Source organism: Carcharhinus amblyrhynchos, unplaced genomic scaffold (assembly GCF_965287045.1).
Source record: "Carcharhinus amblyrhynchos unplaced genomic scaffold, sCarAmb.v2.hapA scaffold_37, whole genome shotgun sequence".
Taxonomy (NCBI): Eukaryota; Metazoa; Chordata; class Chondrichthyes; order Carcharhiniformes; family Carcharhinidae; genus Carcharhinus; species Carcharhinus amblyrhynchos.
Window position 1 is genome coordinate 6,952,149 of NW_027649778.1, and position 71,657 is coordinate 7,023,805.

The 71,657-nt window shown below is 47.7% G+C and overlaps 1 protein-coding gene across 1 annotated transcript; it reads left to right on the forward strand.

Moving 5' to 3' along the window:
• The first annotated feature begins 2,576 nt into the window (after positions 1–2,576).
• rab4b (RAB4B, member RAS oncogene family) lies at positions 2,577–58,821 on the forward strand. Its single transcript, XM_080218141.1, has 8 exons — positions 2,577–2,682; positions 32,228–32,308; positions 35,059–35,173; positions 38,588–38,650; positions 48,169–48,323; positions 52,447–52,542; positions 56,252–56,412; positions 57,630–58,821. Exons 1-7 carry the CDS (start codon positions 2,667–2,669, stop codon positions 56,365–56,367), a joined length of 642 nt encoding a protein of 213 aa, XP_080074267.1. The 5' UTR covers positions 2,577–2,666; the 3' UTR covers positions 56,368–56,412; positions 57,630–58,821.
• The last annotated feature ends 12,836 nt before the right edge of the window (positions 58,822–71,657 follow it).

Sequence of the window (71,657 nt, forward strand, 5' to 3'; positions counted from 1 at the left end):
TGTCTGCCTGCCTCTCTCTCCCTGTCTGCCTCTCTCTTTCTCCCTGTCAGTCTTTCTCTTTCTCTCTGTCTGTCTGTCTCTCTCTTTCTCCCTGTCAGTCTTTCTCTTTCTCTCTGTCTGTCTGCCTCTCCCTCCCTGTCTGTCTCAGTCTGCCTGCCTCCCAACAATTCTCAACTCTCCTGTGAACTGACAAACGCATGAAAGAACAACTTTGCATTCAATTTTGAAAAACCTTGAAAAATTAATCACAAATATCAAAAATCTAATATTTCCAAGACAATGGGTGAAATTCTCCCAAAGTATTTCTAACATTCATAACACTGAGAGTAATGAATTGATATGCATCGGTGTGTCAGACATGCTCTGCCTCACATTTTTTGTAGAGTTGGGAGTCTTGCACTATTGCTTCGGGGGGGGGGGGCATCAAGACTGCCTTCACGATCTGCCCCTGCATGATTCCCTCCCCCCACCCCACCCCATCATACTCCCAACTCAGGCCCCGCCTCCGCAATTTATTCATCCCATTACTTTTTTAAAATCCATTAACGGGACATGGGCATCGCTGGCTGGGCCTAGCATTTTTTGCACATCCCTAATCGGCCTTTGAGGAGCTGGTGGGTGAGCTGCCTTCTCGAACTCGCTGCAGTCCCGTGTGGTGTAGGTACACCCACCGTGCTGTTAGGGAGGGAATTCCAGGATTTTGACCCAACGAGACAGAAGGGATGGGGCGGCAGACGCAGGTTCGATTCCCAGCTCGGGTGACTGTCTGTGTGGAGTTTGCACATTCTCCCAGTGTCTGTGTGGGTTTCGTCCGGGTGCTCCGGTTTCCTCCCACAGTCTGAATGATGTGCAGGTTAGGTGCATTGACCATGCTAAGTAAACTATTAACCATAAATAAACTAAATAAACAATAGCTAGTCCCTCTTAGTGGTCAGGGGGACTAGCTATGGTAAATGCATGGGGTTATGGAGATTCGGGCCTGAGTGGGATTGTAGTTGGTGCAGACCCAATGGGCCAAATGGCCTCCTTCTGCACTGCAGGATTCTATGATTCTATGAATGGCACTCCAGTTCCAAGTCAGAACAGTGAGAGACTTGGAGAGGAACTTGCAGGTGGTGGGTGTTCCCAGGTATTTACTGCTTTTCGCGATGGTCACATTTGTGGATTTGGAAGGTGCTAAGGAGCCTTGATGAATTCCTGCAGTGCATCGTGCAGATGGCACGCACTGCTGCCACCATTTGTTGGTGGTGAAGGGAGTGGATGTGGTGTCAATCAAGTGGACTGCTTATCCTGGATGGTATTGAGCTTTTTGAGTGTTGTTGGAGCTGCACCCACCCAGGCAATTGGAGAATATTGCATCACACTTCGACCTGTACACACAACCTTAGGGGAGTCAGGAGATGAGTTACACGCCACAGGGTTCCCAGCCTCTGACCTGCTTTGGTAGCCATAGTGTTTATATGGCTGGGTACAGTTCGGTTACTGGTCAATGGTAACTTCAAAGGTGAGGTGGGAGGGCGAGAGATGGTCTTCGCCTGGCACTTGTGTGGCATGAATGTTACTTGGCATTTAGACAGTGTTCAGTATCTGAGGAGTCACGAATGGTCCTCAACATTGTGCAGTCACCATTGAACATCATCTTTAAAAGAGGCCAACATCTGTGCCTTAAAAAAGGCCAGTGAACATCCCCACCTCTGATCTTACGAAGGAAGGAAGGTCATTGATGAAGCAGCTGAAGATGGTGGAGGTCAAGGACACCAGCCTGATGGACTCCTCCGGAGGTGTCCGAGAACCATCCCCTTCACCTTACAGTTCATGTATTAGTGTCACAAATCGGCTTATATTAACACTGCAATGAAGTCACTGTAAATATCCCCTAGCCACCACATTCTGGTGCCTGTTCGGATAGACTGAGGGAGAACTGAGGGCCAATGCACCTAACTTTAAAATTTACCTTAGAAACTCCTGCAGTGATATCCTGGAACCACCCTCTTTGCTTTTCCCCATTATTCCTTTAACCATTTCAACTTTCCCTGACCTCTGCCCACCTTTCTTAATGTCGAGTTTTCCTCATTTAGATTCAGGTCCCTTCACACAGAGAATGCTGACTTTATCTCGGAGGCGCAGCAGCTGCTGGATTTTACTTTTGTTTACGTCGGCGCAGAGCCCCAGCGTTACGTCATGACGTAAGCCAGCCGGGTAGAGCGCGTTACGTCACGATGCAGGACAGGTGGAAGTTGCGCGTTACGTCATTACGCAGGGCTACAGGGCGGTGCGCTTTACGTCATGACGCAGGGCTAGTGGGCAGTGCGCGTTACATCATGACGCAGGGCTAGCGCGTAATCCGCGTTACGTCGTGGCGCAAGGCTAATGGACAGTGCCCGTTTCGTCACGGCGTAGGGCGACAGGACAGTAGCGTTATGTCAAACGCAAGGGAGCAGAGCGGGGTCTGCGGCCTGAAACATCATGACGCAAGGGTAACGGGCAGTGCCTGAAACGTCATGACGCAGACGCACATCAGGCGCGGCTAACGTCATGCCGTTGGTTGACGCAGCGCGTTCAGTTAGGGGGGCAGCGGTCCGCCATATTGTGCGAGCGGCCGAGAGACTCGCCGGCATCGAGCCTGGGACAGCGCCGCAGCCTCACCCCGGCCTTCCCCCAGCAACATGTCCGAGACCTACGGTGAGTGAGTGAGTGAATGATGGAGGGAAGGAGCCGAATGTCCCCGAGCCGGAGGCCTGCTGTTGACCAGCGGCCCGGCTCGCGGCCTGTCTGACCCCCGGGGCTGGGCTGATCCTCACCCCGGTCACAGGCCCAGCCTCCCCGCAGCTGGAGTTGGGGGCTCGCAGTCGCAGGGTCCGGATGAACCCCCGCCCCCGGTGCAGGGACCGGTCCAGGGCCGCTTCCCTGGGGAGGGCGCTCGCTGCCCCTCCTCCCACCCGCCCCTCAGCACTCCCGATTCTATTTATTATTGTCACATAAGTGACATCTATCAATGCATACAGTGAAAAGTATTGTTTCTTGCGCGCTGTACAGACAAAGTGTACCGTTCATAGAGAAGGAAAGGAGAGAGTGCAGAACGTAGTGTCACAGCTGCTATCCAGAGATCCCCTTGCCCCCTCCCTCGCTCTGCCCCCTTGCCCCCTCCTGCCAATTTCAATTCATACTACATGATATGGCCTGGTTGGCATGGATTGACTTGCCCACCAATCGGTGCCCTTTTCTCCTGCAGTATAAATTGTTGTGGTATTCTTGTGTTTGCCCTGAAGTGTGCAGGATGAAGAACAATATCTTCTGAGATCCAAGTGCTACCAAATGATCCATTGATTATTATTACCCATCAGTTGTCGTATGGACAGAATGGGGCTGTTTGTGATTCCTACGTTGAATAGTTTACATATTTTGAAACTATCTGATGTTTGGAAAGTTCAGATTGTTTTCTGGGGAAGCAGCAATTAGGTGATGTCCCTTTTGGATTTTGACCTCACAGTGAATGTCAACTATTATTTCCTGCGTTTAGCAAATTTTAGCTGTGCTAAGCTTGAGGCAATGAGCAATGTCCGAGGCTGCATAATATTCTATGTACGTAATTAATGCTGTCGTCCTGTTTGTACTGGGGGTTAGAATCGGGGTCAAGCAGTATTGAGTGAATGGCAAAAGTGAAGCTTGACAGCCTGTTTGCTCATATGGGTCATTACAGTGTGGCTTGACCCCACCCTGAACCGCCCTCCACAGCCCTTGCGTGTGGTCAAAGCAGGCATACAGTCTGGTCTGGCTGCAATGTAGAACAGTCTGCTTAATGTTGGCCAATGTTCAATGTTCAAGGAGCAGCTACTGTGGGTCTGTGATAGGTATGTCCCTGTCAGGCAAGGAGGAATTGGTAGGGCTAGGGAACCGTGGTGCACGAAAAAAGTTGATTTGTTGGTTAGGAAGAAGAAGGAGGCTTATGTTCGGATGAGGCTTGAGGGCTCGGGTAGTGCAGTAGAAAGCTTTAGATTGGCTAGGAGGGAGTTGAAGAGGGAGTTAAGAAGGGCTAGAAGAGGGCATGAGATGACTTTGGCTGATAGGATTAAGGAGAATCCTAAGGCGTTCTATAGGTATGTCAAGAATAGAAGGTTGGTCAGGGCAAGATTAGGGCCAGTTACAGACAGTAGGGGGAAGTTGTGTGTGGAACCGGAAGAGATTGGAGAGGCATTGAACCATTATTTCTCTTCGGTGTTCACACAGGACGATATGAATGTAGCTGAGGAGGTCACTGGGGTGAAGGGGTGTAAAATAGAAAGTATTGTAGTTGATACAGAGAATGTGTTGGATATTCTAGAAGGGTTGAAAATAGATAAGTCCCCTGGTCCTGACGGGATTTACCCTAGGATTCTATGGGAGGCAAGAGAGGTGATTGCAGAGCCACTGGCTCTGATCTTCAGGTCGTCGTTGGTCTCTGGTATAGTACCGGATGATTGGAGGACAGCGAATGTTGTCCCATTGTTTAAGAAGGGGAGCAGAGACTTCCCTGGGAATTATAGACCAGTGAGTCTTACTTCTGTAGTGGGCAAGGTTTTAGAAAGAATTATTAGGGATAGGATTTATAGTTATTTGGAGAGTAATGAATTGATTAGAGATAGTCAGCATGGTTTTGTAGCGGGAAGGTCGTGCCTTACTAACCTTATTGAGTTCTTTGAGAAGGTGACCAAAGAGGTGGATAGGGGTAAGGCAGTAGATGTGGTATATATGGATTTTAGTAAGGCGTTTGATAAGGTTCACCATGGTATGCTTCTGCAGAAAATGCAGATGTATGGGATTGGTGGTAATTTAGGTACTTGGATCAGGAATTGGTTAGCAGATAGGAGACAGAGGGTGGTGGTTGATGGTAATTATTCATCATGGAGTTCGGTTACGAGTGGTGTGCCTCAGGGATCTGTTTTGGGGCCACTGCTGTTCGTAATCTTTATTAATGATCTGGATGAGGGTATAGTTGGGTGGATTAGTAAGTTTGCTGATGACACCAAAGTCGGAGGTGTGGTAGATTGTGAGGAAGGGTGTCGAAGTTTGCAGGGTGACTTGGACAGGTTGCAGAGCTGGGCCGCGAGGTGGCGGATGGAGTTTAATGCGGAGAAGTGTGAGGTAATCCATTTCGGTAGGAATAACAGATGTGTTGAGTATAGGGCTAACGGGAGGACTTTGAATAGAGTGGAGGAGCAGAGGGATCTAGGTGTATGTGTACATAGATCCCTGAAAGTTGGGAATCAAGTAGATAAGGTTGTTAAGAAGGCATACGGTGTCTTGGCGTTTATTGGTAGGGGGATTGAATTTAGGAGTCGCAGCGTCATGTTGCAACTGTACACAACTCTGGTGCGGCCGCACTTGGAGTACTGTGTGCAGTTCTGGTCCCCACATTACAGGAAGGATGTGGAGGCTTTGGAGAGGGTGCAGAGGAGGTTTACCAGGATGTTGCCTGGTATGCAGGGGAGGTCCTATGAGGAGAGACTGAGGGATTTGGGGTTGTTTTCACTGGAAAGAAGGCGGCTAAGAGGGGATCTTATAGAAACATATAAGATGATTAGAGGTTTAGATAGGGTGGATGGTGATAGCCTGTTTCCTCGGATGGAGAAATCTAGCACGAGGGGGCATGGCTTTAAATTAAGGGGGGGTAGTTATAGGACGGATGTCAGGGGCAGGTTCTTTACCCAGAGGGTGGTGAGGGACTGGAATGCCCTGCCTGCTGCAGTTGTAAATGCGCCTAGTTTGGGGGCGTTTAAGAGATTGGTGGATAGGTTTATGGACGAAAAAGGAGTGGTTTAGATTAGTGGGTCAATGTTTTTTTTAAAAAATAAGACTGGTCGGCGCAACATTGTGGGCCGAAGGGCCTGTTCCGCGCTGTAATGTTCTATGTTCTATGTTCTATCTAAATGCCAAAATGGACAAGGTTGCTGAGAGTTGTTGGTGCCTACACAATCACCTCCGCCAGCACGGAAAAATGGCGAGTAAAAACACCTCCACCCACTTTGTATTGGGTGATGTATAAAATCCCGTGCCATAGTGGCAAGCGAAAAAATTAGTAGACATTCTTTCCCCCACCGGAAACAGTTGAGGATGGTGGCGTTTTAGTGAGCTGTTTGCAATCAGATTCTTTATACACTGCCGTTTTGGGGGTAGGTAAAGTTCCCGATTGTAAATAAAAGCAAAGTTTATTGCTAACACTGCAATGAAGTTACAGTGAAATTCCCCTAGTTGCCACACTCCAACATCTGTTTGGGCCAACACACCTAACCAGCACATCTTTCAGATTGTGGGAGGAAACCCATGCAGACATGGGGAGAAGGTGCAAACTCCATACAGACAGTGACCCAAGTCAGGAATCGAACTGGCGCTGAGAGGCAGCAGTGCTAATGATTGTGCCATCTTTTCTCTGTAATGAGGTGCGAACCATTATGAATCAAATGATTCCTGCCTTGAAGAGATTGTCCTATGTGGAGAAAAATCGGGCCCATAGTCCTTGTAGAATGTAGGAGAGGGGGAAAGAAAGAGGTGATCTTATTGAGAAACATCCAATTCTTGGCCCTCAGTGGGATGGATGCAAGCAGGGCACTTCCCTGGGCTGGGGAGTTAAGAGCTGGAGGTTGTGGAATAATGACCAAAAGGAAGAGAAATCTCTCTGCCTGGAGTGATGAGTCTTTACCCTGAAGAACATGGATCTCCAACTGTGTACACTCAATACAGAAAATGGGAGCAGGAGGAGGTCACCAGGCCCTTTGAGCCTGCCCTGTCATTCAACATGATCATGGCTGATTTTGGCCAGCCTTTAAGTGCTTCTCTGTACCATTTCTCCACAGCCCTCTATTCCGTGATCTGTCAAATATTTATCCAACTCCACTTTAAATACTTCTGATGATCCAGCCTCCGCTGCCCTTTAGGGCAGAGTTCCAAAGATTCACCCCTCTCTGCAAGAAATTCCTACGCACCTTAGTTTTAGATGACTGGCCCTTGTAGCAATACCCATTATGGAAAACTTTCCCATAAGTTAAACCTTCTCATCATTCACCCTATAGTTGATCCTCAGGATCTTGGAATAAGGTCACCCCTCACTCTTCTAAACTCCAAGGAATAAAGACGCAGACTACTCAGTCCCTCTTGATAGAATAACTCTCTCATCCCAGGGATTAGCTTGGTGAATCTCCTTTAGGCTGCCTCCAGTGTTACTACATCCTTTTTTATAGGAGAATCATAGAATTCCTACAGAGCAGAAGGAGGCCATTTAGCCCATTGAGTCTACCCCGACACCAATTCCATCCAGACCCCATCCCCACTTAGGTTAGAGGGATTAGCAAGGTAACTATTACATCCTGGGACACTAACAGTTAATTTAGCGTGTCCAATCAACCTAACCTGTGCATCTTTGGACTGTGGGAGGAAACCTACACAGACATGGGGGGAATGTGCAGACTCCACACAGACAGTGACCCAAGCTGGGAATCGAACCCGGGTCCCTGGAGCTGTGAGGCAGCAGTGCTAACCACCATGCTGCCCCAAGATTTTTAGGTAAGGGGATCAAACTATATGCAGTATTACGGGTGCAGCTTCAACAGCATGTAGAATCACAAAAAAACTCCCTATTTTTAAATTCCAACCTCTGCAAGAAAGGCCAAAATGACATTTGCCGTTTTAACTACTTGTTTGAGATGGGCAGATTTTTGGATATTTGGAGATTTTTGGATTAGGAGGACACATATATGAGGTTTTGTGATGGAGCCTGGGTGAGATTTTTGTCGGTGCAGGCTCGATGGGCGGCATGTCCTCCTTCTGCATTGTAAATTCTATGATTCTGATGGGGCGAAATGGATCAGGAATTGAGGCATGTGGAAATCCTACAGGGAGGTGTAGCAGAGGTAGATGATCAGCCATGTTCTTGTGGAATGGTGATGCTGGCTCTAGGGGCTGTATGATCTTGCTGTTGCTGTTGTTTTCTAAATCAGCTGTCAGCGTTTAGCTGCTGAGAAATCAAGACTGCTGAAGAATTTCCCTGGATTGCACCACTTGCACTGCCCAGAGCCTAGGAAATTTTACTAAAAGAAATTGGGTGATTTGCTCCCTTTCCCCCCGGTGTTATTTATTTACGAGTCACACTAATGTACTGGCGGGCGTTGCTGGTGTGTGAACTCACAGGACAGTCTGGCGTGCGACATTGTGATTAGCAGGGCACCTGATTAGGGCTGCCATTCTCTAACTGAGGCTTTTCTCGTGCCATGGGGCTGTTGCTATCACTTCCCAATGTTATAGCAGTTTAAACTAATTGTACAAAAAGATCTATGTGAGCTGCTATTTGTAATACCCCTCTTTGTACACTATCCATTCCCCCCCCCACCCCAACAGTTGGCTGTACCAGTGATATTTTCTAACTTGCACTAGCTTTAACTGGTTAAGGGTGTCCCATAGTCATGGTCATATATCACAGGAGTCCACTTGCCCCATCATATCATGCTGGCTGTATAGAAGAGTTATCCAGTGGTTTGTTCCCTTCTTATTTCCTCATAGCAATGCAGATTTTTTTTTTCTTTTTGACTATCCGTCAGCTATGTTATTATCTATTAGCACTTAGGAGACAGCACGGTGGCACAGTGATTAGCATTGCTGCCTCACAGCACCAGGGACTGTCTGTGTGGAGTTTGCACGTTCTCCGGGTGCTCCGATTTCCTCCCACGCTCCAAAGATGTGCAGGTTAGGTTGATCATGCTAAATTGCCCTAGTGCTGGGATTAGGAGGACACATATGAGGTTTTGCGATGGAGCCTGGGTGAGATTTTTGTCAGTGCAGGCTCGATGAGCCACGTGTCCTCCTTCTGCATTGTAAATTCTATGATTCTGATGGGGCGAAATGGATCAGGGATATGGGGAGAAGATGGGATCAGAATATTGAATTTGATGATCAGCCCATGATCAAAATGAATGGCGGAGCAGTCTCAAAGGGCCTACTTCTGCTTTTATTTTCTATATATCCAAGTTCCTGCTGGGTCTGCTTCCTCCACCCTGTATTCCAGTCTTCTCCTCGAAAGGTTTTAACCGTTTCCTGCATTTCCATAACCCCTTTCACAACATCAACAATTGCTTTACAGTCTGAGCAGTTACTGTTGTGATGTGGGATTTGTAGCAACCATGCAGTGTAACCACTTCACAGAACTGGCTGTGCTCTGACACCTCACGAAGCAGGCATGGGTACCCAGCTTGGAAACGGGGGGGATAAATGTTCTTCCCTCAGACCTTGATCTGAGCAACTCAGCAGAATTGAGTCTTGTTTGACTCGCTGCCAACGTGAGAATGCCAGGATTCGTGCGGGGACTACCTTGCTCTATTTGGCTCAGCTAGGGATCCTCCATCTTCGAGACAAGAGAGAAAACGGATCCAGAACCTGGCTACGTGTGGGAGCTTGCTGTGCCCATGTCGGCTTGCCGGATTTCCTGCATTACAGCAGGTGAATATGTGGTTAACACTGCAGTCTCACCGCGCCAGGGACCTGGGTTTGGTTCCTGGGGTCACTGTCAATGTGGAGTTTGCATATTCTCCCCGTGTCTGCGTGGGTTTTCTCTAGGTGCTCCAGTTTCCTCCCACAGTCTGAAAGATGTGCTGGTCAGATGCATTGACCCGAACAGGCGCCAGAATGTGGTGACCAGGGAAATTTCACAGTAACTTCATTGCAGTGTTAATGTAAGCCCTACTTGTCACTAACAAATAGGCTTGACTTGTTTGACTGTAAAGAAAATTGCAGTGTCCTGCGCAATGTTTATCGACATTATTTCACCACTTTGCTGTCCTTTGACTTTCCTTCTGTACTTGCTGGGGTAGTTTGCCTGAACTGTATTCCTTTTCCGTGTGTGTGTGTGTGAGAGCGAGAGCCAAGTACAAGGAAGTAAATATAGGTGTGTTTGGTCAGGTGGAATTCAAGGTGAACAGCTTGAGTGAAGGGCAGCATAGACCGTCAGCTTTCAATAACAAGCTATTCACTTTCTAATTTGTGGCTGTGTGGATGTTTCATTAGCCACAGCGCAGGTTCTGGAAATGCTGATAACATTGCAATTGACACAGCTAGTAATTCAATTGCTGCCTTTCTTTTGAAGAGTTGCATGATGGGACAGTGGTTAGCACAGTGCCAGGGACCCAGGTTCAATTTCCAACTTGAGTCACTGACTGTGCAGAGTCTGCACATTCTCCCCATGTCTGCATAGGTTTCCTCTGGGTGTTCCGGTTTCCTCCCACATTCTGAAAGACGCGCTGGTTAGGTGCATTGACCCGAATGTACGCCAGACCGTGGCAACCAGGGGAATTTTCAGTAACTTCATTGCCATGTTAATGTAAGCTTTTCTTGTGACTGATAAATAATCATTACGTTCTCCCTACGTCTGCATGGGTTTCCTTTGGTGCTCTGGTTTCCTCCCACAGTTCAAACATCTGCAGATCAGGTTGATTGGGCGTGCTAAATTGACCCTAGGGCGGGAATGTGGAACTGAGACACGACAGATCAGCCATGATCTTATTGAATGGTGGGGCGGGCTCGAGGGGCTGGATGGCCTACTCCTGATCCTATTTCTTATGTTCTTATAAGAATGGCGCCTAGGTGGGATTGTGGTCAGTGCAGACTCAGTGGGCCGATGGCCTCTTTCACTGTAGAGATTCTACGATTCTATACTTGTATTTTGTACTAGAGAAACAGAGGGTTGCAATTGTATAGTGCCTTTCCTGACTTCGGGGCTTTGCCACCACTAAAGTACTTTTTTTGGCATATCAGTCACTGTTGTAATGAGAGCTGCTTCAGCCCTGTAAACAGTAAGCTCCCATTTTCAGCAACGTTTAAAGTTTATTAGTCACAAGTTGGCTTACATTAGCACTGCAATGGAGTTGCTATGAAAACCCCCCAGTCGCCATACTCCACCTGTTCAGGTACACTGATGGGTGGTGCTGTGGTTAGCACTGCTGCCTCTCAGCACCAGGGACCTGAGTTCGATTTCCAGTTGGGTCACTGTGTGGAGTCTGCACATTCTCCCCATGTCTGCGTGGGTTTCCTCAGGTTGGTGTAGTTTCCTCCCTCAGTCCAAAGTTGTGCGGGTTAGGTGGATTGGCCATGCTAAATTACCCCTTGGTGTCAGGGGGACTAGCTAGGGTAAATGCAAGGGGTTATAAGGAGCCTGGGTAGGATTGTGGTCAGTGCAGACTTGATGGGCCATCTGACTGCCTTATGCTCTATGGGATTCTATGATTTAGCATTGCCAATGAATATAACCAGCACATCTTTTGGACTGTGGGAGGAAACCAGAGCACCCGGAGGAAACCCACACAGACACAGGGAGAACATGCAAACTCCACAAGACAGTGACCCAAGCCGGGAATCGAACCCAGGTCCCTGGCGCTGTGAGGCAGCAGTGCTAACCACTGTGTAAAAATGACATGATAATCTTCTCATCCTGGATCACAAAAGACTAGGATAGGAATTGGGCGAGTACAGCAGAAAGAGTTACCCTCTCTGAATTACTGCTATAGAACTTCACAGTGCTCCAAGTGGACAGCTGAAACCTCGCTTTAAACTCCTGTTCCAAATGAAAAAGCACTTCTGGCAGTGTAACATTCCCTCAGTGCTGGAATGCCAGCCTGGTTCATGTGGTAGAGCCTCTGCAGTGGGATTTAAACAGTCAACCTTCCAGAGGCAAGAATCCTGCCCATTGAGCGATGGCTGATGCTGCATTTCCTTGTTCTCTGTAACAGATTGTCATACATGAAGTGGGGGAAGGCGGGGGGTATTGTGCGCTGGTTTCTTTTCCTGTTCTGTGTAACAATCTTTTGGATTGAATCAAGAGCCAGTGAAGTTTAATCCTTTATCATCCCTGCCTCTCAATTGTGGCAAGCCCATTTATTCATCACCCTCTTCTGTTCAGTTTAGAACAAAGAAAATTACAGCACAGGAACAGGCCCTTCAGCCCTCCAAGCCTGCACCAACCATGCTGCCCGACTTAACTAAAACCCTGTATGCTCTGGGGACCATATCCCTCTATCCCCATCTCATTCATGTACTTGTCAAGACGCTCCTTAAAAGTTACTACTGTACCTGGTCTTACTGGTCTTGAGTGGGAAGAAGTCGGGAACACGGTGATGGGAAGGACTCAGTCAGTGAGTATTCAGTCGTGGGCGGCACAGTGGATTAGCGCTGCTGCCTCACAGCGCCAGGGACCCGAGTTTGATTCCTGGCTCGGGTTACTGTCTATGCAGAGTCTCCCTTTCCTCCCCAATAAATAAACTTTAAAAACTTGAGTGTTCTTCTGTCCCATTGAGTGGGATTCTGACAGGGAAGGGTTGTGGACTGCATGTACTTTACAGCACGGTGGCAAAATGGTCAGCACTGCTGCCTCACAGCGCCAGGGACCCGGGTTCAATTCCGACCTCTGGTGACTTTGTGGTGTTTGCACAATCTCCTCATGTCTGCGTGGGTCTCTTCCCACCCGCCCCCCCCAAAAGTTTTCTTCCACACTCAAGATGTGTAGTTGCGATGGATTGGCCATGCTAGATTTCCCTTAGTGTCAGAGGGATTTCTGGTGCCTCACAGTGGTTAGTACGTGTCCCACAGTGCCAGGGACCCAGATCCAATTCCTGGCTCGGGTGACTGTGCAGACTCTGTACGTTCTGCCCATGTCTGCATGGGTTTCCTCCCACAGACTGAAAGACATTGCACTGGCTGTGCTAAATTCTCTCTCCGTACACAACAAGCGCCAGAGTGCGTCGACTAATGGATTTTCACAGTAACGTCATTGCAGTGTTAATGTAAGCCTTACTTGTGACACTAATAAATAAGCTAAAGTAGGGCCTGGAATTGTAGTCAGTGCAAGCTCTATGGGCTCCTTCTGCACTGTAGGGACTCTGTGCAGCAAGTGGGTGGGGGCATGTATTGCAGTGATGGGGTGGGGGGAGAGTGTGTGTTGATGCAGCGCAGCAAGTGAGTGCATTTGTACGTAAAATGCACCGTCAGGTGCACCAGTTTCAGGTGTGGTGGAGCATCTGCGATCACCCCCCACCCCCCGCCGATTTTTCGCATTCGGATGGCTTGTTAACACACACCGTGTCAGCTCACCCTTGATGAAGTTTCAGATGTACTCACTGCCTGTTGTGATATCCCACTATGATTCAGCACCTTTTGAGGGCAGGAGGTGCAAACATCCTGTAATAGGACCTTGTCATCTTGAACAATGCAAGTTTTGCTCGAAACCATTTTGTGTCGAGCCAGCGTGGAGCAAATTGGCAGAGTAAAGCCCGACAAAGTACTGTGTGTCCCCTGGCAGACATTGTGTACTTTGTACTGATAGTGGGCATTGTGAGGCTTGGTACCGCGCTGTACTTGCTGGGTCAGAGAGTTGAGTGTGGGTGGGGTGCTTTTGGAGGTGAGGCAGCCTGCATCAAGTCTCTGTTTTCAGCCTTGGTTTGCGTCATAAACCTGCAGCTCCGTGCGCACACCATCTGTGGGCTGCAGTGTACCTGTTTGTGTATTTAAGTGACAGCTGCTCTTATCAACTTGGCTGATCTGGAATCATAGAATCCCACAGTGCAGAAGGAAGCCATTCAGCCCACCAAGTCTGCACCGGCCACAATCCCACCCAGGCCCCACCCTTATAACCCCATGCATTTACCTTGCTCGTCCACCTGACACTATTGGTCAATTTAACATGGCCAATCCATGTTAACAAGCCTGCACATTATCGGACTGTGGGAGGAAACTGGAGCACCAGAGGAAACCCATGTAGGCGCAGGGAGACCATGCAAACTCCACACAGACCCAAGGCAGGAAATTGAACCCAGGTCCCTGGCGCTGTGAGGCAGTCGTGTGCCACTGTCAGCCTGGCTGGAGAAACAAGCTATTTGACTATGATGTCTGGATAATATTACCCCCCATCTGCTTATTAATGTATCTTCCCTCCCTGAGCCTCCTTTAAGTTGCTGCTTAAAACCTACTGGTATTACTTTAGTTACTGTCCTACCAGCTCCTAATGCAGCTCTGTCAAATCCTGTGAATTATGTTTTCGTTGTTATATAAATGCAACTTGTTGCATAGATTCCCTGCATAATGTGTACACTGGCCTCCCCTCTCCAAATCCAGTCAGTGAGCGTTGTTCGCTCTCTGGCTATGGAAAGGGTGGAGTGGCACAGTGGTTAGCACTGCTGCCTCACAGCACCAGAGACCTGGGTTCAGTTCTGACCTCTGGTCACCGTGTGAAGTCTGCATGTTCTCCCTGTGTCTGTGTGGGATTTTTTCATTCATGGGACATGGGCGTCGCTGGCTGGCCAGCAATTATTGCCCATGCCTAGTTGCCCCTTGAGAAGGTGATGGTGAATTGCTGCAGTCCATGTTCTGTGGGTTGACCCACAGTGCCGCTTAGGAGGGAATTCCAGGATTTTGACCCAGCAACTACGAAAGGACAGTGATATATTTCCAAGTCAGGATGGTAAGTGCCTTGGATGGGAACTTGCATGTGGTGGTGTTCCCATTTATCTGTTGTCCTTTTCCTTCTAGATGAAAGTGGCTGTGGGTTTGGAAGGCGCTGTCTAAGGATCTCTGTGAATTGCTGCACTGCATCTTGTAGATAGTTCACACTGCTGCTACTGAGTGTTGGTAGTAGAGAGATTGAATGTTTGTAGATGTGGTGCCAATCAAATGGGCCAATTTGTCCTGAATGGTGTCAAGCTTCTTGAGTGTTGTTGGAGCTGCACCCATCTAGGCAAATGGGGAGTATTCCATCACACTCCTGACTTATTTCTTGTAGATGGTGGATAGGCTTTGGGAATCAGGAGGTGAGTTACTCATCACAAGGTTCCTAGCGTCTGACCTCCTCGTAGCCACTGCGTTTATGTGGTGAGTCCAGTTGAGTTTCTGGTCAATGGTAACCCCAAGGATGTTAATAGTGGGGAATTTGGTAATGATTACACCATTGAATGTCAAAGGGTGCTGGTTAGAACGTCCCTTACTGACGCACAAATGTTACTTGCCACTTGTCAGCCCAAGTCTGGATATTGTCCAGATTTTGTTGCATTTGGACACAGACTGCTTCAGTATCTGAAGAGCTGTGAATGGTGCTGAATGTTGTGCAATCATCAGTGAACATCCCCACTTCTGACCTTATGATGGGGGAAAGGTCATTGATGAAGCAGCTGAAAATTGTGCCTAGGACACCACCCTGAGGGACTCCTGCAGTGATGTCCTGCAGCTGAGATGATTGACCCTCCACAACTACTGCCATCTTCCTATGTGCCAGATATGACTCCAACCAGCAGAGAGTTTGCCCCAATACCCAATGATTTCAATTTCGCTACGGCTTCTTGATGCCACACTCGTCGAATGCGGCCTTGATGTCAAGGGCTGTCACTCTCACCTCACATCTGGAATTCAGCTCTTTTGTCCATGTTTGAACCAAAACTGTAATGAGGTCAGGAGCTGAGTGACCCTGGCAAAACCCAAACTTGCCATTGCTGAGCAGGTGCTGCTTGGTAGCACTGTTGGTGACTCCTTCCATCACTTTACTGATGATCAAGAATAGACTGAGTGGAAATTGGCTGGGTTGGATTTGTCCTGCTTTTTGTGCACTGGACATACCTGGTCAATGCTCCACATTGTTGGGTAGGTGCCAGCATTGTAACTGTACTGGAAGAACTTGGCTAGGGGAGCGGCAAGTTCTGGAGCACAAATCTTCAATACTGTTGCTGGAATGTTATCAGGGCCCATTTCCTTCGCAGTACCCAATGCCTCCAACCATTTCTTGCTGTCACGTGGAGTGAATCGAAATGGCTGGAGACTGGCATCTGAGATGCTGGGGACCACTGGAGGAGGCCGAGATGGATCATCCACTCAGCACTTCTGGCTGAAGATTGTTGCGAATATTTCAGCCTTATCTTTTGCATTGATGTGCTGGGCTCCTCCATCATTGAGAATGGGGATATTTGTGGAGCCTCCTCGTCCAGTGAGTTGTTCATTGTCCACCACCATTCCCGATTGGATGTGGAAGGACTGCACAGCTTAAATCTGATCCATTGGGATCACTTAGTTCTGTCTTATCACTTGCGCTTTTCGCCATTTGGCATGCAGGGAGCCCTGTTTTGTAGCTTTACCAGGATGACACCTCATTTTTAGGTATGCCCAGTGCTGCTCCTGACATGCCCTCCTGCATTCTCCTTTGAACCAGGATTGACCTCCTGGCTTGATGGTAATGGTTGAGTGGGGGATACATCAGGCCATGAGGTTGCAGATTCTGTTGGAATACAATTCCTCTGCCGTTGGTGGCCCTAGGTGCCTCATGGATGCCTAGTTTTGAGTTGCTAGATCGGTTTGAAGTCTGCCCCATTTAGCATGGTGATAGAGTCAGTAACAATGGAGGTTATTCTTATTGTGAAGGCGGGACTTTGTCTCCGCAAGGACTGTTCAGTAGCCAGTCTTACTATACTGTCATGGACAGGTGCATCTGCAGCTGGCAGATTGGTAAGGGTGAGGTCAAGTATGCTTTTTCCTCTTGGTTCCTTCACCGCCTGCTGCAGACACAGTCTAGCAGTTACATCCTTTCAATCCCGATCAGCTCGATCAGTAGTGCTGCTGCCGAGCCACTCTTGGTGATAGAATTGAAATTCCCCACCCAGAGTACAGTTTGTGCCCTTGCCACCCTCAGTGCTTCCTCCAAGTGTTGTTCAACATGGAGGAATACCGATTCATCAATCAAAGGAGGACAGTACATGGTAATGGGTTTCCTTGCCCATGTTTAACCTAAAGCCATGAAACTTCATGGGGTCTAGAGTTGATGTTGAGGACTCCCAGTGCAACTCCCTCCTGACTATATACCACTGTGTTGTCACCTCTGCTGGGTCTATCCTGCTGGTGAGACAGGTCACATCCAGGAGTGATAGTGGTGGTGTCTGGATGTTATCTGTAAGGTATGATTCCGTGAGAATGACTGTTAGGCAGTTGCTTAACTAAAGACAGCTCTCCCAATTTTGGCACTAGCCCTCATGTCAATAAGGAGGACTTTGCAGGTTCAGCTGGACTGTTTGTTTCCTCTGGGTGCCCCGGTTTCCTTCCACAGTTCAAAGATGTGCAGGTGGATTGGCCATGCTAAATTGCCCCTTAGTGTCTAAACATGCGCAGGTTAGGTGGATTGGCCATGCTAAGTTTCCCTTTAGTTTTGGGGAGATCAGAAGAGTAAATATGTGGGGTTACAGGATAGGGCCTGCTGTGGGATTATTGTAGGTGCCATCACGATGGGCTGAATCGCCTCTTTCTTGGAGGTGGAATTATCACTAATTTTGTATTCAGCTGGTATTCCCATATTTGTATATCCAAATCCCTTGGACAGAAACCAGGTTTTCCTCCAGAACCAGGGTGCTGAGATCAGAGTAATTACAACCTTGCCGTACCTTGTTTACAGCTTTAGATACCCTTGAGATCCAGAACGTCAGGATTACTTTCCAGTTAGGTATTAGCTGTGGCAAATGATCTCTTCAGTAAGGCGAGGAGTTCAGACAAGTTTAGTGAAAATGACCTCTGGGTGCCTGGGATTATACGCACCTTGTGTAACCGTAAGTGTACTGTTCTCCCTACAGGCTACAAGTAGGAAAGTAATCAGCCCAACTTTCTTTGCTCTGATAGTGGGAACGTTGATTTTTTTCATTGGATTCTGGAGCTACCAATAGATTGTCCATTTCTGTTTCTGAGCAGGAGGCTGAGTGAGGCCAGCATGCTGGAAGGAGTGATGGAAATAGCAGTGTGCCGTTTTGCCCATGGCCCGGGTGGTAAACCTGTAATCAGTTGACCCTCGATTTGAGGATGTTTGTCTATCACCAAATCCCTGCAGTGCAGATTTGGCTCATCAAGCCTGCACGGCCAACAAACCCACCCAGGCCCTATCCCAGTAACCTGACACATTTACCCCACTAACACTAAGACAATTTTTGGCATGGCCAATTAACCTAACCTGCAGATCTTTTGTAGTGTTGAAGGGAACCCATGCAGAAATGGGGGTGGTGTGCAAACCTCACGCAGGCGGTCACCCAAGGCCGGAATTGAACCCAGGTCCCTGGTGAGGCAGCAGTGCTGACCACTGCACCACCGTGCCGCCCAGGACCTGCTGAATTCCGGTTAGAAACCAGAGCAGTAACCATGGGTGTTCTTGTGAGCATACAGTTCAGTTTTTTGAGTTGCAGATCTTTGGGTACATGGGGCAGGATATCCCATTAGATATTGGGATTGAAATTTGGGAGTTGCTTCTGTTTCTCTACTGTGTTGCTGCTCTGCCTCATCGTTAGGTGCAGGGACATAGTGCACGATGCAGCTTCGTGGACAAGTAATTGTCATTTTGAATGATAAATAGCAAGCTCTTCCCAATTAATGTCAAAGTTGCTGTGCTTCAAGGAGAGTTTACGTGTCTTCAAACTGTTTTCTTGAGGGCCCTGGTAAAAGCTTATGTGTGATTTTTTTTTTTAACGTGGGGACGATTCAGCACCATCGTTGTCCTGGCAGATTAATATCAGGTTTTGGTAGTTATAGAATCCCTACAGTACGAAAGGAGGCCGCTTGGCCCATCGAGCTTGCACCAACAATTCTATCTGGGCCCTATCCCTGTAGCCCCACACGTTTATCCTAGTAATACCCCGACACTAAAGGGCAATTTAGCATGGCCAATCAACCTAATGTGGATGGCACAGTGGTTAGCACTGCTGCCTCACAGCGCCAGGGATCCGGGTTCGATTCCCGGCCTTAGGTCACTGTCTGTGCGGATTTTGCACGTTCTCCCCATGTCTGCATGGGTTTCCCCCAGGTGCTCTAGTTTCCTCCCATAGTCTGAAAGATGTGCTGGTTAGGTAGATTGACCCGAACAGGCGCCGGAGTGTGAGGGCTAAGGAAATTTCACAGTAACTTCATTGCAGTATTAATGCAAGCCTTGCTTGTGACTAATAACTTTAATTTTTGAAGTGTGGGAGGAAACTTAGGGAGAGGCAATGGTTTAGTGATATCACTAGGCTATTAATCTAGAAACTCAGTTAGTGTTCTAGGAACCTGAGTTCAAATCCCACCATGACAGATAGTGGAATTTGAATTCAATAAAAATGTATCCGGAATTAAGAATTTACTGATAACCGTGAATCGATTGTCGGAAAAATCCATCTGATTCACTAAAGTCCTTGGGAAGGAAATCTGCCGCCCTTACCCAGTCTGGCCTATATGTGATTCCAGAGCCACAGCAATGTGGTTGACTCCCAACTAAGGAAGGGCAATAAATGCTGGCCCAGCCAGCGATGCCAATGTTTCACGAATGAATGAATAAATGGGAGTACCCAGAGGAAACCCATGCAGGGATGGGGAGACTGTGCAAAATCCATATAGTCACCTGAGGCTGGAATGGAACCCGGGTCCCTGGCTCTGAGACGGCAGTGCTAACTACTGTGCCACCCACAATAGCTTGGAAATTCTTGGCACTGTAGCTACTTACCATCTTTGCAGCTTTTGAGATGTCCTGTCTTAGGCTCATTCTGCCACTTTGGACCTCGCTTCCATTGGCACCTTGCCTAACATGGGTGTCCTTTCCAGGAGCAAGGAGCATCCGATGGTCGGGGTCTCTCAGGAACGAATAAACCTCTCCACCACAATAAAGAGCAGAAAAGCAGCGTGTGTTCGTAATAATGCTAAGCTGCTGCAGAATTGAGTGAAATTGGTGCTGATTCAGTATTTTAATTTTTGCACACACTGGAACAGCGGTAACAGATTCCTTTCCATCCATTCAAGATTCATAAGAACATAAGAAATAGGAGCAGGAGTAGGCCATCTAGCCCTTCGAGCCTGCCCCGCCATTCAATAAGATCATGGCTGATCTGTCGTGGCTCAGTTCCACTTTCCCGCCCTCTCCCCATAACCCTTAATCCCCTCTCTTATCAAGAACCCATCAACCTGCTTCTTAAAAATATTTAGCGAGGCAGCCTCCACCACTTCAACGGGCAGAGAATTCCAGAGATTCACCACCCTTTGAGTGAAGAAGTTCCTCCTCAACTCCGTTCTAAACCGCCTCCCCTTTATCTTGAGGCTGTGCCCCCTAGTCCTACTGTCTTTTTTGAGCGGGAAGAGTCTCTCCACCTCTATCCTATCCATCCCATTCATCATCTTATACGTCTCAATGAGATCTCCCCTCATTCTTCTAAACTCTAACGAGTACAAGCCTAGTTTATTCCATCTGCCATTGCTTATCTGAAATTGGTTGCATTTAACAGCAGTGCCAGTAAGGTTTCAGGACTTCATGCTGGTGTGAGTGTATGCATTTGAAGCCTGCGTCTACCTTTTCCAATCTGTTCCCAGGATCTGACAGAGCTGTTTTACGGCCCATTCCTTCTCCTGCAGCTGAGTGGCTTGTGAGTTAGTGATTTAATCAACTTGTAGCCTGACCAGAGTCCCAAGCAGAATTCACAGCACAGAAACTGGCCATTTTGCTCAATACTCCTCTGCCAGTGTTTTAGCTCCACACAGATCCCATTCCACCTTGCTATGTTAGCAAACAATCCAACAGCCATCATGATCATTATTTATTCTAATTCCAGCCCATCAAATCCAATTTTAGAGTCATGCAGTACAGGAGAGGCCCTTTGGCCCATCAAAACTATACTAAATCTATGCAAATCTCACTTGCCAGCATTTGGCCCATTGCCTTGAATGTTACTATGTTTCAGGTACTTGTCCATGTACTGTTAAAAGATTGTGGTGGCTGCAGTACCAAGAAGATCCAAACCGTCATGGGTGGCACGGTGACACAGTGGTTAGTACTGCTGCCCCTCAGCGCCAGGGACCCAGTTTCAGTTCTGGCCTCAGTTGACTGATTGTCTGCGTGGGTTTCCTCCGGGTGCTCTGGCTTTTTAAAGGTTTTTCACCTCTACTACCCTCCCAGTGGCAAAGGTGTTTCATCCAATCCAATCTGCCTCTCACCTTAAAATGATACCCCATCGTTATTGACCCTTCAACTAATTGGTGTGGAGAAATCGGTATTGGACTAGGGTGGGCACAGAAAGAAGTCTCTCAACACCAGGTTAAAGTCCAACAGGTTTATTTGGTAGCATGAACTTTCAGAGCACTTCATTAGGTGGGACAGCTGCTTCCTATCCATACCCCTCATAATCTGTACATCTCAATCAGGTCCCCCCTCAGCCTTTTCTGCAATAAATAAACCCAATCCAAGCCTATCCAGCCTCTCTGCATTAGCTTAAATGCTTCATCCCAGGCAGCATCCTGGTGAACCTCCTGTGTACCGTCTCCGGTGCAATCGCATCCTTCCTATAGTGAGGGTACCAGAACTGCCTACAGTACTCCAGCTGTAACCTGACCAAAGTTTTGTACAGCTCCAACATAACCCTACGCTCTTATCTGTGCCATGACTAGAAAAGGCAAGTGTCTCATATGCCTTAACTACCTATTTAACCTGTCCTGCCGTTTTCAGGGATCTGTACACAAGCACCGCAGAGCCTTCTGTTCCTGCCATTCACTAAATACTGCATTGTCTTGTTGCTCCTTCCAAAGTGCATCAGCTAGGGTTGAATTCCATCTGCCCTCCTGCAACCCTAAGACCTTCTTCTCACTGTTAACTGCCCTGCCAATCTTTGTGTCCTCTGCAAAATTGCTTATCATCCAGTCCATAATTTCATCTGTATTGTTTGTATATAACAAATAATAAAGCACTGATGCCATGGTACATCACTGGACACAAGGCTGGAAGTGCTGGAAGATGGGGTTGACACAACCTTGGTGGTAATTATTGTCGGCGCAGGCGCAATGGGCTGAAAGGCCTTTTCTGTGCTAAATAACTCTCAATCAGCCTTCTACCACTACCCTTTGTCTCCTACCACTCAGTAAGAGGTCTCACAACACCAGGTTAAAGTCCAACAAGTTTATTTGGTTGCACAAGCTTTCGGAGTGTCGCTCCATCAGGTGAGTGAGGAGTTGTGTTCACAACAGGGCATACATAGATATAGATTCAATTTACAAGATAATAGTTGGAATGCAAGTCTCTACAGGTAATCAAGTCTTAAGGGTACAGCCAATGTGAGTGGAGAGAGGGCCAAGCACAGGTTAAAGAGATGTGTATTGTCTCCAGCCAGGACAGTTAGTGAGATTTTGCAAGCCCAGGCAAGTCATGGGGGTTACAGATAGTGTGACATGAACCCAAGATCCCGGTTGAGGCTGTCCTCGTGTGGAACTTGGCTATCAGTTTCTGCTCGGCAACAGATGAGTGGACACGCTCAACAATCACCAGGCAGGACTGTTCTCTTGCTGTCAGGGAATACTTCAGCAGTCATGGGCGTTCAGCCTCCGACCTTCGAGTAAGCGTTCTCCAGAGCGGCCTTCACAACACATGACAATGCAGAATCGCTGAGCAGAAACTGATAGCCAAGTTCCACACACATGAGGACGGCCTCAACCAGGATCCTTAGTTTATGTCACACTATCTGTAACTCCCGTGACTTGCCTGGGCTTGCAAAATCTCACTAACTATCCTGATAGGAGACAATTCACACCTGTTTAAGCTATGCTTAATTCTCTCTCCACTCACATTGTCTGCACCTTTAAAAAAACTTGATTACCTGTAAAGACTCGCATTCCAACCATTATCTTGTAAATTGAGTCTGTATCTAAGTATGCCCTGTTTGTGAACACAACTCTTCACTCATCTGAAGAAGGAGTGACACTCTGAAAGCTTGTGCTACCAAGTAAACTTCTTGGACTTGGTGTTGTGAGACTTCTTACTGTGCCAACCCAAATCCAACGCCAGCATCTCCACATCATCCTGCCACAAAACCAGTTTGGGATCCAACTTGCCAAGCTGTCCTGGATCCCATGTACTTTTACCTTCTTTACCAGTCTCCCATGTCGAACCTTGTCAAAGATGGGATCTGAGCTGCTTATGTCTGCTTGTTGGCCCACCCGTTCCCACTGAGCTGGGACTGTTTGACCACCCTACTGCCTGGTCTCAGCCACTGACAGGCAGCAGGAATCTGGCCTGTTCTCTTGTCTGGCCTCTGCTGTGGCAGTGGTTATCATTGACATGCGTTTTGGATCAGACCGTTAAGAGGTTCCTCACAGATCCATAAGCTATAGAATTAGGCACTCGGCCCATCGAGTCTGCTCCGCCATTCAATCATGGCTGATATTTTTCTCATACCTGATCTCCTGCCTTTTCCCCATAACTCCTGATCCTCCTCTTAATCAAGAACCAATCTATCTCTGCCTTAAAGACACTCAGTGACCTGGCCTTCATACCCTTCTGTGGCAGAGTTCCACAGATTCCCCACTCTCTGGCTGAAGAAATTCCTCCTCATCTCTGTTTTAAAGGATCGTCCCTTTAGCCTGAGGTTGTTCCCTCTGGTTCTAATTTTTCCTACCAGTGGAAACCACCTCTTCACGTCCACACTATCATGCTTCTAAACTCAGATTACTGACCCAGAGTCCTCAACCGTTCCTCATAAGACAAGCTCTTCTTGCCAGGGATCATTTTTGTGAACAACCTCTGGACCCTTTCCAAGGCCAGCACTGTCTTCCTTAGATACAGGGCCCAAAACTGCATACATTACTCCAAATGGAGTCTGACCCCATTCGGTCACCTGTAATCTGGGGAGCACAATTTGAGAATCACTGCTCCAGGGGCAGTGACACGGTGCCATAAGATTAAATAGCTATGCCCTGGTATTAAACCAGGTGTGGAGATGCCAGCGTTAGACTGGGGTAAACACAGTAAGAAGTCTCACAACAGGTTAAGTCCAACAGGTTTATTTGGTAGCAAATGCCATTAGCTTTCGGAGCACTACTCCTTTGTCAGGTAAGTGGGATTTCTGTTCATAAACAGGGCATTTAAAGACACAAACTCAATTTACAAAATAATGGTTGGAATAAAACCAGTATTAAAACATCTGGTATTAAGCAGGCATTTGAGATGAGTAGAGAGGAGTCAAAAGTCTGTTTTTTGAATCCACACAATGAAACTCAATTTAACTTTAACACCAAGACTGGCCAAGATCCTGGTTGATGTTTATTGAGAAGTATAAGTCTTTGGTTCACAGTTCCTGTTTGCTTTGAAACTGCAAACTCTAGCCTGCCGATTGAATCGAGGTCACTTACACCAGGAAGTTGCCTTGAGATTAGGTTTGCCTTTGCTCTCAGTTCTCCAAACTGGCACGCCGTTTTAATTCCTGAACTGTTAACGGTCTGATGACAAATCATTTGTGTCTTTTTTATTCATTTGTGGAATGTGGGTGTCACTGGCTGGCCAGCATTTATTAGTAAGAAGTCTCCCAACACCAAATTAAAGTCCGACAAGTTTATTTGGAATCATGAGCTTTCAGAGGGCTGCTCCTTTGTCAGGTGAGTGAAGAGTTGGGTTCACAAGCAGGGCATATACAGACACAGACTCAATTGCAAGATAATGCTTGGAATGCGAGTGTTTACAGATATCAAGTCCTTACAGGTGCAGACAATGCGAGAGGAGAGGGGGTTAATCACAGGTTAAGGTGGTATGAATTGTCACAAGCCAGGACAGCTAGTGAGATTTTGCAAGCCCAGGCAAATTGTGGGGGTTACAGATAGTGCGACACAAGCCCATGATCCTGATTGAGGCCGTCCTCATGTGTGGAACTTGGCTATCAGTCTCTGCTCAGCGATTCTGCGTTGTCATGTGTCGTGAAGGCTGCCTTGGAGAACGCTTACCCAAAGATTAGAGGCCGAATTCTGGTACTGCTGAAGTGTTCCCCAACAGGAAGAGAACACTTCTGGTGATTGTCGAGCAGTGTCTGTTCATCCGTTGTCGTCGCAGCTGCAAGGTCTCACCAATGTACCTTGCCTCAGGACATCTTTTCCTGTTGCCCATTTATTGCCCATCCCTAGTTGCCTTTGGAGGGCAGTTAACCACATTGCTGTGGCCCTGGAGTCACTTGTAGGCCACATGTAGGATATGGGCAGGCAGATTTCTTTCCCTAAAGGGCATTAGTGAACCAAATGGGTTCTTCTGACAATCGACAATGGTTTCATGGTCATCACTAGATTCTTAATTCTAGATATTTTTATTGAATTCAAATTCTACCACCTGCCATGGCCAGATTTGAACCAGGGTCCCCAGAATATCAGCTGAGTTTCTGGATTAATAGTCTAGCGATAATACCACTAGGCCATCACCTCTCTGTAGGGCAACATTGCCGCCCGAGTCATTGCTATACAACATTGCCACCTTTGTGGAGCATGTGGGAGAGGAGGGAGAATTCTTAAAAAAAAACCAACAATCTAAGTTTTGTGTGTTGTGCTTTGTGTTTACCCTTGCACAACTTGAATTTGGGATAGAGCCCTCCCTCATGCAGACATTTTTACCCACTGTGACAGAGGAACAAAGGAATTAGGAGCACAAGTAGGCCATTCACCCCTTCAAGCCTGCTCCACCATTCAATCAGATCATGGCTGATCTCTCCCTGGTCTCAAATCCACCTCCCCACCTGATTCCCATTTTCTTTTATCCCGTTTCTTTGATCAGAAATGTATCTATCTCCTTGAAACCATGCAATGATTCAGACTCCACTGCACTATGAGGCAGTGAGTTCCACAAATTCACCACTTCCTGCGAGAAGTAATTCCTCATCTCTGTTTCAAATCTACCACCTGTTGATCTTTACCCAGTTCTGTTCACAGGCTGAAGGGCAAACATTTGATCTGTATAAAAGTAAATTTTATTTATTAGCCACAAGTAAGACTTACATTAACACTGCAATGAAGTTGCTATGACATTCTCCGAGTTGTCACGCTGCCTGTTTGGGTCAATGCACCCTAACCGGCAGTTCTTTGAGGGAGGAAACCGGACCCCCAGACGAAACCCACGCTGACACAGTGGGAACGTGCAAACTCCGCACAGACAGTGATCCAAACCAGGAATCGAACCCAGGTCCCTGGCACTGTGAGGCAGCAGTGCTAACCACCATGCTGCCCATATGTTTAAAGTATATTTGCCTTATCAATCCTTTTTTAGTATTTTGTATATCTCGATCAGGTCCCCTCTCACCCTTCTAAACTCCAGTGAGTATAAGCTCAAACTATTTAATCTCTCCTCATACAGATTCAATCTGGCGAATCTCCTCTGAACAGCATCCAATGCCACCACATCCTTCCTCAAATAAGGAGACCAACATTGGGCACAGTACTCTAGATGTGGTCTCACCAGCATCCTATATAGTGATATAACCGGGAGCTGGGTTCCTGACCATCCACATTAGCCTAGTGGCGGATTCTAATGCCCCAGTCATCAACTAACTGAGGTGAACACATCTGGCACAGAAGAGAAGAACACCTGCACTAAACCATCCGGTCCCATATGCCAATTCTCCTACATTTTGAATGTTTTTTCAATTCTTTTTGCAGTCACACTTAATCTGGGCTTCTCTGGCATTGTTTAACCAAGAAAGCAGCGGCATGCCATTCTTATGAACTATTGTGGAATAAAATGTTATGGAATCCTTACAGTGCAGAAGGAGGCCTTTTGGCCCATCAGGTCTGCATTGACTCCCTGACAAACCTCCTGCCCTACCCTAGCCCCACATGTTTATCCTGCTAATCCACCTAACCTACACATCTCTGGGCACTATGGGGCAATTTACTATGACCTTTTCACCTAACCTGCGCATCTTTGGACATTCAGGGGCAATTTACCATGGCCAATCCACCTAATCTGCACATCTTTGGAGTGTGGGAGGAAACCGGAACACCCAGAAAACTATGCAGACACCAGGAGAATGTACAAACTCCACACAAATTGTGACCCAAGGCTGGAATCAAACCCAGTTCTCTGGCACTGTGAGGCAGCAGTGCTAACCATTGCAAGATCCAGAGCTTGGGACCCAGACAGATGAGGACACATCAGAGAGCAGATACGGAGCAACTCTGAGCTCTTGGAGTGTCGGGAAGGGCCAGTAATGTCAGCGAACACGAGTGACCTGGAATTGGTGCAGGTTGGGATCCAGGTTATGTAGCTTTGGGTGTGTCTCATGGTTGGAAGGTGTGTGAGGCTGCTCCAGCTGTAGAGCAGTTGCATTTGGAGATAAAGGATGAGGAGTTCGGCGAAGATGGGCTGAGCTAAAGACATGGTATTGCAGAGGTGGGAAAGGGCATGGTTGTTAATTAGGGCTGTGACTGATGGATGTCACTCACTATCAAGCTGTACATGATTAATGGATCCTAGGAGCCCCACCAACATCTGAGAGACAGCAACCTGCAAGGAGCCTATTCCTTAATTAGGAAATGAATGGCCGGGGCAGGCGGGGGGTGCTGGGTGTGGTAAACACAAGCAGGTTGTTTTTTGTGTGCCATGTACAGAGTAAGCAGCTCTGTTTTTTAAATTATATTTTGAATGCCTGTGTATGGGAGCAGACTTTTGTCGCTCTGTCAGCAGGTAAATGTAAATAATCCTAACTATAATTTGCGTACAGCTTTTGTTCTTCAAGAGTAAGTCATTATGTGAAGCATTGGTGGTAAGCATTATTTAGAAGATGTGTCCCTGTATATTGGGTGTAAATATTTATGTTCAGTGTGGTTATGAAGCAGTTACTCCCTTCATTTGTTTCTTGCCCAACTCTCCCAAAGGTGCCATCTTATCTCGTTTTGTTGGCTCTTGTTCTCTCACGCAGCTCAACCCAATCCTGTTGTTATTTGAACTCCAGGCAAGTAACAACCAGGAGCCAAAGGTTTTGTTGGCGGGGAACGTCTCTGGCTGGTTGTCATCCCTGTTGTTGCCCTGTCTGCGACTGGGAATCTTGATGTAGATTTGGGATTGAATGTGGGATCTTGCTGCTGTGTGACTGTTCAGTGACAAGATGTGTGGGGTAAATTGTGCACCTGCATTTTGGGCTTGTTCTATTTGTTTGAGAGATGAGTGTTACTGATGAGGCCCAGCTTGAATTGCCCCTGGAGAAGGTGATGGCTACTGCAGCATAGTTAGAGTTGGCCTTCATAGCGAGGGGGATTGAATATAAAAGTAGGGAGGTCTTGCTGCTGCTGTATTGGGCACTGGTGAGGCCGCAGCTGGAGTACTGTGTGCAGTTTTGGTCGCCGCACTTACGCGAGGATATTTTGGCCTTGGAGGGAATGCCGAGGAGGTTTACTAGGCTGATACCGGAGTTGAGGGGGTTGAACTATGAGGAGAGGCTGAATAAACTAGGCTTGTACTCGTTAGAGTTTAGAAGAATGAGGGGAGATCTCATTGAGACATACAAGATGATGAATGGGATGGATAGGATAGAGGTGGAGAGGCTCTTCCCGCTCAGAAAGGACAGTAGGACTAGGGGGCACAGCCTCAAAATAGAGGGGGGGTGGTTTAGAACGGAGTTGAGGAGGAACTTCTTCACTCAAAGGGTGGTGCATCTCTGGAATTCTCTGCCCGTTGATGTGGTGGAGTCTGCCTCGCTAAATATTTTTAAGACGCGGGTTGATAGGTTTTTGATAGGCAAGGGGATTAAGGGTTATGGGGAGAGGGTGGGAATGTGGAACTGAGACACGACAGATCAGCCATGATCTTATTGAATGGCGGGGCAGGCTTGAAGGGCTAGATGGCCTACTCCTGCTCCTATTTCTTATGTTCTTATGTTCTTAGAGTGCCGTAGGAAAAGGAGTTCTAGGATTTTGACCCAGTCACAGTGAAGGAACAACAATATATTTCCAAGACAGGATAGTGAATGGCTTGATGGGAAACTTGCAGGTGGTGTCGTCCCCATGTGTCTGCTGCCCTTGTGCTTCTAGGTGGTAAAGGTCATGGGTTTGGAAGGTGCTGTTGAAGGAGCTTTGATGAGTTGCAGCAGTGCATCTTGTAGATGATACACACTGCTGCCACTGTGTCGGTGGTGGAGGGAGTGAATGTTTGTGAATGGGGTGCCAATCAAGCGGGACTGCTTTGCCCTGGATGGTGTTGAGCTTCTTGAGTGTTGTTGGAGCCTCCCTGATCCAGACAAGTGGAGAGTATTCCATCACACTCCTGACTCATGTCTTGTGGATTGTGCACAGTAAGAAGTCTCACAACGCCAAGTTAAAGTCCAACAGGTTTATTTGGAATCAAGAGCTTTCAGAGCACTGCTCCTTCATCAGGTGAAGTACATTGTAGATGGTGGACAGGCTCTTGGGAGTCAGGAGGTGAGTAACTCTCCACAGGATTCCCAGCCTCTGGTGTTGTAGCCCATGGATAGTCAGCTGATGTGTGAAGGCTATCCGTGAGCTTACCTCATTATGGTAATTATTGTATACAATTTGGCAAATGATGAAAGTAAAATAGTGTGGGTGCTGGAATCTGAAACAAAAGCAGAATATGCTGGAAAATCTCAACGGGTCTGACAGCATCTGTGAGGAGAGTCTGGATGACCCTTTGTCAGAACTGACAAATGATGAGTTCAGTTTCAGCTGAAACTTTGGTCTTGTCTTCTGCCGTGCTGAAAATTCTAGATCTGGTTATTACCTGGTGAAGGAGCAGCGCTTCAAAAGCTAGTGGATTTTGCTACCAAATAAACCTGTTGGACTTTAACCTGGTGTTGTGAGACTTCTTACTCTGATTACCCCAGTCCAATGCCAGCATCCACATTATTTCAGGGATTAACAGTCAGTGAGGGAAGCAAGGACTGTCAGGCCTTATTAGAGTCTACACTCTAACCTGTATTGGGTGCAGATGGGTCTGTTTACAACAACCTGTGTTTCGTATTCCTACAGTTCTCTGTGGTGTAATGCTTATCTTTTTGTGACTTAGCTCTGTAGTCCTTTGTGAAATTAGTTTCCTTTCTATCGAGGAACGAGAGAAAGATTTGCATTTATGCAACACCTTTGGTGAGCTCTGCCCCAAAACCCTTTGCAACCAGACAAGTGCAGTGTAGTCACTGTAATATCTTTGTTCTCTGACGCTTTTGTAGGTAAATATAATGTGTTTTCAGGGTGCAACGCCCATCGGGTTAGACTTTGAAAACCAAGCTCAGGCTTCTCAATGGCTCAGAGCAACACCAGACCAGGGAGCTGTGCAACTGGAGACCTATCTTGCTCCAAATCTATGTTGTGTCTGGAGAACGCGTTGGGAGCTGTGTGAGGGTGGGAAGCAGTATTTCTGGCTTCGGGCCTGTCACTGCTAGGGGCAATTTGAGGCCATGAATTGTGACCTCTGCAAAGGAGGGTGGGGTAGGTGGTAAAGATGCTTCTTACATTGGTGTTTGCCAGCACTTAGTTTGCGGGGCGGTGGTTGTTGAAGGAAAGAGAGTGAGTTTGGAATGAAGAAAACTTACTCTCACTTTTTTCGTGTCTGCATGCGGGGGTTTCCTTGTAGTGCTCCAGTTTCCCCCCTCAGCCCAAAGGTGTGCAGGCTAGGCGGATTGGCCATGCTAAATTGCTCGTAGTGTCAGGGTAAGCGGGTAAATATATGGGGTTGCGGGAATAGGGTCTGCGTGGGATTGTTGTTGATGGGAAATAGCGGCCTTCTACACTTTAGATTGGACGATTAGTCCTCTCCCCATTCTCAATAAGAGTGAAAACTGGGAAAGGAGGATGAGTACATCCTGAGAAGTTGGGAAACTGATGTGGGTAGGACTGGGAGAAATTAATTGAGTGTGGCATGAATCTTAACTTGGGAAACAAAATTAATGGTGGGGTAAGTAATTTGGGGCAAATGCTAGAGTTTGCTAAATAATTCTTAAAAGCTCAGGGTGGCATACTAGTTAGCACTGCTGCCTCACAGTGCCAGGGACCCAGTTTTGATTCCCAGCTGGGGTCACTGTCTGTGTGGAGTTTGCATGTTCTCCCCGTGTTTGTGTGGGTTTCCTCCCACAGTCTGAAATTCGTGCTGGCCATGCTAAATTCTGTGTTCCCGAACAGGCAGCGGAGCTTGGCAACTAGGAGATTTTCACAGTAACTTCAATACAGTTTGACTGTGAGCCTATTTATAACACTAGTAAAATAAACTTGAAACAAAAAAGCTCTTGCCCTGTCATTAAATAAAAACCTGCTTTGTTCAAGAAAATGACACATTAGCACATCGCTGAGAAAAATTAAATAGTTCTTTTTGGTGGAAGGGGGAAGAGAGAGAAATTGATTAAAGGATGAGTCATATTAGGCTGGTCGGGGACAATCAAACCAACAACTTCTGCTTACCCCAGAGATTGAGTTTTGACTCAGTAGTCGTATGTCTGCCTCTGATGAAGGGCGTTCAGGGTTCTCTCCAGCCTAGTCCCAGTGGAGATCAGAGACCTGGCTCTGAATTTTGGGTCTGCTACCCTGTGGATCTCTTGCCCATTGGGGGTGGGTGGCCTCTGCTTTTTAGCTTCACTGTCACTGGTATAACAGGAGTCACAGCCACAAAGGGAGCCTTCCCATCTCAACCTGTGAGATGTAACTTCCCAATGTTGTATGCTGTTCCCCAGGGAGTAGAGTGAAGCTACATAAACAACCACTGTGGGGCTTTTGGGGACGAGGCAGTTGGGTCACAGGACTGGAATACCAGCCAGGCAGCGACAGTAGCCGGAGGCTAAATGCACGTCAAGGGAAAGCAGCACAAGGCTAGTGGTAATGCTGCAGTTAAGCAGAGAACCAGCATGCAGCAATAGGCATCAGGAATAAAAAGTTAACAGTTATTTGAGTGTCACAGGTAGGGCTTACATTCACGCTGCAATGAAGTTACTGTAGAAATCCCCGAGTTGCCACACTCCGGCTCCTGTTCGGGTATACTGAGGGAGAATTTAACACAGCCAATGCACCCTAACCAGCATGTCTTTCAGACTGTGGGAGGAAACTAGAACACCTGGGAGGAAACCCACGCAGAGAATGTGAAGACTTCACACAGCCAGAGTGCTACTTGGCAAAATAGGAGTTGCTGTGAGTGGTGCAGGGTGAGAGAGAGCATGCAACAAAATCTTTTTGGGGAGGGGTTAGAATCCAGGATTGAGCGTGCAGATTTGCTCACAGTTGCTTCTGGAAAATGTCGCTGCTGTTGATAAATGTGCGACAGTGCCACTTTGTGGCAAATGCTAACTACTGCAGTTGGAATTGACCTAGAAGGCCCCAAGTCCACCTGATTGACAGTCACGCCCTGTTCAGTCATTATAAACCTCTCGCATGTTGTGTCACTGTGGGTGCAATATTATCACATCGTCAAGACTCACTCGCCAAAGTTAATACATCGATACTGAATTGATTCTGTTTCTCTTTTCAGATTTCCTATTCAAGTTCCTGGTGATCGGCAGTGCGGGGACAGGGAAATCATGTCTCCTTCATCAGTTCATTGAAAACAAATGTAAGTTTTTGGGGCTTTTTCTTGCGGCCAGGTTGACGACAAAGTTGGAAGTGCCACAGTAATGGTTCCGCAGCTGTGGGGCTTTCCCTGGGAAGTCTGTTCTAAGGCAGGTTGCAGCAGTGCTGATCAGAAAGGAGATATGACCCTTCTCTATCCTTGCACTGTGCAATGCAACCATTTGCAGACTTCCTGATCTACAGTTTCCATGCCTCTTCTTGAAAGTGCTGCTTCTTGTTGGAGTGCATAATTCCCACCAGGCAATTATTCTACCTGAATGCCTAGACACAGAGAGAGGGCTATCTAACCCTAGGGGTAGGGAGGGGACTTTTTTTATTCATTTGTGGGACATGGGCATCACTGGCTGGCCAGAATTTATTGCTGATCCCTAGTTACCCTTTACTCAGAGGGAAATTGAGTGTCAACCACATTGCTGTGGCTCTGGAATCACATGTAGGCCAGACTGGGTAAAGACAGATTTCCCTCCCTAAATGACGTCACCATAAGATTCCTATTCCATAGAATCGGCCTGAAATGTTAACTCTTCCCCTCTCTCCCCAGCACTATCTGACCTGAGTTTTTGCAGAATTTTATTGTCTTTAACCTCAGGTTTCCAGCATTCATAGTATTTGCCTTTTAGGATAAGTCTTGCACCCTGTTGAGATAGAATCATAGAACCCTACAGTGCAGAAAGAGGCCCTTCGGCCCGTCAAGTCTGCACTGACCACAATCCCACCCGGGCCTTACCTCCATATGCCTACACGTTTTACCCGCTAATCCCTCTAACCTAAGCATCCCAGGACACTAAGGGGCAATTTTAGCATGGCCAATCAACCTAACCTGCACATCTTTGGACTGTGGGAGGAAACCGGAGCACCCGGAGGAAACCCACGCAGACACAAGGAGATTGTGCAAACTCCACCGTGAACCGAGCCGGGAATCAAACCCAGGTCCCTGGAGCTGCGAAACAGCAGTGCTAACCACTGCGCTACCGTGCTGACCATCCACTAACTTAGCACAGTGCCTTAGTAAAGGCACAGACACACTGGACCAAATCATTTCTTCCTGCTCTATAAACATCCATGGCTGTTGTGAGGTTCTCTGAGAGGAACACCGGCAGAGTGTCACAGTGGTTAGCCCTGCTGCTTCAGTGTCAGGGACCCAGGTTCGATTCTCAGCTTGGGTCACTGTCGATGTGGAATCTGCACGTTCTCCCCATATCTGCGTGGGTTTCTTCCAGGTGCTTCGGTTTCCTCCCACAGTTCGAACGTGGCCGGATTAGGTGGGTTGGCCATGCTAAATTGCCCATTAGTGTTAGGGGGACTAGCTAGGGTAAGTACGTGGGGTTATGGGGATAGGACATGGGTGGGATTGTGGTCGGTGCAGACCTGATGGGCTGAGTGGCCTGCACTGTAGGATTCTATGATTCTAAGTAACAGCCGTGAACCTGCATAGCCAGCCCACTACACCACACGTTTAGGCACAGTTCATGGTTCCTTAAGGTACGACCAACATCATAAAGCTACTGTGACTCAGTGGTTTAGTGCTTCAATAGTGCAACACTGGGAGACAGTACCATCTGACTCTAGAGGCCCTTAGTCACTCAACCCCCACCCACCACCTCCGTGCATTTAATCACTCATCCACGCAGTTCCTGCAAGGAATGTCATGCCAGCATATCCACCAGGAGAGAAAAGCTACTCTCTAGAATTCCCCTTCTGAAGGTGGCTGTGTGGAGTTTGCATGTTCTCCCCATGTCTGCGTGGGTTTCCTCCCACAGTCCAAAGATGTGCAGGTTAGATTGATTGGCTGTGCTAAATTGCCACTCAGTGTCCAATATTGTGTAGGTTAGGTTGATTGACCGTGTAAATTACGCTATAAGTTTAAAGTTTATTTATTAGTATCACAAGTAGACTTACATTAGCACTTCAGTGAAATTATTGTGATCCCTTAGTCGCCACACTCTGGTACCTGTTCTGGTTCAGGGAGAATTTAGCATGGTCAATGCACCTAACCAGCACGTCTTTCGGACTGTGGGAGGAAACTGGAGTACCTGGAGGAAACCCATGCAGGCATAGGGAGAACATACAGAATCCATACAGACAGTGACCCAAGCTGGAAATCGAATCCGGGTCCCTGGCGCTGAGGCAGCAGTGCCACTGTGCTGCCCACACCAGTGTCCCAAAATATATAGGTTAGGGGGATTGGCATGGTAGTTAGATGGGGTTACTGGGTAAGCCTGTGTTAAAGTCAGTGCTGACTCAAAGGGCCGAATAACTGCCTCCTGCTCTGTCGGGATTCCGTGAAGCCATTGACCTCTTGCTGGTTGGCACACAGTTCTGCAGATGATTTCCCCGCCCCACCCCCAACCTTTCATCGTTCCATCGAGCGACTGTTATTGATGTCTGCTTTGAGAGGTGGCTGTCAGGAGGGTGTTATAGCCAAACCCAATTGTGAAAATCCCATGAGGTGCATTCTAGAACCTGCACAGTGAGCAGGAACAGGGGACGATCTGTATTCTCTCCCCATACCTCCTCACCCACTTCTAGCCTAAGCCCAATACACTTAAAACTCACAACAGTCTTGCTATTGAGCCCAGATCCTCTAAACTCAACACAGGTTATTTTGCTTTTAAACAAAATCACTTTCCATGTCCAGCACTGCTAAACGGTTGGTGGAAGTGTCGTACTTTATATCTTTGCTTGGCTTTAATCAGCTCCTTCGGTAACCATGGCAATCCTCTGTGTCTGCAGTCAAACAGGATTCTAACCACACGATCGGCGTTGAGTTTGGATCGAAGGTAGTTAATGTAGGCGGCAAGACGGTTAAACTACAGATCTGGGACACAGCAGGACAGGAACGCTTCAGGTGAGCCACATAGGTACCGCTGTATTTCCGTTTCTGGATACCAGAGTAAAGAACTGTCACCAGTAAGGCAATCTGAGCAGTCCCGACTTTGCGCCCTTTTGTTATGTTGTCTTCTGTTCATAGAATCATAGAAACCTTACAGTGTTGAAGGAGGCTGTTCGGCCCATCAATTCTTCACTGACAACAATCCCACCCAGGTCCTATCCCCATAATCTGACATATTTACCCCGCTAATCCCTCCAGCCTACGCATCCCAGCACACTAAAGGGCAATTTAGCATGGCCAATTAACCTAACCTGCACATTTAGCATGGCCAAGGCACCTAACGAACACACCTTTGGAGCGTGGGAGGAAACAGGAGCACCCGAAAGAAACCCACGCAGACACGGGGAGAATATGCAAACTCTACGCAAACAGTTACCCAAGCCGGGAATCGAATCCTGGTCCCTGGCGCTGTGAGGTAACAGTTCTAACCACTGTGCCGCTCCCTTTTTTTGGTCTATTGGGGGAAGTAGAATTGTTGCTTTTATCTGACTGTTGATGCTGTGGGGAAGTGCAGCAGGCCTTTGAATCAACCCAAGTTGATGGCGATGTTTCTGCTCCCTCAATCTGTGGGGGCTCAGTATCGCCCCCGAGTATGAAGTCACACTCAGAAGCCAGTGCTTCAGCCCCTGCCCTGCCCCGCCCCGCCCTGCTCTGCCCTGCTCCATTCACCTTCAATAATAAGATAAAGGCAAAATACTGCAGATGGTGTATCGGACAAAATCTGGAAATGCTGGAGAAACTCAGCAGGACTGAAAGCATCTGTGATGAGAGAATAGAGCCAATGTTTCAAGTCTGGATGACCCTGCATCAGAGCTCTTTGCACACTGCCCATTGGGTTAGCACTGCTGCCTCACGGTGCCATGGACTCTGGTTCAATTCCAACCTTGGTTGGCTGTCTTATGGAGTTTGTACGCTCTCCATTTGTCTGCGTGGGTTTCCTCCAGGTGCTCCGGTTTCCTCCCACAGTCCAAAGACATGCTGGTTAGGTGCATTGGCTGTGCTAAATTCTCCCTCAGTGTAGCTGAACAGGCACCGGAGTGTGGCGACTAGGGGAATTTCACAGTAACTTCGCTGCAGTGTCAATGTAAGCCCACTTGTGACACTAATAAATAAACTTTGCAATTTTAACGTATCTCAAACCTCTCTTCTTCAGAGAGGCACAGCACTGAGGCCTGGCAAACCAGAGCTATCAGGAGTGCCCCAAGTTCAATTCCTGATCTAGGCTGTGCCGATTAATGGTCGGGTGCCATGCTTGACGAATGATGGAAAAGTCCCCTTTCCTCGTGCTGGATCTGATGACCCCTTTCTGGAAATACTGCATCTGAATGTTGGGGTGATGGAGATGATTGAGTTTGGCTGTGGTGCTTGCAATGGTCAAAGCCCATGATCAAATAACCCATTGGAATGGCTCCCTCTTCCATCATTCACCAAGAATAGTCCTTTTAAAGGGCATTGTACCAGATGTCGCTGTCCTGAAAGGAGGGGGTAAATGAATGGGGCCTAATGAATTCCACCTCTGATATCTTTCTGGGTGTTTTAGACCAATGAGGGGGGGGGGGGTGCAAAGAACCTCATAGAGAAGTATAAAATTCTAACAGGACTAGACTGGGTAGATGCAGAGAGGATGTTCCCGATGGTGGGGTAGTCCAGAACCAGGGGTCACAGTCTGAGGATTCAAGGTAGCCCATTTTAGGACGGAGGTGAGGAGACATTTCTTCACCCAGAGTGGTGAGCCTGTGAATTTCATTACAACAGGAAGTAGTTGATGCCAAAACATTGAATGTATTCAAGAGGCAGCTGAATATAGCACTTGGGGCAAATGGGATCTAAAGTTATGGGGAGAAAGCAGGGTTAGGCTATTGAGTTGGACGATCAGCCATAATGGTGATGGATAGAGCAGGCTCGAAGGGCTGAATGGCTGCTTCCTGCTCCTATCTTCTATGTTTTTCTTGGTCAGTGTAAGCACTGTTATCCTACATACATTGCCCTTGCTTTTCTGAACTCAATTGATGGACCGAGTGATTGACGGAATAACTGATTGCCTTGGATTTCTCTCAAAAGCACTAAGTCGCTGGAATACGCTGACAAAAATTTATTTCCCCCGGGAGTCGCGCCAGCCTTCAAGAGTAACTGTCAGTGTTTGACATCTCGGCGCCTGACAGCAAACTTGCCACATGGAACTATTTCAGATGCATTGTCCACACCAAAAGCAGCAGAGTTCGCATCTAGTGTTAATCATGATCAATGCCGATTTGGGTCGAGCCGATTCGGCACAAATTCTTACTTGTCCCCCTCCACCAAATCAGAGACTGCCATCACTGAGTTATACTCATTGCTATTTTTCCATTGTGTGCCCCCTCCACCTAAACGTGGTGCCTTCTTGGTGGCATATGGTTCCAGGAGTGCAATCATCTTAGGCAAGGGGCATAGACAAGGTAGATAGTCAATATTTTTTCCCAAAGGTAGGGGAGTCTAAAACTAGAGGGCATAGGTTTAAGCTGAGAGGGGAGAGTCCAGAGGGGCAGTTTTTTCACACAAAGGGTCGTGAGTGTCTGGAACAAGCTGCCGGAGGTAGTAGTAGAGGCGAATACAATTTTATCTTTTAAAAAGCATTTAGATAGTTACATGGGTAAGATGAGCATAGACAGATATGGGCCAAGTGCAGACAATTAGGATTATCTTAGGGGCTTAAAAAAATAAGGGCAGCATGGACAAGTTGGGCCGAAGGGCCTGCTTCCATGATGTAAAGCTCTCTTTTGCTACACTTCTGTCAGTGGGTGGCACGATGGCACAGTGGTTAGCACTGCTGCCTTTCAGTGCTGGGGACCCGGGTTCGATTCCGGCCTCTGGTGAACGTCTGCACGGACTTCTCCCCACGTCTGCGTATTTTGGAGTTCTCCCCATGTCTTCAGGTTCTCTGGTTTATTCTCACAGTCCAAAGATGTGCGGGTTAGGTGGATTGGTCATGGTAAATTGTCTCTTTAGTGTCGGGGGGGCTAGCAGGTTAAATATGTGGGATTACGGGGATTGGGTCTGGATGTGGTTGTGGCTGGTGCAAACTAAATGGACCGAAAGGCCTCCTGCACTGTGGGGATTCTATGATTAAGTATTGAGCTGATGCAGTCAGTGGGCCATGTGATCAGAGCTGTGTTCCTTGTCTGATGCTCTGTGGGAAGGCGCAATGGATGTTACAATACTATCCTACCTAATCCATGCCAGTTATAGTGTCCTTATTGCTGCACTGTCTGCAGCACAGACCCAGGATGGGCTCTGAGATTGTCTCTGCGCGATTCAGTGCTACACAGTGTTGAACACTTACTAATTCAGGCTTTGGGTTGCATTGCCTAATCTCTGTCCTGTCTCTTTCAGATCAGTAACTAGGAGTTACTATAGGGGAGCAGCAGGCGCACTTTTGGTATACGACATCACAAGGTACGTTTTGCCGCCAATTACATATTCACAGATTAAACTGTTTGTCTTTTAGCTGATCCTGGGAGTGACGCAGATGCACAATTTTATGATCTCTCAGGCACATAACTTAACCCCTTCCTCACTGCTGTTGTCGTGCATTTGAGCAGTGGCAATGCCCTGCTTAACTGCCCATTCTATAAGGGGGTCAGTGTCATCAGTGTGTTTGTCCACATCACAGCAAAGGCCAACTCTGTCTTCAACTGACATTCCATGAAAGAGTTTATTAGCGAGACTCACCGGACAGTGATTTCGAGCTGGATGTGGGAGAAAGAGGATCATAGAATCCCTACAGCGCAGAAGGAGGCCACTCGGACATCAAGTCTGTACCGACCACAAGCCCTATCCCCATAACAAACCCCCCCACCCTAATATTTACCCTGCTAATACTCCTGACATCCCCCAATACCAAGAAGCAATTTAGCATGGCTAGTGCACCTAACCAGCGTATTTTTGGGCTGAGGGAGGAAACTGGAGCACCCAGAGGAAACCCACACAGACATGGGGGGAATGTGTCAACTCCACACAGACAGTGACCCAAGCCAGGAATTAATCTGGCTCTCTGAGGCAGCAGTGCTAACCACTGTGCTACATAGAGATAGGAGGACATGTGATGGGCTGGAATGAAGTAAGGTGAGGCGGCAGAGTAGTTAGCACTGCTGCCTCACAGCGTCAGGGACCTGGGTTCAATTCCAAGCTTGGGTCAGTGCCTGTGCGGAGTCTGCACGTTCTCCTCGCATCTGCGTGCGTTTCCTCCCACATTCTGAAAGACGTGCTGGTTAGCTGACCCAAACAGATGCTGGAGTATAGCAACAAGCGGAATTTAGCAGTAACTTCATTGCAGTGTTAACATAAGTCATCTTATGTTAAAATACACTTTTACTTTATTTTTAAGATGAAGGAGGCTTGTGAGCAGACTAAGTGTCAACATAAGCCAGTTGGATTGAATGACCTCTCACTCTGCTGTGTTTTCTGTGGTTAAGTGTATTTATTAGTGTCACAAGTAAGGCTTACATTAGCATCGCAATGAGGTTACTGTGAAAATCTCCTAGTCGCCACACTCCCGTTCGGGTACACTGAATGAGAATTTAGCACAGCCAGTGCCCTAACCAGCATGTTTCTCGGACTGTGGGAGGAAACCGGAGCACCCGGAAGAAACCCACAATTTCATCAGGAGGTTTCAGACAGTACAAGTAAAGGACAGCTTAAGGCCTGTAGCCTACCAGCTCAATCCAGCCCTCATTGATGGGATTAATGTGAAAGGAATGTTGCTCCTGCATGATCTTTACCACCATGCAGTTGAGTTTGGAGTTGGTGACTGAACATGCCCTGTTCTGGGCTTATCCTCAAATATGGTTGGTGCTGCTGCCCTGGCTAAGATTGGTAAGATGGTGGTGTGCAGTGGTGTTGTTGCTGGACTACCAATTCAGAGAGCCTGGGTAATGGTGACCTAGGTTTGAATCCCACCACAGTGGATATTGGAATTTAAACTCAGTAAAACATCTAGAATTAAAAGTCTGAATCATTGACATAAAAGCCCATCTGGCTCACTAATGTCCTTCAGGGAAGGAAATCTGCCATCTGGTCTGTCCTGTCAGACCAGGTGATGGAATTTGAATTCAATAAAATTATTTGGAGTGAAGAATCTACTGACGACCATGAAACCATTGTCAATTGTTGGAAAAATCCATCTGGTTCACTGAAGTCCTTTTAGGGAAGGAAAACTGCTGTCCTTACCTGGTCTGGCCTACATGTGACTCCAGAACCACAGCAATGTGGTTGACTCTTAAATGCCCCTGGGCAGTTAGGGATGGGCAGTAGATGCTGGCCCACCAGCAATGCCTACATGCCATGAAAGAATAAAAATAAGTTCAGGAAGTGGCAACTCGTGTTCAGAGTTGCCTCTGTTATTTGCAGTCTGTTCTGTTCCAACAACGTGCGTGTGTTGGTGTGCGCGGGCGTCGAGTCGGACTCGATTGGGCTCAAGTGCAATGATTTTCTGTTCTTTAGTTGCCATCTGTATTTTTCCTGTTAATTTTATATTGGCAAAAACACTCTTTTCTGTAGAAGTATTTTGCTCTTTCCAGTTACTGCCCGGGCTTATAATTGTGCTTTTCACACGAGCTTGGCAATGTTACACGTCTGCCATTGTGCTTCACTCGATTCACATGCCATGGAAACTAGTGAGATGGTTGTTTTTTTCACACGTTGTGATGTGTTAACGCAAAATAGACCCAGTAACCGCAGCATAATCCAGAAAGTAGGAAACCCTTCTCACATACCTTGCAAAATAATCTGGGCAAAGCATGTTGCTGAGTGAGTAGCTCGGGGCTCTTAGGCACCACTCTGTAGACAGCAAAGCTGAGTAGGAGGGAATCCTGACCACAGCCAAATCAAATAAACTGCAGCCGGGATCGAGAAAGAGTTGCCCCCAGAGCTTAGGGAAATCCTATGGAGAGAAAGTGAGAGTGCTTGTGAGGGAAAAAAGACCAGCATACAGATCTCCTTGTCACTTGTATCAGTACCAGCATGTGACAGGAAAAATGTACTACACTAATTCGCTGTCAGGCTTAATAATGCCTCTCGTGTGATACCTTTGTTCACCACCTCTAATGGCTGCCTTGACAGTCACTAGCTGCTTTGCTGCAGCGTTACCTAGCTCAGAATGACACAGTTGACATGTTAAAATTCAGGTTTACACTTGAACCCCACACTCTTTTCTCTCTCTCTCTCTCTCTCTCCCCCCTCTCCTCCCCTTCCATCACCCTCCCCCTGCCCCCCCAAACCTTGGAGTGGCACAGTGGTTAGCACTGCTGCCTCACAGCGCCAGGGATCCTGATTTGATTCCCAGCTTGGGTCACTGTCTGTGCGGAGTCTGCACATTCTCTCTGTGTCTACGTGAGTAGTTTCCTCCTGGTGCTCCAGTTTCCTCCCACTGTCTGAAAGGCGTGCTGATTAGATACATTGACCCGAACAGGCACCAGAGTGTGGCAACTAGGGGAATTTCACAGTAACTTCAGTGCAGTGATAATGTAACCCTTACTTGTGACTAATAAAATAAACTTAAATCTTCTCTGCTAGCGGTTCAGTATTTGATTCTGGGGATGGTGTGACTGTTGTATGAGAAGGGGTTGACTCGCTGATTGTTTCAGCTGGAGTTCAGCTGAATGAGGGGGGATTGAGACTTATAAGATTCTAACAGAACTAGAAAGTGTTGTTATAGGAAGGACGGTCACACTCTGAGGATTCAGGGTAGACTATTTAGGACGGAGGTGAGACATTTCTTCACCCAAAGAGTGATGAGCCTGTGGAATTCATTACCACAGGAAGCAGTTGGTGCCAAAACATTGAATGTATTCAAGAGGCGGCTGGATATAGCACTTGGGACAAATGGGATCAAAGGTTATGGGGAGAAAGCAGGATGAAGCTATTGAGTTGGATGATCGGCCATAATCGTGATGAATGGTGGAGCAGGCTCGAAGGGCCAAATGGGCTCTTCCTGCTCTTACCTTTTATGCGTCTATGATTCTCTATGAACTTCTCCAAAACTGTAAAAGGTCCTGTTTGTTCAGTCCTGTCAACAACCTGTTTGTTGATGAACCTCTGAAAGACCGCACAGAGCCCCTCCATTTGTTTGCCTAACAGGCAATAGGCAGCGCAACGGAGGGAAATAAATAAACCTCATCAGTCATTGTGGATTCCTGAGTGAAGTTCCAAAGGCAGTTTTGCGGGTCACCTTCATAATGAGGCATTTAGTGACAGTGATCAGCACTGTTGCCTCACAGCACCAGGGACTCGGGTTCCATCCCCAGCTTGGGTCACTGTCTGTGTGAAGTCTGCACATCCTCTCCATGGGTTTCCTCCGGGTGCTCTGGTTTCCTCCCAGAGTAGGAAAAACGTGCTGGTTGGCAGTGCTAAATTCTCCCTCAGTGTACCCAGAGTGTGGTGACTAGGGGATTTTCACAGTAACTTCATTGCCGAGTTAATGGAAGCTGACTTGTGACACTAATAAATAAACGTGAAACTTTAACTTTAAGCTATGAATGATTTGTAAAATGGAAGCAGATAAGAGGATGCACTGTGCCCTTTCAGTCATTTTTAGTTTTGTTTATTCTTTGCAATTACTCTTGATGCCTGAGGCACAGTTTGCAGTGAAAAGTGTTCATTGTTCTTTTAAAGAATCAATGTTCAATTATCTCTGTCCCTTAGCACAAACTGTATCTTGATGACGCATGTCAAAAAACCTCCCTTTCTCTTAGAAACTGGAAAATCTCTGAATTGTATTTTGACAGCAGCTAAACAACCAATTTTAATGTCTCGGCTGCCTAGCACCAGTTTTTAAACCACTCTATTCTATCTGTCTATAATCATATCTTTAAAACAAGTGTCTAGATTTTCCTGTGACGTGCTGTTGATTTGATTTATTATTGTCACGTACTGGGATATTGGAATGAAAAGAATTGATTCTTGTGCGCTATACAGACAAAGCGTACCGTTTATAGAGTACATAGGGGAGAAGGAAAGAAGAGTGCAGAATGTGTAGTGTTACAGTCACAGCAAGGGTGTAGAGTTGGAAGCGGCACAATGGTTAGCACTGCTGCCTCAGGCCCAAGTTCAATTCCCGGCTTGTGTGGAGTCTGCATGTTCTCCCCGTGTCTGTGTGGGTTTCCTCCAGGTGTTCCGATTTCCCCCCCCACCCCAACAGTCTGTAAGACATACTGTTTAGGGGCATTGACCCGAACAGGCAGCAGAATGTGGCGACTAGGGGACTTAGGCAATAACGTCATTGCAGTGTTAATGTAAGCCTTACTTTGATAATAAACTTTACTTTAGAAAGATCAGCTGAATGTATGGTAGGTCCATTCAGAAGTGTCATGGCAGCAGGAAAGAAGCTGGTCTGGAGTCCACATGATCTCAGACTTTTGTATCCTTTTTCCTAACAGAAGAAGGTGGAAGAGAGAATGTCTGGGTGTGTGGGGTCCTTGATTACGCTGGCTGCTTTTCTGAGGCAGCGGGAAGTGTAGACAGAGTCAATGGATGGGAGGCTAGTTTGCGTGATGGATTGTGTATATTCACAACCCTTTGTAGTTGCTTGCAGTCTTGGTCAGAGCAAGAGCAGGAGCCGTACCAAGCTGTGATACAACCAGATAGATACTTTCTCTGGTGCATCTATAAAAATTGATGAGAGTCATTACAGACGTGACAAATTTCCTTAGCCTCCTGAGTGTCTTTGTTAACGGATTGTATTCTGCTTCAGGTATTCTGGAGGTGGTAATGTAAGTGGTGTACACTGGTTTTAAAAATAGGCACTCTTCCTGTCCCCACACACACCAGTACATTGCAGTCCCTGTGACAGACTTAGTGGTAACATCTCCAGCTCACTGAATTTGTTCCTCCTCCTCAATTATTCTGCTACTGTGCGCACAGGGGGTCTTCAAATTATTAAATACAGAAACAGAATGTGAATAGCTAGAAGTATGCTGAAGACATAATACTGTGGCTTCTAGAAATATGGAATATAAACAGAATTGTTGGAAGCTCTCGAGCCGCGCAGCGTATAGGACCATAAGGTACAGGAGCAGTATTCAGCCCATCAAGTCTGCTCTGCCATTCGATCATGGCTGATATGTTTCTCAACCACATTTTCCCATAATTTTTGACTCCCTTACCCATCAAGAACCTATAGATGATCTGGAGGAGGGAACCGAGTGTAGGGTGTCGAAATTTGCTGATGACACCAAGATTGGGGGAAAGGCAAATTGTGCGGAGGGTGTGGAGAGTCTGCAGAAGGATCTAGATAGGCTGGGCGAATGGGCCAGGAAATGGCAAATGGAATTTAATGTTGGCAAGTGTGAGGTGGTCCACTTTGGTAGGAAGAATGGTAGGAAGGACTATTACTTACGTGGCGAAAAACTGCAGCAGGCGACAGTGCAGAGGGACCTCGGGGTCCTTGTGCATGAGTCGCAAAAACCCAGCCTGCAGGTGCAGCAGGTGGTCAGGAAGGCGAATGGGATGCTGGCCTTCATAGCGAGGGGGATTGAATATAAAAGTAGGGAGGTCTTGCTGCAGCTGTATAGGGCATTAGTGAGGCCGCAGCTGGAGTACTGTGTGCAGTTTTGGGCGCCGCACCTGCGCAAGGATATTTTGGCCTTGGAGGGAGTGCAGAGGAGGTTTACTAGGCTGATACCGGAGTTGAGGGGGTTGAGCTATGAGGAGAGGCTGAATAAACTAGGCTTGTACTCGTTAGAGTTTAGAAGAATGAGGGGAGATCTCATTGAGACGTATAAGATGATGAATGGGATGGATAGGATAGAGGTGGAGAGACTCTTCCCGCTCAAAAAAGACAGTAGGACTAGGGGGCACAGCCTCAAGATAAAGGGGGGGCGGTTTAGAACGGAGTTGAGGAGGAACTTCTTCACTCAAAGGGTGGTGAATCTCTGGAATTCTCTGCCCGTTGAAGTGGTGGAGGTTGCCTCGCTAAATATTTTTAAGAAGCGGGTTGATGGGTTTTTGATAAGAGAGGGGATTAAGGGTTATGGGGAGAGGGCGGGAAAGTGGAACTGAGCCACGACAGATCAGCCATGATCTTATTGAATGGCGGGGCAGGCGCGAAGGGCCAGATGGCCTACTCCTGCTCCTATTTCTTATTTCTTATTATCTGTCTTTGTGTTAAGTGCACTCAATGATCCGGCCGCCTCTGTGGCAATGAATTCCACAGATTCACCACCCTCTGGCTGAAGAAATTCCTCCTCAGTTCCAAAGGATCACCCCTTTACTCTGAGGCTATGCCCTCGGATCCTGGGTCCCTGGCGCTGTGAGGCAGCCACGCTGACCACTGTGCTGACCTCAAAAACCCATCTGGTTCACTAATGTCCTTTAGGGAAGGAAATCTGCTGTCCTTACCCAGGGCCTACATGTGACTCCAGAGCCACAGCAATGTGGTTGACTCTTAAATGTCCTCGGGGATGGGCAATAAATGTGGGCCCAGCCAGCGACACCCACTTCCCATGAAGGAATAAAAACACCCAAAGTAAGAATCACACTCCTAGAGCGACAAGCCATCACTTTGAGGAGAGAGAGAATTAATATTCTGACCACTGATTTTAAAGTACAAGCTGCCTTTCTCTCTCTGACCTGAGTCTTTCCAGCTTTTCTCTCTGATTCATGATAAAATGCAAAGGAAAGTACGTTTCTTTCCCAGTCTGCTTTACAAAGGTGGCCATTCTCAAATCATTGCCATTTTTGTCTTCTCCTCTACCCTTTTCTTAAGTTTTCTTTAACCCATGGTGTTTCTAGTTGAACTGTTTTTTCCTTTCCCATCAGTCCAGTTGCCAATCAAGTTGCATCTCATCAACTTGTACAGCGCCTTCAAGGTAATGGAGCATTCTGAGATATTTTTGTTTGACTACAAGTCTGAGGCAGTCATACTGAGACGCTGTACTATTTTGTTGATGCCTTATCCGGAGTCCTGTGTTTAGTTCTGCTCACCCAAGCCATCCTGAGTCAAAAACAGAAAATGCTGGAAAATCTCAGCAGGTCTGACAGCATCTGTGGAGAGAGAATAGAGGCACATTTCGAGTCTGGATAACCTTTCACCAGAATTGATGCTCTGATGAAGGGTCTTCACGCTCGAAACGTTGGCTCTATTCTCTCTCTCTCCACAGATGCTGGCAGACCTGCTGTGTTTTTCCAGCATTTTCAGTTTTTGTTTCAGATTCCGGCATCTGCAGTAATTTGCCTTTAGCACTCTTGAGATCATCCTAGCCCTGGGTGCGGTGCAGAGAAGGTTCAGGGACTGGAGGGGGGCTGATTTATTGCATTAAATGATGAGATAAAGATTTTAAAAACCTCAGGCACTTCAGATTCATCCATACTGAACGGCACGTTGGCACAGTGGCAAGCACTGCTGTGTCATGGTGCCAGGGACCCAGTTTCAACTCTGGCCTCGGGTTACTGCCTGTGCGGATTCTGCACGTTTTCCCTGTGTCTGCGTGGGTTTCCTCCGGGTGCTCCGGTTTCCTCCTGCAGTCCAAAAGGTATGCAGGTTAGGTTGATTGGCCATGCTAAATTGACCCTAGTGTTGGGGATTAGCAGGGTAAATACGTGGGCACAGTCTAACAACACCAAGTTCAAATCCAACAGGTTTATTTGGTAGCGCAAGCTTTCAGAGCGCTGCTCCTTCATCAGGTGAAGAAAGCTCCGAAAGCTCATGCTACCAAATAAACCTGTTGGACTTGAACCTGGTGTTGTGAGACTTCTTACTGTGCCCACCCCAGTCCAACGCTGTCATCTCCACATCATAAATATGTAGGGTTACAGGAATAGGGTGGGATTGTGGTCAGTGCAGACTTGATGGGCCAAATGGCCTCCTGCACTGTAAGCAGAGTTGTTACTTTTGCTAAATGAATTGGCCAGTGCAGCACAATAGTCTGCATGGGGAGCAGACTTCCTGATAGGAGAATGGAGATAAAGCTGTGGAAAGGTTGTCTGGTGTGTTGGTGGGTTTTGATAGGAAGGTCAGCAAGGTATACCAGTTGGCTTCCTGTCTGCACTAACCTTCCTGAACTGCTGGAGTTAACCAATATGATTCCGAGAGAGCGCCGTGTGAGAGGAAAATGAAGGAATCTTCACATCAGCGACAGGCTGGTTGTAATATAGAATATAAGAGCAGAGGGAGGCCATTCAACCCCTTTTCATTTCTTCTTAGAATCCCTACAGTGCAGAAGGAAGCCACTTGGTCCATCAAGTTTGTACCGATCACAATCCCATCTTATCCCCACATTTATCTTACACATCCCACTAACACTAGTCAGTTTAGCCCGGCCAACCCACCTAACCCGCACATCTTCAGGCTGTGGGAGGAAACCAGAGCACCTGGAGAAAACCCAAGCAGACACGGGGAGAATATGCAAACTCTGCACAGACAGTGGCCCGAGGCTGGAATTGAACTGGGGACCCTGGTGCTGTGAGGCAGCAGTGCTAACTCACTGTGTCACCCTGCCCCCCCGTAAATGCCGTCATGCTGCTCATAGATTGCATCAGTTGAGATGGGGTTGAGCCAGGTGACTTGTTTCTAGGCTAGTATATCCTGATTTACCTCTCATATCCATCCACCCACCTTATGTAAAGTTTAAAGGTTTATTTATTTATAGGCTTACATTAACTTCATTGCAGTGTTAGTGTGAAAATCCTCTAGTTGCCACATTCTGATGCCTTTCGGGTACACAGGTTTTAGCACAGCCAATCCATCTAACCAGCACGTCTTTAGAACTGTGGGAGGAAACCCACGCAGACACGGGGAGAACATGCAAACTCCACACAGACATTGACCCAAGCTGGGAATTGACCTGGATCCTGGCACTGAGGCAGCAGTGCTAACCATTGTGCCACCATGCTGCCCCTTGGTTCAAGTATCCTTCAGAACCTTACCCAACCAAAAAAAAATGTAACTGATGTCTTTTTTTTTGTCTTACCCTGTGAAGCCGTGAAACATACAACGCACTTACAAACTGGCTGACGGATGCCCGGACACTTGCCAGTCCCAATATCGTCATTATTCTCTGCGGGAACAAGAAGGATTTGGATGCAGATCGAGAGGTCACGTTCTTGGAGGCATCGCGCTTTGCACAAGAAAATGGTAACTGTTCACCCGTTCAATTGTTACCCTACCAAGCTGAGCATTTGCTGCTCTGAGGAAAGGTTTTTGACCTACCATTGGGCAGTTGTAGGGTTTGACCTTGAGCCAGCTAAGATTGCCATCCGGGGGGAACCTGTTCAGAGAGTTGAGGTTTCTGTAAGCATCAAGTTTAGTCCTATCCCCTTGATCATTGCCCCTCCTGAAGACTACCTCACCCCAGGGTCATTCTTTGTGAATCAAACGTTGTACATAAGCATGCTGTTTGACCACCGAGGGCTTCACTGCCTATCCTGATCTCATTCTCACTCAAATGTCCAGTTTTCCCACACTGGTGATCAGTAGTAGTAACCCTGATGGATGTTTTTGCACTTCTCTGAAAACAAGGGTGGCATGGTGGTTACCACTGCTGCCTCAGCGCCAGGGTCCTGGGTTCAATACTGGCCTTGGGTGACTGTGTGAAGTTTGCATGTTCTTCCCATGTCTGCGTGGCTTTCCCCTCCCAGTCTGAAAGATGTGCGGGTTAGGTGCATTGGCCATGCTAAATTGACCCTTGGTGTCAGGGGGACTAGCCAGGGTAAATGCGTGTGGTTATGGAGATAGGCCCTGGATGCAATTGTGGTCGGTGCAGACGTGATTGGCCAAATGGCCTCCTTCTGCACTGTAGGATTCTATGATCTCAGTCCTTGGCCTGGCTCAGAGCAGGGAAGGAATGTTGGGAGTGCTGGAAAATCCTAATCAGAAAAGCGATCAAAAGAAGCAAATAAATGATCAGAAGTCCCGGACCCTGTCTTGTGTTTTTTGCTCTTCACTAACCCAGGGACAGAAGCATTGTTTTTTTTTGGCACCCCAGTTAATATCAGCCAAACTCCATGTGATATAGTACCTGTGACCTTATGCTCTTTGAAACCCTTCACTGCACCACAGAGAACACACAGAATCCTACAGCGCAGAAAGAGGCCATTCGGGCCATCAAGTCTGCACCAACAGCAATCCCACCCAGGCTCTATCCCCATAACCCCATACGTTTACCCTAGCTGGCCCCTCTGACACTAAGGGGCAATTTAGCATGGCCAATCCACCTAACCCGTACATCTTTGGACTGTGGGAGGAAATCAGAGGATCTGGAGTAAATCTGTGCAGACACAGGGAGAATGTGCAGAACTCCACTCAATCACCCAAGCCAGGAATCGAACCAGGGTCCCTGGCGCTGTGAGGCAGCAGTGCGAACCACTGTGCCACCGTACTGCCCCCCAACCCTGCACCTGGCCACCAAGCCCATTCGTGTTTCCCTCAATCCCAGGGCCATTCACCAGCTGCAACGCACTGCCTGAAAGAGAATGGGATTTGATTTATTATTGTCACGTATTGGGATAAACAGAACAGTTTCAGAAGGTTCTTAGGATATAGAATGGCCTGCCAAGAACTGTTAACATTTGAAGCAGATTTCATAATCACTTTGATGTAAAAAGAGGATAAGTATTTCAAAAAGAAAATAATTGTAAGTATGTGGATGATGAATAGTGTTCAAACTTTAATGAGCTAGTGTAGGTTATGGAGGTTCAATAACTTTCTCCGATTTCATAAAGTCCAATTATTCTTTTTTAAAAATCTACCTCATGGTTAGTGAGTTGGTTACTTGTTAAGTCCATTTTATCAGGGAAAAAAAATTTGAAACCTTTTTCAGAAAAGAGTTGATGTCTGATTGCAAAGTAGTTCACCCTCAACACGGTTTCCTCCTGCCAGCTTCTTGATTCTTTCCAATGTGGAGTGTTTATTCCTATTTGTTTATGTTTTTTAATTTGTCATCATGTTAATGTCTTGTATTTTCATTTTATATTTCTCAACTACCCTATTATTTTCTGTCCTAAGCACTCCTTTCCTGGAGGCTTTGGTTTCTCCTTTGTATGGAAGTATGAACCTAGACAATGAGTGACAACAGTGTATTTGGTGCAGTTTTCAACAGGGATGCTGAAATACAGCCTAAAACCTTTGCTGATTTCTCTCTTCTCCCTCACATTCTTATTCTATGGTTTGTCAAACGAGCCAGTACTGATTAATTTAGTACAGAATAGGAATTGAACCCAGGTCTTACCAACTTATTTGGTTTATTTCGGTATCCCACTGGTGACCAGGCTATGAAGGGAGTGCATTGTGGCAGCCTTTGAAATACCATCATCTTTTCAAACCAAATCTATATGTAATAGGGGTCAGGTTTCAAAACCAGCACCTACTCCTCTATTTGAATAACAACATGAACAAAGACAGAACTTGCCTTTAGATGTTGCAATTTTTCATGTCCTTAAGAATTTCTGAAATCCTTCAGAATTACTTATTCAGTGCATTTGCTATTCTAAGGTGAGAAAATACTACAACCAAGTCCCAAAACGATTCAGATGAGAGGAATGACCAATTTATTTGTTTCTGTTGGCATTTGATGAAGAAGGAATAATGGTCAGCGTACCTCTTCAAATATATTTTTCTGTCAACCTGAACAAACGGTGAAAGCCTAGAGTGAAGGCTGTCACTGCTAAGCTCAAAGAAAACTGCCACAAAGATCTAGTGATCTCTGCGATGGGAATTCCAGACAGCAGTTTAAATCAAGGCAGGTGTCTTGGTGTGCAGCAACAGTGATGTCAGCAAGCAAATAGTCAACCAATCTGAATTGCACTGAAACTAGAAAGTTAAAAGCACTTTAACAAAGGGTCGGCTGGACTCAAAACGTTAGCTGTTTACAGATGCTGCTAGACCTGCTGAGATTTTTGCTGCGGCTATATAGGGCATTGGTGAGGCCGCAGCTGGAGTACTGTGTGCAGTTTTGGGCGCCATACTTACGCAAGGATATTTTGGCCTTGGAGGGAGTGCAGAGGAGGTTTACTAGGCTGATGCCGGGGTTGAGCTATGAGGAGCGGCTGAATAAACTAGGCTTGTACTCGTTAGAGTTTAGAAGAATGAGGGGAGATCTCATTGAGACATATAAGATGATGAATGGGATGGAAAGGATAGAGGTGGAGAGACTCTTCCCGCTCAGAAAGGACAGTAGGACTAGGGGGCACAGCCTCAAGATAAAGGGGGGGGCGGCTTAGAACGGAGTTGAGGAAGAACTTCTTCACTCAAAGGGTGGTGAATCTCTGGAATTCTCTGCCCGTTGAAGTGGTGGAGGCTACCTCGCTAAATATTTTCAAGACGCGGGTTGATGGGTTTTTGATAAGAGAGGGGATTAAGGGTTATGGGGAGAGGGTGGGAATGTGGAACTGAGCCACGACAGATCAGCCATGGTCTTACTGAATGGCGGGGCAGGCTCGAAGGGCTAGATGGCCTACTCCTGCTCCTATTTCTTATGTTCTTATAAAGTGAAAAGTATTGTTTCTTGCACAGACAAAGTGTACCATTCATAGAGAAGGAAAGGAGAGAGTGCAGAATGTAGTGTTACAGTCATAGCTAGGGTGTAGAGAAAAATCAACTTAATGCAAGGTAGGTCCATTCAAAATCTGACAGCAGCAGGAAGAAGCTGTTCTTGAGTCGGTTGATACGTGACCTCAGACTTTTATCTTTTCCCTGACAGAAGAAGGTGGAAGAGAGAACGTCCGGGGTGCATGGGATCCTTAATTATGCTGGCTACTTTCCGAGGCAGTGGGAAGTGCAGATGTGCAAGGGGTTAATTATGCAGGGCTATGGGGAGAGAGTAGGAAGAGTGCGGATGGATTGGGTGGTGCTTTCAAAGCCCAGCGCTCGCATGATTGGCTAAATGGCTGCTTCCTATCTGTAAGAATCTTAGCTAATAGTGGAGGCTGCAACTTGGGCATTCCTGAGCAAGCCAGCCACCAGAATGCATGACAGGCAAGAACTGAACATGTTGACCTATGCAGAGGCAGCTGTTAGCCCCAAGATCAGTGCAGCATTGCCTTGTGCAAAGGCAGCCGTAACCCCCCAAGATCAGTGAGGCAAGAGCAGCTGTAAGCCCCAGGTCAATGAGGTGCCAATAGCGAGTGTGGGAGTGTTATGCGAATTGTTTCCCTGTCCGGGCCTTGCGACTCTTGAGGACCCTAGTGGTGCATGCTGTGAGCCTGGTGAAAGTGTGAGAGTGTGAAATGGTTCACGAGCTCTTTTGGTTTTTCCGGCACAGAGCTGATGTTTCTGGAGACCAGTGCGCTGACTGGAGAAAATGTGGAAGAAGCATTTCTGAAGTGTGCTAGGACCATTTTAAATAAAATCGAATCAGGTAAAAACCAAATCATTTATTACATTATCTTTCACCTGCTGACAAGTCACAGTTATCACACTCTCTCCACACCCTCCTCCCTTAGCTTTGCTGATGAGGAGGTTCCAAGAGCAATTGAAATCTTTAGTTACCCAAAAGTGGTTGTTCTTTACTTGTTGGGCCCAGTTCCAAGTGTTGACAAGTCGATAGTCAAGTGACACCTGATATCTAGATGGACATGGTCCTGCAGGGTAGCAATTGTAATGTCTTCGACTGCCCATGTTGTGTCCATCACCCCCAGCTGAGTCACCCTTCTTCCCCACCCCATCCCTCTGCACCTGACCATTCCAGATCTTGTGTACCCAAGGGCTTCAGTTACTTTTCTGTGACAGAACTCTTAGCTGTGTCTCCTCACTGAGGTGACTGCTAAAAGATCTCATGTATTTCAAAACAGAGTGGGGGGGGCACTTGGTGCGTCGCTGCCCTCTCAAGCCAAGGGCAAACTGTATTAGCCGTTCATGAATCCCAGTGTTGTTGTATATTTGTGTCATGGCAAAATGGCTGCCATGTATGCTTCACGTCGCATTCATGCGAAATAGATTTCAGTGCTGCATTTTCCTGACAGCACAGTAGTTAGCACTGCTACTTCACAGCCCCAGGGACTCGGGTTCGATTCCCGGCTTGGGTTACTGCCTGTGTGGAGTCTGCACGTTCTCCCCGTGTCGCGTAGGTTTCCTCCGGGTGCTCCGGTTTCCTCCCACAGTCTGAAAGACTTGCTGGTTAGAGTACATTAACCGGAACAGGTGCCAGGGTGTGGTGACTTGGGGAATTTCACAATAACTTCATCACAGTGTTAATGTAAGCCTTAATTGTGGCTAATAAATAAACTTTACTTTGCTTTTCATCTTCCATCTTGCATAAATGTGGACTCATCTAAAGGCCTGTTCATATCCTAACTCGCACCAAGCGCTCTTCACCTTTGTGCTCACTGACGTCCCAATCCAGGCTCAAATTTAATATTCTCATCCTTGCGTTCAAACCCTTCTGTGCCCTCCTCTAATTCTGGCCTCTCTCGTTTTCTCTCTTGGTTCCACTCCCTAGTAACCCAGCCAGTTCGATTCCTGGCCTCGGGTCACTGTCTGTGTTGAGTCTGCACGTTCTCCCCATGTCTGCATGGGTTTTCTCTGGGTGCTCCAGTTTCCTCCCTCCCCAAAGATGTGTGGATTAGGTGCATTGGCCATGCTTAGTGTCCCGGGGTGTGTAGATTAGGAGGGTTAATGAGGTAACTGTGGAGTTATGCAGATAGGACCTGGATGAAACTGTTGTCGGTGCAGACTCGATGGGCCGAATGGCCTCCTGCACTGTCGTGTTTCAGTGATTATCTGTGTCTTCAGCCTTAAGGTTCTAAACTTCGAAAACTCCCTCCCTACACTTTGCTGAACCTTCCTGTCCTAAGATTGCCCTTAAAGTCTACCATTGACCAAACATTTAGTCACCTGCTCTAGTGTCTGTATGTGGCTCAAGGTCAAATTTTGTTTGCAACTACCCTATAATGTGCAGTTTGTTGGATTGAAGGTGCAACATAAGTGGAAGTTGCCGATTCTGAGTTGGGAAGATGTAATATAGCTATCCTTTCATGTTTTCCGAAATTAATATTTGATTTATTATTGTCACCTCGAATTCTACAGTGCAGAAGGAGGCCATTTGGCCCATCGAGTCTGCACCGACCACAATCCCACCAAGGCCCTATCTCCACATTCCCATAACCCCAAGCATTTACCTTAGCTAGCCCCACTGACACTAAGGGGCAATTTAGAGTGGCCAGTCCACCTAACCTGCACATCTTTGGACTCTGGAAGGAAACTGGAGCACCTGAGGAAACCCATGCAGACACAGGGAGAACACGCAAACTCCACACAGACACTGACCCAAGCTGGGAATCAAACCCAGGTCCCTGGCGCTGTGAGGCAGCAGTGTCAACTACTGTGCCACCATGCAGCCCCACGTATTAGTATACGGTGAAAAGTATTGTTTCTTGCGTGCTATACAAATAAAGCATCCCGTTCATAGAGAGTATTCCAGTGAAGTATTCCATCTGTTTTATTGTGGGCAGTTTTTTTGGGCAGAATTAGGAGCCCTCTGCGTTTCTGGGCATTTCTCAGGACGCTGAGGTGATAATGATGGGTTTGCCAAGGTGTTTACCTATATGGACCTGTTGTCCAGCTGCCGAGATTGATTTTGATGGGTTTAAAAAGCGGCTTGTTCTGTTTATTCTGCTGTGCACTCCCAGCCTCTTCTGCCTCCTCCAACTTCTGTCTTGAAAGTGCAAATTCCCCTCACCAGGTCACCATTCTTCACTTGTTGCTCTGTGCAGTGCGAGCTGGTACAGAGGGTAATAAGGGCACATATCAGAAATAGCCTGATTGTCTGCGTCTAGCATCCGCATGTCCCCAACAAGAACAGCATTCAGGAATGAGAGTGCCCCTTTCTAACCAAGAATCCCTGTGACCAGGGGAGCAACGTCACCATTCCCTTTGTCTGAAAATAGCCAACTCCGTAGAGCTAGTGGGAGTTGAGCTCATGTGGATTTGTGTGAGCTAACGAGGCACCGTGGTTAGCACTGCTGCCTCACAGCGCCAGGGATCTGGGTTTGATTCCCAGCTTGGGTCATTGTCTGTGTGGAGTCTGCACGTTCTCCCCATGTCTGCTTGGTTTTCCTCCCGCAGTCCAAAGATGTGCGGGTTAGGTTGATTGGCCATAAATTAACCCTAGAACAAGGAAAATTACAGCACAGGAACAGGCCCTTCGGCCTTCCAAGCCTGCACCGATCATGCTGCCCATCTGAACTAAAACCCCCTACCCTTCCAGGGTGCCATATCCCTCAGTTCCAGTCCTATTCATGTATTTGTCAAGATGCCCCTTAAAAATGTCAGAGATCAGCGGTGCATATAGGGTCTGGGTGGGATTGTTGTTGATGCAGGCTCTATGGGCCAAATGGCCTCCTTCTGCACTGTAGGGATTCTATGTGCAGGCTAGGTGGATTGGCCATGCTTAAAAAAAAATTGTCCCTTAGTGTTAGGGGGAATGAGCAGGATAAACACATGGGGTTACAGGGATAGGGCCTGGGTGGGACTAAAACCAAATTACTGCGGATGCTGGAACCCGAAATCAAAAGAAAGAATGCTGGAAAATCTCAGCAGGTCTGGTAGCATCTGTAAGGAGAGAAAAGGGCTGATGTTTTGAGTCTAGATGACTCTTTGTCAAAACTAAAGTGAGAGGTATTTATACTGCAGGGTGAGGGAATAAAAGATGAGTCATAGCCACAGAACCAGGGAAAAAGGCTGCTAATGGCAGTCCACAGAGAGAATAAAGGGTGTGAATGACCAAACGGCAGAGAAACTAAAATGAAGGTGTTGGAGGAGGAGTGGGGGAGAAAAATGGATGGGACACCCTGGGTGGGATTGTTGTCAGTGCAGGCTCGATGGGCTGAATGGTCTCCTTCTGTACTGTAGGGATTCTATGATTCTGTTGTGTTGGCTGACCTGTTTGTCACACTTGCCTTAACCTTATGGCTGTCTGTTTCTGCGCTTGGGCCAAGTTATCCCATTAATCTTAATGGATTCTCTTTCCCACATTGCGTGTACAGTGTAGCACCCTAGCTTTCTAACGGGGCAGGCAGAAGGGACAATCCATCTCTCCCTTTTTTAAAATTTATTTTGCAAACCTGCAGGTGAGCTAGACCCCGAGCGAATGGGCTCAGGAATCCAGTACGGTGATGCCTCGTTACGTCAGCTGCGCCAACCAAGGGGTATGCAGACACAAAACAAACAGCAATGCAACTGCTAGGCACGGTGGCAGGGACTTGATGCTGCAGAGCTCACAACAAAGAAGGTAAGGGTGACAGGCGTTCAGGAGGGGGGAGTTCTCCACTTTGAGACAGTGCACCCAGAATGGGATTGGCTGCCAGTGGGCTGATGGGATTTACTTACGAGTTAAAATTGTACAGGCTAAGCTTGCATTCCCGTGAGTATAGAAGACAAAGGACTGAGTGGGTTTTAAATGAGTTAAATGATGGGGTGGATGGAAGGAAACTATTTCCCCTGATGAGAGTCCAGGACAAGAGGGTGTAACCTTGAAGTTAAAATTTTGCCATACGGGGACAAAGTCCAGAACGCTGCTTGTCTCTGAGTAGTGGAAGCTTGAAAGTTACAGGCCAAAAAGAAATATTTATTTCTTTGTGGGATGTGGGTGTTGCTGGCTGGACCACCATTGATTGCCCATTCCTAGTTGCATTTGCTTGGCCATTTCAGAGTCAACCACACTGCTGAAGGTCTGGAGTCGGATGTAGGCAGGGTTGGGGATATTAAAAATGATGTATAAATATTCGATAACACAGCCTCTACCTGCTGATGAGGAAGTAGACAATTTTCCACTAAAATGAAAATTTTGAAAAATGACTTGTTCTGAAGCTGTGGCTGAGGCATAGCCATGACTAATATAGCTTTACTTTGTACCTAACCCCATGCTGTACTGGGACTGTTTGATGGGGACAGTGTAGAGGGAGCTTTACTCTGTACCTAACCCCGTGCTGTACCTGTTCTGGGAGTGTTTGATGGGGACAGTGTAGAGGGAGCCTGTTATAACTGACATTTCAGAAGTGTTATATGAGCTGTAAAACACTTGGGAAATGGGGATGGCACGGTGGCACAGTGTTTAGCGCTGCTACCTTACAGCGCCAGAGACCCGGGTTCGATTGCAACTTCGGGCCACTGTCTGTGCAGTCTGTATATTCATCCCATGTCTGCGTGGGTTTCCTCCCACAGTCCAAAGATGTGCAGGTTGGGTGGATTGGCCAGGCCAAATTGCCCCTTAGTGTTAAGGGGATTAGCTAGGGTAAAATACAAGGGCTGGTTAGGTGCATTGGCCGTGCTAAATTCCCCCTCAGTGTCCTCGAACAGGCGCCCGAGTGTGGTGACCAGGGATTTTCACAGTAACTTCACTGTGGTGTTAATGTGAGCTTACCTGTGACACTAATAATCTTTAGAAAGGAAGACATCCCCCTTATCTGACAACACGTTTGACCTCTGCTTTTCCTTCTGTTTCCGCAGTGCTTTACAAGTCGATCAGTTTGATGGAAACCTTCGGACCGAAGGGTGAAGTGCTAGCCTTAGTTGATTATTTTCCGAGGGCTGGTGCCTTTCTTCAAGGTCCACTGACCCAGAGCTCCCACCTGTACAGTTTACTGTGTGTCATCTGCCTGTTTAGTGAGCAATCCTTACAATTCCAATGTTTTCTATAACTGTATCCCTTTTGGTTGGCCTCCTAGCCACACAACTCCACAGGGTGCAAAGAGAGGAGGGAAAAAAAAATCTGCTTTTTAAACACCAATATTGAAAGGGGGCACGGGATGGTTTGTGAAATTCTCTGCCATTGGGCTTGTAATTTTTATTTTAGTGAAGTGATATTATTTGACTCGTACCTTATTGGCCGACTCCGTGCAATACACTGTGTTCACCGCTGCCATTTTGAGTTATTTGTCATTCAGATTGGCCCATATGTATATATAGAGAGACATGCCCTTCCCCATAAAACACAACTTACTCATGGCTTGATGTATCGTTTTATTTAACTTTCTTACAATCGAGTACATGTCCACTTGGTCCCAGTCCATCCCCAGTTTGACACTTCATTTTCGCACTTGGTGACTGGTCTCTGCGTCAAAAGTGTTGGCCCGCCAAAAGCACTATTCCGGTTTTTCATCCAATCTGCTTGACTTCAACCTGCGTCGCTCACCTCCCTGTCTTGGCTGGCCTGTACTGCAAACTCATTCCATATTCCTCGCCCGTCAATAATCTATCAGTCTTAGATTCCAATTGACTCTCCCACATCCCCATCCTCGGCACTTTACCCCTCTGGGTTTATTGGGGGTGAATCTCTTTGCTGTCCCCCCCTTAGAGGGGTGGGGTGGAACATTTACTGGGAAATTCTTGGTGCTTTTTAAAAGGGTGCCTGCAGCTATTTATTAAGTCTGTACATCCTCCCTGTGTCGTTGCAAGTTGGAGCATTGACCGAGTGCCAAGAGCTTCACTGACTGACAGCGAAAGGGTCGCTTTTGCCCAGCCTAAGTGATTAAGCTAAAAGTTTTCGGGAGGGAAAGTTATGTTTCTGTCCACACCAGAATATTATCGTTTCAGGTGGTGCAGGTGGGCACGCCTGGCTTTGTTCTTGGATCTGTTGTACCTCGTACGTCAACATCCTCCCCACCTCCCCTTTCTCTCTCTCTCTCTCTCTCTCTCTCCCCCCCCCTCTCCCCCTCCCTCCCTCCCTCCCTCTCCCTCTTTCTGTCTCTCCTTCCCTCTCTCTCTGTCCGTCTCTCCTTCCCCCTCCCTCTGGCTCTCCCTTCCCCCTCCCTCCCTCTCTCTCTCTGTCTCCTCCTCCTCCCTCCCTCTCTCTCTCTCTCTCTCTCTGTCTCTCCCTCCCCTCCCTGTCTCTCTCCCTCCCCTCCCTGTCTCTCTCCCTCCCTCCCTCCCTCCCTCCCCTCCCTGTCTCTCTCCCCCTCCCTCCCTCCCCTCCCTGTCTCTCTCCCCCTCCCTCCCTCCCCTCCCTGTCTCTCTCCCTCCCTCCCTCCCTCCCCTCCCTGTCTCTCTCCCTCCCTCCCTCCCCTCCCTGTCTCTCTCCCTCCCTCCCTCCCCTCCCTGTCTCTCTCCCTCCCTCCCTCCCCTCCCTGTCTCTCTCCCTCCCTCCCTCCCCTCCCTGTCTCTCCCTCCCTCCCTCCCTCCCCTCCCTGTCTCTCTCCCTCCCTCCCTCCCCTCCCTGTCTCTCTCCCTCCCTCCCTCCCCTCCCTGTCTCTCTCCCTCCCTCCCTCCCCTCCCTGTCTCTCTCCCTCCCTCCCTCCCTCCCCTCCCTGTCTCTCTCCCTCCCTCCCTCCCTCCCTCCCCTCCCTGTCTCTCTCCCTCCCTCCCTCCCTCCCCTCCCTGTCTCTCTCCCTCCCTCCCTCCCCTCCCTGTCTCTCTCCCTCCCTCCCTCCCCTCCCTGTCTCTCTCCCTCCCTCCCTCCCCTCCCTGTCTCTCTCCCTCCCTCCCTCCCTCCCCTCCCTGTCTCTCTCCCTCCCTCCCTCCCCTCCCTGTCTCTCTCCCTCCCTCCCTCCCCTCCCTGTCTCTCTCCCTCCCTCCCTCCCCTCCCTGTCTCTCTCCCTCCCTCCCTCCCCTCCCTGTCTCTCTCCCTCCCTCCCTCCCCTCCCTGTCTCTCTCCCTCCCTCCCTCCCCTCCCTGTCTCTCTCCCTCCCTCCCTCCCCTCCCTGTCTCTCTCCCTCCCTCCCTCCCTCCCCTCCCTGTCTCTCTCCCTCCCTCCCTCCCTCCCCTCCCTGTCTCTCTCCCTCCCTCCCTCCCCTCCCTGTCTCTCTCCCTCCCTCCCTCCCCTCCCTGTCTCTCTCCCTCCCTCCCTCCCCTCCCTGTCTCTCTCCCTCCCTCCCTCCCCTCCCTGTCTCTCTCCCTCCCTCCCTCCCCTCCCTGTCTCTCTCCCTCCCTCCCTCCCCTCCCTGTCTCTCTCCCTCCCTCCCTCCCCTCCCTGTCTCTCTCCCTCCCTCCCTCCCCTCCCTGTCTCTCTCCCTCCCTCCCTCCCCTCCCTGTCTCTCTCCCTCCCTCCCTCCCCTCCCTGTCTCTCTCCCTCCCTCCCTCCCCTCCCTGTCTCTCTCCCTCCCTCCCTCCCCTCCCTGTCTCTCCGTCTCTCTCTCTCTCCCTCCCCTCCCTCCCCTCCGTCTCTCTCTCCCCTCCGTCTCTCTCTCTTTCTCCCCCTCTCTCTGCCTCTGCCTCTGCCTCTCCCTCTCCCTCTCTCTCTCTCTCTCTCTCTCTCCCTCTCCCTTCCCCTTTCTCTCTCTCAAAACAAGCCCCACCACCCCGGTGTCACCAATCCAAATGCAGTCTCATTCCCCTAGACCGATTGGACTCTCTGTGTGGTCACATTAGCAGCAGTGGGGTCTGATAAATGAGGGCCAAAGGGGCCGCTGCTAATTTGCCAACGCTTCTGATCGGTGAATCCATCAGGGCTTTTAGCCTGGCAGAGCCTGCTGCATTACCCAGTCTCAAAGTTTGGACCAGGGAGGGGGGATGCGGGCACGGTATTTGGTCTCCTCTGTCGCTGGGGTTCCCACTCCTGATCACACTCTGGAGTGTTTGTGATCAGCCAGCTGAAACTGAGCTGAGTTTAGCTGTGCCAGCAATGCCCCAACCCAGCACTGAATGGCCAAACGTTGATCCAGATCACACAGACAGAATGGCTGCTTGCTGCAAAGCAGAGCACAGCTTTTGATTCTCAAACAGACCCCCGTCAAGAGTTTTCAGCGTCCAGAGAGGCTGTGACAGGGAGAGGGTGGTACAGAATGTAGCTACTGGAAATTTTCTATATGCATAATTTATACACTCACCCCAGTGATGTTTTGCAAATGCCCTCTGCAATCTCGGAGTCTCCTTCAACCTCGTGACGCTTGTTTTGTTTCTAATCCTTCCTGCATAAAATAATTGCTACCAGATGGCACAGTGGTTAACGTTGCTGTGCTTGTTAGGTGGATTGGCCATGCTAAATTGCCCCTTAGTGTCCGAAGATGTGCAGGTTAGGTGGATTGGCCATGCTAAATTGTCCCTTCGTCCAAAGATGTACAGATTAGATGCACTGGCCATGCTAAGTTGCCCCTTAGTATCCAAATATGTGCAGGTTAAGTGCATTGGACGTGCTAAATTCTCCCTCAGTGTACCCAAACAGATGCCGGAGTGTGGCGACTAGGGGATTTTCACAGTAGTTTCATTGCAGTGTTAATGTGGGCCTGCTGGTGACACTAATAAATAAGCAAAATGTTAATGTGGATAATTGGTAAGAACATTGTGTAATGAACCTGTTTCTCTTCGCAGACACTCTCTTGTTATGCTAATACCTAGTGTCTTTACTAGAAGTATCGCTGCTGTAAAATAGGATATTATTCCCTCAGTAAAATCCTATGCCTTCCCACCGTGAATCAATAGAATGTCAGAATGTGGACCCCTTCCCTGTGAGACCCTAGTTGAAATTGAATGGACTCGAAAGGAAGTATGCGTGTCAGCGATAGATAGAGACACTCCCTGGGTTAAAGCTCCTTGCAGGAAGGTACATTACAGGTAAGCGTATCAAGGTTTAAGAGCACGTTCCGTGTTTTAGGAAACATGCCTGGGGTTGAGATAATGATTAAACCACCCAGTTCCATGCTGATAGTTTATGATGTCGCTTGACCCTCGAGGATGTGGCGGGTTTGATTGGCGCACTGCCTGTGTGATGCCCAGCTCCGAGAGAGGTGTGGCACCTCTGGGGCTCGTGGTGTAGCCTACCTGTGCTCTTCGACCTGCTTATCCATCTTGGCCTTCAATGTTGGCAATGCCAGGCAATGGGCTGCCCCTTCTCTCCCTCGCTCATGACAGAAAGCAGGGAAATTCTGTGCCAGCTTCCTTGCAGAATGAAGAGCGATATAGTTGTCTTTGTTTTCCCCTCTCTGTATCCGTATCTCGCCCTGAAGCAATAGCTCACAGCAAGAGCAGTTGGAAGCAGAATCTGGCCAGGTGGGGATGCCAGGCACAGCCATCTCTCTCTCTCTTTGTGGCACCATTTCCCTTGAAGGTTGGCCTTTTAAGCAAGAGACCAGGATGGTGGCAGTCGCTGGAAAGTGGTGTAATGTTGCCATTGCATCCGGTGCCAGCAGACACTTGGCCTTTCTCTCAGTTGGAGGCTTCCGGATTTTCTTGAGTTGATTCCTGTAACTGAACTGTATTTGTCGTTTCGGCGTAATTGTGTGGAGGCTTTCTGTGCCTTCAACCAGTTGAGGCTGCTGCCTTTCCTCTCAGGTCTGCGGGCAGCAGTGTTTTGTAACGTATCCACTTGATGCCCAGAACAGAGTTGGCAACTCCCCCCCCCCCCATCCGTACCCATGTCCCTTTCTCTGGAGCCTGTAACAGCTGAGTGCACGGTTAGGTTTTAACTTGGCGGGTCAATGAATCATGCACTGTCCTGATTAAGTACACCACGCTCTGGACTCTCACTATGAGATATTAAGAACAAAGCACTGCCCTTAATGTGAAATTCTTTCCCTGCAGTTTTGTTGACCCATTTAAACAATTGTCTGAGGCTATTAACGCAATGTTGCTCCTATTAACCATGGAAAAGCAGCACACTCTGTCCCCACCTCAACCAGACATGTTCTTTTTTTCTTGTCACTCCTTCCTCACTGAACATCTTCTACACACATGTCGGCCTTGACTAGAAGTACAACCAACCTCTTGAGTCACACTGCTGATACGTTCCTTGCCCATGGCGTTGTGGAATGGCTGTAGTGGAATCAAAATGGAGTCTTGGTTGGTCAATAATAAAATGGATACATTACAACAGGCAGCACAATGGTTAGCGCTGCTACTTCACAGCTCCAGGAAAAAGGGTTCGATTCCCACCTTGGGTCACTGTCTATCTGCGGGGTCTGCACATTCTCTATGTCTGCGTGGGTTTCCTCCTGGTGCTCCGGTTTCCTCCCACAGTCTGAAAGACGTGCTGGTTAGGGTGCATTGGCTGTACTAAATTCTCCCTCGGTGTACCCGAACAGGAGTGTGGCAAGTAGGGGATTTTCACAGTAACTTCATTGCAGTCTTAATGTAAGCCTACTTGTGACACTAATAAAGCAACAAAATAAATCGAAATTTCCTTTGACCCAAGAAGCACTTTGAATTCTATGCATCCTTCTGCTTTCTTCAGTTGACTGTTTGGTTTTATAACAGCGCTCGGCGTTTCCGAGCAATTTTTCCAAAAAGACTTTGAATTGTATGTAACAAATTTGTAGAGCTTTATTTAAAAAAAAAACTATAGCATCTCCCCCCCCCCACCCTCTGAAATCTCACACTTTCTCCCCACCCCCACAGAGTTATACTCTGTTCTTGTACATTAGTGTTACTGGAACAAATGGACTGTTGCTAAAATATGCATTCCCACCTATCTGGGCCTTGGCCAGGTTCACAAGAGTTCCCACATCTTGGGGGTTGCGTTCAATGACTACTTCAACCGTTTTGTTGATGACGGTGCACCCGTCAGAAGTCGGTCCCTCGCCTTCCCTTCCAACCCACAAACGATTTGTATTGGTTGGAAAACTGTACACTGACCCATCATTTGGGCCCATTATCTTTGCACTGCGTCTGTAGCTCATCACTGGAACATTTGCCTCACTGAGGGCCAAGCATCCTGGCAGACCATCAGGAGATTTGAATGCTTTCTTGCACCTGGGGATGGGGTTTAGACATTTGAAGTAACGAAGACCAACCACTCCTCCTCCCCACCCCCCGCCTTATGGTGGGCTTAGTCTGTGAAGACCCTCTAGCTCCGGCCCCAAGTAATCCAGATGTGCAGCTCATCCGTACAACTGGAAGGTTTGTTCCCGATACTCTGACATAACCTGGGGAGATGCAATGAGATCCCTTACTGGGAAAGGGAGGAGAGGATTCCACAATGGAGAACTGAGAAGTGTCATATCATAATGCTATTTGTAATGCTGTAAATAGAATGGGGTTAGGATGATGTAGGGGGAGTGATATACCCATTGGCTTGCGTAAGCATGGCTGGCCCCAGACATCCTGCCAACTATGCCATTTACCGCATTGTATTGTCTCTGGTCATACATAACTGTGTCTTGAGAAGTTTCAGTGTGTGCTGATTTACCCCTCTGCTGCAGGTGCCCTGCCATTACAGGCAGTAGACTGCATCAGAGGGCATACTTAGCAAACCAAAACATTGGTGACTTGGTTCCAAAGACTAAAGTTCTGTCGATACTAATCCAACATTTAGTCCCGAAGATGTAAGCGATGGGATGACCCTGATTCCAAGAAGAGTGGGGGGGGGGAGTTACCTCCAGTGACCAGAGCCAAAACTTTTCCCTCAATCAACATCACAAAACAGATGATCCGGCACAGTGGTTAGCACTGCTACTTCACAGCGCCAGGGACCCGGGTTCGATTCCAGCCTCGGGTCACGATCTGTGTGGAGTCTACACATTCTCCCCGTGTCTGCAAGGGTTTCCTTCAGGTGCTCCAGTTTCCTCCCACAGTCTGAAAGACGTGCTGGTTGGGTTGCATTGTCCAGGCTAAATTCTCCCTCAGTGTACCTGAACGGGCACCAGAGTGTGGCAATGAAGGGATTTTTACACTGACTTCATTGCAGTGTTAATGTAGTGACACTAAATTAACTTAACCTTCTGCCCTAACATGAGCAGAAGGTCACGTTTCCATTTGGTTAGGTGAGTGAGCAAGCGGATGTGGTTCTCTGTTGGTGTGGCAGTGAGGAAGAGAACGATGAGTTATCATGTCTGGGGCAATGCCCAGGTGTTAAAATCGGATTGGCTGCCAAGCCTGGTGATGCAAGTTTACTTGGGAAAATGAAAGGACTGGACCGCAGTGTCCAGGCAGTGGAATAGCTCTGGGTTGACACGTGATGAGGGGTAGCTTTGCTGAGGCAGTCGAAGCCTTTTTGGCCCAAAATCAAGCCCCATGCGGAGGGGGTGGTGAGAGGAGCACTGGAAGTAAATGTTTGTAGTCACCACACTGAGCAATGCACCCACTTCAAATCGCCTATCACCTTGTTTGATATCTCTTGTTGACGAGTTACTGCCTGAAAAGTGGATGCATAGACCCAATTCTCTCTCCTTAAATGTGAAGCTCTCAAGTCAGAACCAAGACGTGTTCTAATTGTACTTGTTCAATTCCCATGGGGCTCCCTTGTGTTAAAATTCTGAATGAGTTGCTTGCTGCGTCTGCCAATGGCCAGTATGTATATATGGACCCTCTGTTGTAAATAGGTTAGGGTTTTGATTCCGACTCTTGTGGTTTTTTTTAGTCAGTGTTATTTATTTCTGTACGTGTTGTAAGTTCTGCTGTGATTATCGCCGTCCTTAAGCCTGGCCTCATGTTGGCACCTGTTCAAAGGAATGGTTAGAAAATCCAACTGAGCGGCGATTCTTAACTCGAGGAGCACTTGGGGAGCTGTTGCTTTGGCAGGTCAAACACGTCCTTGATGTTGAGCAAGTTGGCACATACACTGTAGATTCCCGATGCTGAGATTCTAGATAGCTTTGTGTGTTGCACTAGCCTTCATTTAGCGTAGGACCAGTTAGTGCCACCTTTCCCGGAGGTGGGAGTCTTAGTGGCTTTTGCTTCCCCCCACCATTCAGTAGCATTAATATCAGACGGGGAGACAGTGTGAGCCAACTGCATTGGAAGACCCTGACTCGCACTCTCACCGTACCCGCTGTAGTCAGTAACCCTGACTGCACCTGGGGTGGAGGCCTGCGTGGCCCATCTCCCTTGGCAGCGCTGCAGTTACCTCTGAGCCTCCATTAACATCGTCCCCTGGTGCTGGCAGAGCTCAGGTTCGCTGCTGTTACCTTTGGAGGGTGGTGGGCGGCCCAGAGAATAGTTAACAAAACAGCAAATCTAACAGCCCTATCAAATAACCCAGCAAGCTTTATTATAGAATGGGCCCACTCTGGTGTGAATGCCCAGTTGGCGACTTTTAACTCGACAGGGTGGCACAGTGGTTAGCACTGCTGCCTCTCAGCTCCAGGGACCCAGGTTCGCTTCCTGCCTTAGTCATTGTGTGGAGTTTGCACGTTCTCCCCTTGTCTGAGTGGATTTCCTCTGTGCTCTGGTTTTCTTCCAGTCTGAAAGATGTGTTGGTTAGGTTGATTGGCCGTGATAAATTACCCCTCAGTGTCCCGGGGTGCATCATTTAGCAGAGTAAAGATGTGGGGTGGTAGGGATAGGACCTGGGTGGGATTGTTGTTGGTGTAGACTCGATGGGCTGAACGGCCTCCTTCTGGGTTTTTATATGAACTTTTAAACCATTGTCACAGCCCATACGTTCCACCATTCTGTGTGATTGTATTCTGATAGTGGGGTTGGCAAGATTGGCACAGACTCTGCTGTAACAAAATGCCTCCCATTAGAGGACAGTGAAGGGAATTGGGCAGGTTAATAGAAAGCTGCTTCCCTGGCATCAAGATAAATCAGTCAGCTGAACACGCATTCTGTCTGTCTGTGTCTGTGCGTGGTGTCCTCCCACAGGGGATTAAGTTGCAACTTAGCTGGGACAGAGCTTCGAGCTGCAGTGAGATGTTTAATCCTCCCCTCCCGCCGGCGATGGGTCAACTCTGGGGAGTTGGCAATCCTATCCTGGATGTGTGAAATGGGCCGGTAGGTGCCTCTCGGGTGGTAGCCAGTCAAACAGCAAACAGGCATTGGTAAGCTTCACACATCAGCCTATCAGCCCCTTCCCTGACTCCCCTTCATCGTAAGTTCACTCAAAGATGTTTTGAACATGACTCGAGCACAGGTACTTAATTTTGTTTAGAATTCCTCTGCTTACATTTGTGCTGTTTCTTTTTTTTTCTCGCTATTAGCATAATTTATTGAAATAGGAGGGAGGGCCTTCGAAATATTCATTGAAATCACGGGTGATTTGACACGTGTGTCTCAATATTAATATACAAATCTTGATGAATAACAGAATTGTAGTAACCTCTGAGTAACATGGCCTTCGATATAATAATGATGCAGCGTGTTCTGTACCTCTCTGTTAATAGTGTACAGAGTGTTTTTGTACAGAGACTGCACGATGAACAGCACTACTGTGATTCGCGGTGGTAAAGAGTAAATTTGAAAAAAAAATTCCTTGTGTTAACTTGTTTGAGTTTTGTTTTTGCTTATACATGCACTCATACATAAATTGCGACTTGTTTTTAACAGCATGTTGCCTCAGATGTACCAGATTCCTGTAACAAAAGTCATTGATTTCATTAAAACATATCGGTAAAAAAACCTTAGATTTGCACCGTTGCTCTGGTCTTTTGTGAGTGGGTGTTAGCGCGATAAGATGTGGTTCACTCGTCACGCTTGGAGTTAGAGGAGCAGATCCCTGGTGAGTTTAAAAGAAAGTTCTTTCAGGGGGATCTTGGTGTCGTTGGATTTGTTGCCCATCCCTAATTGCCCCTTTGAGTCATAGCGTCGTCGCCGTTTACAGCATAGAAACAGACTCAAATGAATATAGTGCCAGTCAAGTTGGGTTGCTTCGTTCTGGGTGGTATCAAACTACTTGAGTGTTGTTGGAGCTGCACTCATCCAGGCTAATGGAGTATTCCACCTTCTGATTAAACCTCCAATGATGCAGTGAGTTCATGTTTGAAAGGGTTAACAATTACACAAGTTTAAAAAGCACATCGCCTGCTATGAGAAAAGCCACAGGCTTTTATTAATGTTGACACACAAGTGTCAAGAGAATTCAATTATTCGCATCTGGATATGGGAGGGAGGGAGTGATGCACAGTCCCAGAATCTGAATACTACAGTGCAGAAGAGGCCCTTTGGCCCATCTAATCTGCACTATTGCATGAAAGGCCCTGACCTGCCCATCTAACCCCACTTGCCAGCACATGGCCCAAAAGACTTGAATGTTATGGCCAAGTGCTCATCCAGATACTTTTTAAAGGATGTGGGGCATCCCACCTCCACCACCCTCCCAGGCAGTGCATTCCAGACCGTCACCACCCTCTGAGTAAAAAGGTTTTTCCTCAAATCCCTCTTAAGGGTCAGTGGAGATGTGCGGGGGAATGTTTTTTATAGGGTATAGTAGGGGACTGGAATGCGCTGCCAAATGAGGTGGTTGAGGCAGATATGTTAGCCAAATTTAAGACGTAACTGGATGAACACATGAGCAGACAGGGAATAGACGCGTACAGGTGGTTGATCTAGATAGGACAACATGATCGGCGCTGGCTTGGAGGGCCGAAGGGCCCCTCCTGCGCAGTACTGCTCTTTCTTCTTTGTATTATCTACGTGACATTACCTGGCCCATTCAGCAATAAATTCACTGAAGTAGACTCTCTGATAAATGAGTAAAATTTAACACAAAGAAATGCAAGCTCTTTTACTGAACCCCGCCAGTTAATGAGGAAGCTCCGCAGAACAAACTGTCCAGTTTGTTTAACAGCATTTAATTAATAACATTTACTGGTGCTGCGTGACTAGCCATGACACTTTTCTAAGGAATGTTTGCCTTTGTAAAGCCATTAAAACATCTCGGTTAGTTAAAAGCGAAGTCTATCCATCTGATAGAAGGCAGTGCAGAAGGAGGCCATTCAGCCCATCAAGTCTGCATTGACCACAATCCCACCCAGGCCCTAGCCTCATAACCCCACATATTACCCTAGCTAGTCCCCTGACACTAAGGGGCAATTTAGCATAGCCAATCCATCTAACACACACATCATTGGACACTAAGGGACAATTTAGCGTGGCCAATCCACCTATCCCACACATCTTTGGACTGTGGGAGGAAACCGGAGCATCCAGAGGAAACCCACGCAGACACTGAGAGAATGTGCAAACTCCACACAGTGACCCAAGCTAGGAATTAAACCCAGATTCCTGGTGCCGTGAGGCAGTGGTGCTATCCACCGTGCCGCCCTCTCAAAGACCTGGACTCTTCCTGAAGAGGAACAGCTTTCCTGTTTAAGTGGGGAAAAAAGACAACGATCGAGACTTTGATATTGAGGAACTTCTGCGAATTTTAAATCTGAACCACAGTCCAAGGATATATGGGTTAGGCGGATTGGCCATGCTAAATTGCCCCTTAATGTCAGGTGGATAGCATGTTAAATATGTGGAGTTTAGGGATAGGCCTGGGTGGGATTGTTGTTGGTGCAGACTTGATAGGCTGAATGGCCTCCTTAACACTGTAGAAGAGCTGTATGATTGACGGTGAGCCTGCTGTAACTCTGACCATTTCCTACAGATGGCAGCAAAACATCAGTTATGCTGTGGTGGCTTATTGATTGGTGAAATATGATGTCAGGTACACTAAGAGACAATTTAGCATGGCCAATCCACCTAACACACACATCCTTGGACCATGAGAGGAAACCGGAGCACCCGGAGGAAACCCGCACAGACAAGGGGAGAATGTGCAGACTCCTGACAGACAGTGACCTGAGGGCTGGAATTGAACCCGGGACCCTGGCGCTGAGGCGGCAGTGCTAACCACTGATTTAATATTTGATTTAATATTGTCACGTATTGGGATATAGTGAAAAGTATTGTTTCTTGTGCATTATACAGACAAAACATACCATTCATAGAGTACATAGGGGAGAAAGGAAAGAGTGCAGAATTTAGTGGGGCACAGTTCTATACTCACTGACTCACTGGGGTACAGGTCCTACACATTTCATTTTGATTTGATTTACTACTGTCACATTATTAACATACAGTGAAAAGTACTGTTTCTTGCGTGCTATACAGACAAAGCATACCGTTCATAGAGAAGGAAACAAAAGAATGCAGAATGCAGTGTTACAGTCATAGCTGGGGTGTAGAGAAAGATCAACTTAATGCGGGGTAGGTCCATTCAAAAGTCTTGACAGCAGCAGGGAAGAAGCTGTTCTTGAGTCAGTTGGTACAAACTTTGCTATCATTTTCCCGATGGAAGAAGGTGGAAGAGAGAATGTCCGGGGTGTGTGAGGTCCCTGATCGTGCTGGCTGCTTTCCTGAGGCAGTGAGAAGGGTAGACAGAGTCAGTGGATGGGAGGCTGGTTTGCACGATGGACTGGGCTACATTCACGACCCTTTGTTGTTTCTTGCGGTCTTGGGCGGAGCAGGAGCAGAAGCTGTGATACATCCAGAAAGAATGCTTTCTATGATGCATCTACACAAGTTGGTGAGGGTCGTAAGCTGAAATGCCAAATTTCCTTAATCTTCTTAGAAATTAGAGGTGTTGGTGGTCTTTCTTAACTATAGCGTCTGCATCGGGGAGACCAGGACAGGCTGTTGGTGATCTGAACCCTACAAACCTGAAGCTCTCGACCATTTAAATTTAAACTTTAGAAGGGAGTCGCATAGCTGCCGCCTTCAACCACCGCAGTCCCCGTGGAGGGGTGGGGGGGAGGTGGCTCCACCTGAGGAAGGGGGGCAGATTTAGCCCTCTGAAGGATGGTGCCTCCAACAGTGCAGCACTCCCTCAGTGGGAGAGGCAGCCAGAGTGGTGTCTGAACTCAGCTCTACAGAGGTGAATCTATGGTCTTTGAACTCAAGGACTCTGTGTGTGTGTGTGTGTGTGTGTGTGTGTGGGGTGGCCACCAATTGAACTGAATAAGGCACAATTAAAATATGGCTTTGACGGGAAATTTATCTTCCTTAGCAGGCCGGAATTGTTTCTGTTGGGGAGGAAGGGTAAAGGTATCAGATTTTGGCCTGGAAATCTACAATGTTGTTCCACACCCGTGCCCCCCCCCCCCCCCCCCACCCCCAACGCACACACAGACATTTCCTCTCCTTCCCTTTCCACTAATTCGCAAATAACAGAACAGTTTGGCCCCAGTCAGTGGGAACCTAACTACGCACTCTTAAAAACCTGCAAGGTCACTGCTGTGTACCTAACGTCGCGGTATCACTGCAGATCTGGAGCAGCGCACTGAGCTGCAAGCCAGAGCAGCCACTCACCCTGCCGGGGGGCAAAGGCAAACATTAGTGCCGCCTTCAGGGTAGTGGTGTGAATCAAACCGGTGGGGAGGGTGCAGGGGGTCACCTCTCAGTGCGCACAAACACCACTTAATTTTGCTCCAATTTCTTTTGCACTCTGAGCAGGAAGGTTCCTGAGAGTGTTCAGCATCACTTGCAGAGGTTTAGAGTCATAGAATCCGCAGAAGGAGGCTATTCAGCCCATCAAGCCTGCATCGATGACAATCCCACCCGGACCCTATCCCCAGAACCCCACATATTTATCCTCTCATCCTGCTGATGCTAAGGGGCAATTTAGCATCGCCAATCCACCCAATCTGTACATCTTTTGAAACTGAGGGGCAATTTAGCACAGCCAATCCATCTAACCTACACATCTTTGGACTGTGGGAGGAAACCGGAGCCCCTGCAGAAACCCATGCAAACACAGAGGGGTCGTGCAGACTCCACGTGGACAGTGACCCGAGGTCGGAATTGAACACGGGTCCCTGGCGCTGGTGATTTGATTTTTGATTTGATTTATTATTGTCGCATGTATTAACATACAGTGAAAAGTATTGTTTCTTGCGTGCTATACAA

Coding starts and splice junctions, on each gene's coding strand:
- rab4b (XM_080218141.1), top strand. Junction 38,651..48,168: donor TTGGTATACGACATCACAAG/GTACGTTTTGCC, acceptor TACCCTGTGAAG/CCGTGAAACATACAACGCAC. Junction 48,324..52,446: donor GCGCTTTGCACAAGAAAATG/GTAACTGTTCAC, acceptor TTTCCGGCACAG/AGCTGATGTTTCTGGAGACC.